This window comes from Gastrolobium bilobum, unplaced genomic scaffold (genome assembly GCF_033153095.1).
Source record: "Gastrolobium bilobum isolate Gb01-03AN ecotype WA unplaced genomic scaffold, APGP_CSIRO_Gbil_v1 utg3900, whole genome shotgun sequence".
Classification (NCBI taxonomy): domain Eukaryota; kingdom Viridiplantae; phylum Streptophyta; class Magnoliopsida; order Fabales; family Fabaceae; genus Gastrolobium; species Gastrolobium bilobum.
In genome coordinates, this window is record NW_026897100.1 from 17,331 (window position 1) to 89,419 (window position 72,089).

General features: G+C 36.8%; 7 protein-coding genes across 10 annotated transcripts; 5 read left to right on the top strand and 2 right to left on the bottom strand.

The window, feature by feature from the left end:
* Positions 1-98: 98 nt before the first annotated feature.
* LOC133304156 (inducible nitrate reductase [NADH] 2-like) lies at positions 99-5,320 on the top strand. Its single transcript, XM_061504132.1, has 4 exons — positions 99-1,136; positions 1,239-1,379; positions 2,304-2,536; positions 3,868-5,320. The coding sequence occupies exons 1-4, from the start codon at positions 185-187 to the stop codon at positions 5,188-5,190; spliced, it is 2,649 nt and encodes an 882-aa protein (XP_061360116.1). The 5' UTR covers positions 99-184; the 3' UTR covers positions 5,191-5,320.
* Positions 5,321-32,400: 27,080 nt separating this feature from the next.
* LOC133304154 (rust resistance kinase Lr10-like) lies at positions 32,401-33,609 on the top strand. Its single transcript, XM_061504130.1, has one exon. The coding sequence runs from the start codon at positions 32,531-32,533 to the stop codon at positions 33,554-33,556; it is 1,026 nt and encodes a 341-aa protein (XP_061360114.1). The 5' UTR covers positions 32,401-32,530; the 3' UTR covers positions 33,557-33,609.
* A 294-nt stretch (positions 33,610-33,903) lies between these two features.
* On the bottom strand, positions 33,904-50,507 carry LOC133304153 (rust resistance kinase Lr10-like). Of its 4 annotated transcripts, none has more exons than XM_061504126.1 (3): positions 45,009-45,801; positions 43,922-44,914; positions 33,904-33,992 (listed from the first exon to the last, which is right to left on the bottom strand). In XM_061504126.1, exons 1-3 carry the CDS (start codon positions 45,709-45,711, stop codon positions 33,904-33,906), a joined length of 1,785 nt encoding a protein of 594 aa, XP_061360110.1. In that variant the 5' UTR covers positions 45,712-45,801. The 4 variants fall into 4 exon arrangements, with proteins under 4 accessions (XP_061360110.1, XP_061360111.1, XP_061360112.1 ...); XM_061504127.1 differs by lacking the exon at positions 33,904-33,992 and adding an exon at positions 50,203-50,507 and having other exon boundaries at positions 43,690-44,914; positions 45,009-45,666; XM_061504128.1 differs by lacking the exon at positions 33,904-33,992 and having other exon boundaries at positions 43,690-44,914; positions 45,009-45,227; positions 45,345-45,801.
* Positions 45,926-55,350, top strand: LOC133304144 (rust resistance kinase Lr10-like). The gene is made up of 4 exons (XM_061504114.1): positions 45,926-47,258; positions 48,384-48,423; positions 48,515-48,534; positions 54,206-55,350. The coding sequence occupies exons 1-4, from the start codon at positions 46,523-46,525 to the stop codon at positions 55,348-55,350; spliced, it is 1,941 nt and encodes a 646-aa protein (XP_061360098.1). The 5' UTR covers positions 45,926-46,522.
* Positions 55,351-57,083: 1,733 nt separating this feature from the next.
* LOC133304146 (rust resistance kinase Lr10-like) lies at positions 57,084-59,098 on the bottom strand. The gene is made up of 3 exons (XM_061504115.1): positions 58,462-59,098; positions 58,269-58,304; positions 57,084-58,174 (listed from the first exon to the last, which is right to left on the bottom strand). The coding sequence occupies exons 1-3, from the start codon at positions 59,096-59,098 to the stop codon at positions 57,084-57,086; spliced, it is 1,764 nt and encodes a 587-aa protein (XP_061360099.1).
* A 6,433-nt stretch (positions 59,099-65,531) lies between these two features.
* Positions 65,532-67,485, top strand: LOC133304147 (uncharacterized). Its single transcript, XM_061504116.1, has 3 exons — positions 65,532-66,167; positions 67,106-67,144; positions 67,480-67,485. Exons 1-3 carry the CDS (start codon positions 65,532-65,534, stop codon positions 67,483-67,485), a joined length of 681 nt encoding a protein of 226 aa, XP_061360100.1.
* Positions 67,486-67,499: 14 nt separating this feature from the next.
* LOC133304148 (rust resistance kinase Lr10-like) lies at positions 67,500-68,621 on the top strand. Its single transcript, XM_061504117.1, has one exon. It carries the CDS (start codon positions 67,524-67,526, stop codon positions 68,619-68,621), a length of 1,098 nt encoding a protein of 365 aa, XP_061360101.1. The 5' UTR covers positions 67,500-67,523.
* The last annotated feature ends 3,468 nt before the right edge of the window (positions 68,622-72,089 follow it).

Here is a 72,089-nt window from a genome sequence, read left to right on the forward strand (position 1 = left end):
TGTCACTGACTAAATAAACTGTTTTGACTGGAACACGCCTCTATATAACTCCCTCAATGCCTACATCTTTCCCTCGCTCAACTCAACAACCATTTTTTCTCATAAAAAAAAAACCTTATATTATTAAACTCCTTTTTAATAATTTCGTTTTTTCCTACTACTACCTACTGAATAAATATTCAATATGGCCGCTTCCGTCGACAACCGCCCATACACTCCTCTCCAACACGACGTCGTTCGCACCTTCAATCTACCCAATAAGTCACCCGAACCGTCCTTCGTATCAGATTCCTCAAGCGAAGACGACGATAACGTCATTATTGCCAACTTAAAAGACATGATTCGAGAGGGAACCATGGAAGTGGAACCCTCCATCTTCGACCCACGAGATGATGGAACCTCCGACCAATGGATCCAACGGAACACTTCCCTGGTCCGTCTCACAGGTAAGCATCCCTTCAACTCCGAACCACCACTCCCAAGCCTCATGCGCCATGGCTTCATCACCCCCGTTCCACTCCACTACGTCCGTAACCACGGACTCGTTCCCAGAGCACGTTGGGAGGACTGGACCGTCGAGGTATCCGGCCTAGTGAACCGTCCCTCCCGGTTCACCATGGACCAGCTGGTTCACGATTTCCGAAACCGCGAGTTCCCCGTTACCCTTGTCTGCGCTGGGAACCGCCGCAAGGAACAGAACATGGTGAAGCAGAGCATCGGGTTCAATTGGGGCGCTGCTGCCATCTCCACTTCGGTGTGGCGTGGTGTACCGTTGAGGAGCGTGCTCAAGCGGTGTGGGATCTTTACTCGCTCAAAGGGAGCCCTCCACGTGTGCTTCGAAGGAGACGAGGATCTGCCAGGTGGAGGTGGGTCCAAGTATGGAACCAGTATCCTGAGGGAGATTGCACTGGATCCCTCCCGCGACATCATCTTAGCTTTCATGCAAAACGGTGAGCATTTGGCCCCAGATCACGGCTTCCCCGTACGGTTGATAATACCGGGTTTCATTGGTGGCCGCATGGTGAAATGGTTGAAACGCATCGTTGTAACTACCCAGCAATCTGACAGTTTTTACCATTACAAGGATAACAGAGTACTCCCCTCCCACGTTGACGCCGAGCTTGCCAATGCCGAAGGTATTGTACTCTCTTGTACTTGCTCTTTCTTTCCCTTAATTTATGGAGTTATAACAACAAACTGTAATTAAAATATTATTTTATTTCTTTCAAAACTTTTAGGTTGGTGGTACAAGCCAGAGTATATTATCAACGATCTTAACATAAACTCGGTAATAACCACTCCCTGCCACGATGAGATCTTGCCCATCAACTCATGGACTACTCAGACACCTTATGTACTCAGAGGTTACGCATATTCCGGTGAGCTTTATTTATGTCATTCCAACGACAAACCGACTTAATTTGTCATGAACTATAGGAGATGTTTTGTTACTCTGCACCTAATTTCTATCCTAAATCCTACTGTTTTTTATTTCCCAACATTAACTCTCTTCTCTTTATAGGGTTTGATGTTTGTTTTTTTAAAAGATATAGAATTGTGTCATTTTAATATCATCTGAGGGTATTATGGTGTTGGAACTTTATATCTTACCTCATATTTTTATAATAGCTTTTCAAATTGTTAATTGATTAGTGATGATACATCCAGGCGTTCTGAATCTTGTTTAGATGTTTTTTTTTTTTTCAATAACTTCATCACAATTTTCACATCATTAGTGGATAACCATCATATCAATTCATGAATATGATGTCTTAAATGGAAGTAGATGCTAATTATGACACCACCGGGAATCTTATTGGTTCTACTATTCTAACTTTCTAAGCGTGGTTATGTCATATTTTAATATCATCATATATATTATATGAACTAAGAGAATTAACTATTTTTTATTTTGTGCCAAAACTGTTAAAATATGATCAATTTTTTTATTTCTTATTCAAGTTTATTGTGAAGATGTTTTAATTTGCAGTTAGTTTGGTTTGATTTTCGTAGAGTAGGAGATCTGCCTATTTGCGAAAACTAGCAACAAGGCTAGAAAACATAAATTGTTTTTATTTATGGAAAATCTAGAAATAAAAGAAACCCCAGAGTTTGATAGGAGCTTGGTGTTCGTTCTATATATGTACTAGTTTCAATCGCAGGGGCAGTGATAAATTAGAGGGCGTAATGTGATATGATAGATTGCAACTTGTGAAACGTGTTTAGTGTTTTCTGGTCCACTTGGAACTCAATTGGAAAGCGATCGAGAGTGAGACTAATTAACCTTCTCGTTGTGCGCGCAGGGGCTGGGAGAAAGGTGACACGTGTTGAGGTGACACTGGACGGTGGTGATACGTGGCAAGTATGCGCGTTAGACCATCCGGAGAAACCCAACAAATACGGTAAATACTGGTGCTGGTGCTTCTGGTTCTTGGAGTTGGAGATATTGGACCTGCTTGGGGCCAAGGAGATTGCGGTGCGCGCTTGGGACGACGCCCTCAACACCCAGCCCGAGAAGCTCATTTGGAATGTTATGGTAACCACACCTCACTAACACCTTTTTTTTTTTTTTTAATTGAAATTATATTCAAGCCTTTGATTTCTTACACTAATTAACCAATGCAGTAGCTCTGGTCACATTGGCAAATTACCATTGGTTCATTTGGTATCGGATCAAATAATCATGCACCTCGTAGACCCACCAAAGTGGAAATCAGTGCCTCACTCTCACTGAACCATGTACTATCATTTGGTCTGGATTTGACCTCGCCAAATTAATAGCATTAATTAATTCTAATTTTTTTTTTTTTTTGGAGTTACCCAACTCTAATTACCTCTTTGAGGCGAGTTGGCTCCCTCCGGTATGCCCACAAGCTTCGACTCTTTGAGCCGGCTATGGGACTAATCCGGAGTGCGGGGGTCAGTGATGGCTAAAGGTTCAGCCCCCTCCCCAAGAATGCATTCAGCGGGAATCGAACACATGTCCAACCCCACTAACTCAGCGCCAAGGAACCAACTGAGCTACACCCATTGGGTTAATTCTAAAATTTAATACCCCAATGCAAGTGAGCGGCTTACCCAAACCTCAGTAAATATTAAATACTAAAGTAGTGTTTGGTAGAAGATTTATTTTAGGATTGATGAAAAAGTGTAAGTGGATATTAGAAAATATCAAGTTTGGTTTAGGTTTTTGAAAAAAATACTAGGCAAATAGGATAGATGGAGAAATGACTTTTGTGTTGATTTTTGGATGAAATTCACTATTAAAGAATATCACTTGAGATGTGGTATTTTGAGATAACTGCGGAAGTGAAAAAACAGGTGCGAAGTTTCTCCCGAACATAGATTTTGCAAATTTAAATAAATTTGCCTGGTAATATTTCGGTCAACCAAATAACTTTTTTTACATTTTCCTACCAAACTCATTTTTCAACCATTTCCCTAATAATTACATTTTCCTAGTATTCAAAAAATTTCTCCTCAACCAAACGCTCCCTGATAGTAACCTTTCACTTTAATAAAACCTATATAGCTAGCTAGTAAACAAGTATAAATATAATAATATTGGTACATATATATATATATATATATATATATATATATATAGGGATTTTCATTTGTCATTTAACATTACACGACAAATTTTTTTACACACATAACATTTTGTGGGGCTTACACTTTTTGACGAAAAAAGAAAAAAAAAGAAATTACGGCAGACAAAACGAATCTCTATAATATTACACAATCACTTTTTCTACAACATAACTCTTATAAAACTCGTGTGTGTATATATATATATAGAACCTTTGTGTAAATAAAATATAAGAAAAGGTCTAAATAAGCTTTTTTTATGTCTAAATTTTGCAGGGCATGATGAACAACTGTTGGTTCAGAGTGAAAACGAACGTGTGCAAGCCCCATAAGGGTGAGATTGGCATAGTGTTCGAGCACCCAACCCAACCTGGCAACCAATCTGGAGGTTGGATGGCAAAAGAAAAACACCTCGAGAAATCATCAGTTTCTAACACAACCCTCAAGAAGAGTGTCTCCTCGCCGTTCATGAACACAACCTCAAAAATGTACACCATCTCTGAAGTCAAAAAGCACAGCAACCCCGATTCAGGTTGGATCATCGTAAACGGCCACGTGTACGATTGCACCCGCTTCCTTAAAGACCATCCCGGCGGCACCGACAGCATCCTCATCAACGCCGGCACCGATTGCACGGAGGAGTTCGAAGCCATCCACTCCGACAAAGCCAAGAAAATGCTCGAGGATTACCGAATCGGCGAGCTCGTGACCAGCGTCGACACCTCTGATTCGTCGGCGAATAACTCCATGCATGGCAATTCCGAAACCACTCATTTGGCCCCCATCGAGGAAGTTACACCACTAGGTAGCATGGCTCTTAACCCACGTGAGAAAATCCCATGCAAGCTCGTGTCCAAAACGACGATCTCCCACGACGTTAGGCTCTTCCGTTTTGCATTACCCTCAGAGGAGCAACTCATGGGTTTGCCAGTAGGGAAGCACATATTCTTATGTGCAAGCATTGACAAGAAGCTTTGCATGCGAGCTTACACTCCAACGAGCGGCGTCGATGAAGTGGGTTACTTCGATCTAGTGGTCAAGATTTACTTCAAAGGTGTGCACCCAAAGTTCCCAAATGGTGGGGTCATGTCTCAACACTTGGACTCGCTTCCTATTGGCTCTGTCTTGGACGTGAAGGGTCCACTAGGCCACATAGAGTACACTGGTAAAGGCAACTTTCTTGTTCACGGGAAACGCAAGTTTGCAAAGAGGCTAGCTATGTTGGCTGGTGGGACTGGGATCACACCCATTTACCAAGTGGTCCAAGCCATTCTTAAGGATCCAGAGGACCCCACTGAAATGCATGTGGTGTACGCGAACCGGACCGAGGATGATATTTTGCTGAGGGAAGAGCTCGATGCGTGGGCTAAGAAGCATGACCGGTTCAAGGTATGGTACGTGGTACAAGAAAGCATAAGAGAAGGGTGGGAATACAGCGTGGGGTTCGTAACGGAAAGTATCCTCAAAGAGCATGTTCCACGGGCATCTCAGGATACTTTGGCTTTGACATGTGGACCACCTCCCATGATTCAGTTTGCAGTGCAGCCGAATTTGGAGAAGTTGGGCTATGACATCAAGAACAACTTGGTCGTGTTTTAGACTTTTAGGTCTTTGACTATTAGGTTGTATTTGTGGGTTTACGACAAAAAAAAAAAATGTAAATTTCAAAAAAATCCACCTGTTTAAATCGTTAACCAAATATTTTACCGGACTAATGTAAAAAACGTATTTGAGGTGGTTACGCGTTTAGTCGCACACCTGACACATGCACATTTTTGACAAATCTGAATACGCTTGTACCAGGTACGTGTCTGAACATGTCTGTACCAGGTGCGCATCTCTGACAAGTCTAACGAGCATAATACCAAGATGCGTCATATTCAGACACACATTTTGTGGCATAGTCGCGTCACAGTCAGAAACGCGCACCTGGTACAAACATGTTTAAACACGTACGTGTCAGGTTTGTAAGAAATGCGTACGTGTCATGTGTGCGACTAAACGCGTAACCACCTGAAACGCGTCTTTCTGCATTAGTCCGATAATATCTGATCACTTCCGACATATTGTTGCGGAGTATTTCTACCCTATATGTTTGGTTTCCTTTTGATACCTTTTGGGGAGGACAAGTTCAAAACATCTTGTCCCGAGCCGCAGGGTTAGAACACTAAGTTGCACTTAAGGCAAGGCAGGTTCAAATACCTCAAATTTTACCGCGGCTAGACGAGGCTAGAACACGCTACCCGGAATTTGGGCCGGATAGGTTCAAATACCTAGCATCTGCTTCTGTGGCTAGAACACTCAAATCTACCCTGTGGGTGGGATGGGTTCAAATCCTCCAGATTTTCTTACGGGGCTAGAACACTCTATCATGTCTTTGGGCTGGACGGGTTCAAATACCTCGTGTTTATTTCTGTGGCTAGAACACTCAATCCCACCCTCTGGGTAAGACGGGTTCAAATCCTCCAGATTGCCTTACGGGGCTAGAACACTCAATCCCACCCATTGGGTGAGACGGGTTCAATTCCTCCAGATTGCCTTACGGGGCTAGAACGCTCTATCCTGCCTTTGGGCTGGACGGGTTCAAATACCCTGGATTTATTTCCGTGGCTAGAACACTCAATCCCACCCTCTGGGTGAGACGGGTTCAAATACCCCGGATTCCTTTGCAAGGTTAGAATTCCTACCCCTGTCACCTTGGCGGGTTAGGTTCAAATACCTCAGATTTATTTCTAATGTCAGAAACACTTTGGTTCTGCTGCTTCATGATATATTTTCAATTATAACAGGAAACAAAAATTTATTCATAATTCAAATTGCATAATACAATAAAAGAAAAGATGAAAGAAAAGGCCTTGAGGTTTCCGTCAACTGTAATACTTTTTCAGCTTATCCGCGTTTTAGGTTCTTGTCAGGCGTTTCCCCTGCAGGGTTTCCAAAACGTAGGACCCTCTTGAAAGTTGTTCCTTTACCCTGAACGGGCCTTCCCATCTTGGAGCCAACTTCCCATCAGCCGTGTTCCGTCCTCCGATGTCTGCTCGTCGGAGCACCAAGTCCTTCACTTCAAACGTCATGGGCTTCACCTTCTTATTGAACCTACTGGCCACGAGCTGCTTGGCGCTAACATTTCTGCAGTGCGCCATGACCCGACATTCATCTATCAAATCCAGCTCTATGGCTATTTTACTGTTGTTGACCTCTTCTGCTTGCGACAGGGCTTGAACCCTTCTCCAAGATGGTTCTCCCAACTCTACCGGAATCATGGCCTCGCACCCATAAGTTAACCTGAATGGGGATTCCCCAACAGAAGTCTGAATTGTGGTTCTATACCCCCACAGGACATAATATAACTCCTCCACCCACCTTCCTTTGGCAGATTGCTCCATGCGCCTTCGAAGTCCTTCCACGATTACTTTGTTTGCAGCCTCTGCTTGGCCATTTGTTTGAGGGTGTGCAACCGAGGCAAAGCGATGCCTGGAAATTCTCCATCAAGTTCTGAAACCCTTTGCTTGCGAATTGGGTCCCGTTATCGGTTACCACCTCGGCCGGAATCCCAAACCGACATATTATATTCCTCTCCAAAAATCGCTGAATCCGAGCCGAAGTGATGGTTGCGACTGGCTCCGCTTCAACCCACTTTGTGAAATAGTTCACTGCCACCACTAACCATTTAAGCTGGCCTTCAGCAGCTGCGAATGGACCCAAGAGATCCATTCCCCATTTGTAAAACGGCCAGGGAGCTGTGATTATACTCAACTCCTCAGGGGGAGCCAACAGGTTCCTGCCATGCCTCTGACATTGATCGCACTTCTGTACGTGCTCCTTCGCATCATAGATCATGGACGGCCAAAAGTATCCAGCTCAGAGAGCCTTCCGGGCCAACGCCTTACCCCCGACATGTTGCCCATTGATTCCCTCATGGATTTCCGCTAGAACATATTGGGCCCTATCCGGGTTTAGACATTTTAACAGGGGGGTGAAAATACCTTTCTTATAAAGTTGCCCCTCTATCACGGTGTATGACGCCGCATCTCGGATTAGCTTCTTAGCCTCTGCTCTCTCAACAGGAAAAGTTCCATTTTCAACGTACTCAATAATGGGAGTACGCCAATTATTCCCCTGAGAGATCTGCATGATGCACGTCGGCGCCGGGATACTTTGCTCAATCACGGTCCGGTGGTTTCCCCACCCCTTTGTACTTGCCAACTTGGATAGTATGTCCGGTCTGTTGTTCTCACTTCTAGAAATGTGACTAACCTCTGCCTTTTCGAAGTCTGCCATTATCTGTCTTGCACGTTCAAGATATTTAGCCAGTAGAGGTCCTTTTACGTGGTAACTTCCCTCAATTTGTGAGGTGACCAACTGAGAATCACTATAGACCTTTACTTTTCAGGCTCCGAGCTCTTGTGCTTGCAACAGCCCGGCTATGAGGGCCTCATACTCAGCCTGGTTGTTGGAAGTATCGAAGTCCATTTGCATAGAGTATTCAATTGCAACGCCATCAGGGTTTTCAATATGCCCTTTGCATTAGAGGACCCGTCAACATATACATGCCATGTATCCAGGCTAGCAGGCTCTGCCGTTTGGACTGAAGTGAGCTCGCGGACAAAGTCGGCCAACGCCTGAGACTTGATCGCCTTACGGTTCTCGAAAGTTATGTCAAACTCCGATAACTCCACCGCCCAACTCATCATCCTTCCTGCCAAATCAGGTTTATGGAGAATTTGCCGGATCGGCAGGTCGGATCTCACCAGGATCCTATGTCCCTGAAAGTACGCTCGGAGCCTCCTTGCCGAGACCAGAAGTGCAAAAGCCACCTTTTCCAGTCGCTGATATCGAAGCTCGGCTCCTTGCAAGAGCCGGCTCACGAAGTATATCGGTTGTTGACCCTCTGCATTCTCCTGCACCAGAACCGAACTTACTGCCATATCTCCAACGGATAAGTACAAAATTAAAGTTTCCAACTCCCTTGGCTTCGCTAGCACCGGGGGGGAAGCAAGTTGCCTCTTTATCTCCTGGAATGCAGCTTCACATTCCTAGGTCCACCCGTACTGAGCTTCTTTCCTCAGTAGCTTAAAGAAGGGCAGGGTTGTCTCCGCCGACCGGGGTAGGAACCTCGTCAGGGAAGCCAATCTTCCTGTCAACTGTTGTATCTCCTTCTTGCTTGTTGGCGCTGCCATGCTTAGAACTGCCCCACACTTATCCGGATTCGCTTCTATCCCCCTATGCGTGAGCATAAATCCGAGAAACTTCCCTGCAAAGACCCCGAAGGCACACTTCGCCGGGTTTAACCTGATACGATGCTGCCTGAGCTTATCGAAGGTCTGCTCTAAGTCACGAACGTGTTTTGGCATATCAACCGACTTCACTATCATGTCATCGATGTACACCTCAACGTTCCTACCCAACTGATCAGAGAATACTTGGTTCATCATTCATTGATACGTTGCGCCTGAATTTTTCAGCCCAAAAGGCATCACATTATAACAGTAATTTGCCTTTTCTGCCATAAAAGCAATTTTCTCCTGATCCTCGAGATGCAGTGGGATTTGGTTATACCCCGAATAAGCATCCATGAAGGATAGCACACGGAACCCGGAGGAATTATCAACCAGCTGGTCGATGTTGGGCATTGGATATGCATCCTTAGGGCACACCTTGTTTAGGTCAGTGTAATCCGTGCATACCCTCCACTTTCCATTTGGCTTCTTCACCATGACTACGTTTGACAACCAAGTTGTGTATTGTATCTCCCTGGTGAATCCGGCCTCAAGAAGTGCTTTCACGTGATCCTCGAGCACTTGCCGACGCTCTGAGCTGAGCTTCCTCTTCTTCTGCGCTACCGGTTTTGAGCCGGGATATACAGCTAACCTGTGACAGCAGAACTTTGGATCCACCCCTGGAATATCTGAAGATTTCCAAGCAAAGATGTCATTATAACTCCTCAAACAGGAGGCCAACTGAGCTTTCTCCTCATCCGTCAACCCATTTCCTATCTTCGTTGTTTGTCCTGGCGCTCCCACAGTTACCTCATCTAACTCGCCGTCAGGTTCTGGCCTTGGCATCTGTGTTTCATCTCTCATATCCAATTCCACCATATTAACCGAGCTCCGCTTCGAAGGTTGGTAACCACCTTGTTTAGCCATAACTACGTCTTTGGGATCTTGGTCCACCGTCCGTACAGATCTGAAATAACAATTCCGAGACTCCTTTTCGTCCCCAGCTATGGTAAGTACCGTACCCTGCTTACCAATCATTTTCAACTTTTGATGCTTGGTTGAGACTAGCATGTCCCACGCATGAATTATAGGTCTTCCTAAAATCACGTTGTATTCGGATGGAAAGTCGGCTACAATGAACCTCACCCTCTTGGACTTGTATGCCTCCTTAGTCCCCAATGTTAATCGAAGATCAATATACCCCTTGGGAGTAGTGTTATGGCCATTAAACCCAATTAAATCCGTGTTGCAAGCCTTCAAATCTTCTTCATCTAAATTCATCTTCTTAAATGCGTGCCACAGAATTATATCCGCACAACTTCCATTGTCCAGGAAAATCTTCCTAACTCTGTAATTTACCAATGTTCCTGTAATCACCAACCCATCAACATGCCCAGGCACTACATCCTCGAGTTCCTTCTTCGTGAAGTATAGCAGCGGCTGTTCTGGTTCCTCTTCCTGCTTGAACTTAGGGCGCTCTCGAATTGAAAGCACCTCACGCAAATATTTACGTCGTGCGTTCATGGTGTCGCCACCACCACCAAAAGCTCCACTGATCACGTTGCACTCGAACTCCGGCTCTTGGAACTCGTCGTCTTCTTTAATCGGCTTCTTACCTCGTCCCTCTTCTTTAAACTTCCTATCCTTGGGTGGGCTTCCTAGCCGCCCTCCTCTTCGCTTCCTATTCCTCCATCCCTGCGTATTGCCGCAACTTCCCCTCTCTAATGTATTTCTCAATTGCATCTCTAAGATCCCAACATTCATCTGTTGTATGACCCGGACCGTCGTGAAATGCGCAGTACCGGGTTCGATCCAAACCAGCCTAGTTTTGTAATGGCCGAGGTCGCTCGACTTTCTTCATATCGGTGAACGCGACTTCGCGCCATATTTGCGACCGAGTAGAATTCAGGGGGGCATATTTATCAAACCTTCCCTTGGCCTGCTGCCTATCGTCCTGCCGTTTTCCTCGAAGGTCATTTATCCGTCGGCCCCCGAGCTTTTCTCCCTGACCAGGCTGTTGCCTTTGGTCCACATTTTCCCACTCCATCTGCTCGAGCTCCAGGTATTTTTTGGAACGTGTATTGAACTCAACTAAGGTCCGAGGCGGATCCTTATATATTGATTTAGCTAACCGGGATGTTCCGTGCAGCCCGGCTATCACCAGGTGTAAATGAACGTTTTCTGGCAACCCGGGTACTTGGAGCGCGGCTAACTTGAACCGATCCAAGTACTTCTGTAATGTCTCCCCTGGCTGCTGCTTAATTTTTCCCAATGCGAATTCTGACTTCGGCTGCTTCTTACTGGTGGCGAAATTTAGTAAGAAGCGCCCACCAAACTCCTCGAAGGATTTGATAGATCCCGCCGGTAATGACGAAAACCACGCCTGGGCCGCACCAGTTAATGTAGTTGCAAAAAGCCTTGTGATCAAGGGTTCCTCAATCCCTTTGATGTACATAGTTGTATCAAAGGCATCCAAGTGTACCTGCGGATCCGTTGTTCCGTCATACTTAATCAACTCGGATAAATTTAGATTTTTCGGGTATGGGGCTTCCACGATCTCATTGGCGAAGGGACTGTCATTGTACTGCCCCCTGTTGTATTTTCTTCGGTACACCCCGGTTACGTCATCTGGAGCCCGAGCGATGGGCCCCTGACGGTGGATCTCGGCAAGGCGTTGTGGGTCTGGCGCGCGCCGGGGTTGCTGATTGTGTCCAGCGTGTCTCGGGCCCATAGGGTTCCGTGGCTGTTGGCGTGAACCGGGGTGCACTAGGGTTTGTGGGATGCACCCGGGTCCAGCATTAGCCCTTGCAGGACGGTGGGAGCGTTCCTGAGTGCCCTGCTGGGGTTCGCAGTTTGCAGATCCGTCACCACCTGCGCGATGGCCCGCTCGGGATCTGGGTTTGTTGCGCGCCACAACCGATCTTCCAAATCTTGGATCTGTCTTGCATCAGCTTGCCGTTGCAGCTTATTACGCTGTTCCAATTCCTCCATCCTTCGAAGTACGGCCTCCATAGCTAAATTCGTCACCTGTGGACCCGGGGCTTCTGCCGTTGCGTCCTCAATTGGTTGCAACCCTGGGAGGTACAGGGCATTTGGGTTGACCGCAGGAGTTGATGCTGAATCTGAATGCACGTCACTAACGTGCACCGCATCTGAATCTGGGATTTGCGGCATCTGCTGCCTTGACTCCGCGGGACCCTCCCTAACAGAAGGAGGAACCTGGAGGTTTGATACGGTGGGCTGACGGAGACCACTCCTCGTAGTTCTCACCATCGATTTTGCTGACTTTCACAACGTTTGCCGTGGAAAAGTTTCCCACATACGGCGCCAATGTTCTGCCTTAAGCAGATGTGTCCAATTGGGATTGGATGATTGATCTATGATCCAGGTGTCTTCTCTGGATATCTATGAGTTAGGTATCTTGAGGACAGCAGATCACACATTATCTAATGGCCTTAGCCTTGGAAGAGGTGTGTGTGTGCGTACTGTCTCGTTGTGCGTATGTAACACCCCAAATTCTAACAATTTATAATAGCATAAATAAATTCAATAATTTTATAAATAACAGCGGAAGTTCAAAATGATCAAATTTGGGAAGTGTTACCGCCGCACCTGTACAGGGACAAGTGCAAGGCTAACTCTATTACATTCAAATAAAAATCTAAGACTACAGTTTTTTTTTATACATAATATTTATGACAGCTAGAAATATCCGAGTCGTGATCCTCACTGTCCACAGCTAGCCCCATCCTTTGCAACATGCTTCACTGAAAATCTGCTCCCCCGCAGCCGCAGGATCATTGCAGTCAAACAAACACAAAAGTCAGCAAAGCTGGTAATCCCAATCAAGATACAAAACGAGGATAATATAACCCAATATCAATCAAGACATTTATTTAAAAATAATCAACATAATCAACTCAATTAATATTTCGAATATGTCATTTATTCATAACTCAAGCAATATTCAAATATGTCATTTAATCATAATCAAGTAATAATTCAAATAAGAAATTTAATCATAACTCAAATCAAGTATTAATATCATTATTAATCATGTTTAAGATTATTTAGTCCATTTAGTGTATAAGGGTAATTGTCAACTAACATATTTAGCACAACATTAATCATAATATGATAATATTCACAACTCAATGACATTCTTCGTAATCAAATCAAATAACAATTTTCATTAATAATGTTTAAGTTCATTATATTTAGTGGGAAGAGAACCATGGTAGACCCGGGAAACCCTGCCAGTCTACCCCGTGACCCGGGAAAAAACCACTGTTACCAGCCACGTATAATCAAAATTGGCCATAATCAATTCACATCTTTCTAGTGTGCACACCTCTTCCCAAAGTTGCTACTAGTATCCCGGGAAAAAACCACTGTTACCAGATACCACTTTGGGAAGAACGGATATAATCTTTTTCACATCAGTTTCACATCGGAGGCATAAAGCCCAAAAGTTGTGTTCAAGGATATAATAATTCAAATCTTCAACATTCATCACAGTAAAATCCAAATCTGATCCTCATCATAACTTTCCAATTTATTCAAGGATATAATAATTCAAATCTTCAACATTCATCATAGAAAAATCCAAATCTGATCCTCATCATAACTTTCCAATTTATTCAAGGATATAATAATTCAAATCTTCAACATTCATCATAGAAAAATTCAAATCCAATCATCGTCATTCAAATAATCCCATCACATCAATTATCATAGTTATAAATATTCGAATTCAATCATTAAAACACATATTTGGAAAGTTTTTCTTAAAGAGTATTATAATTCCATAATTTTCATAATTATTCAATAAGATCCATATATTGCACCCGAATTAAATCTTATATCATATATTGCACATAATCATAATTTCTAATAAAAGTTTATATCATATATTGCAAGCTTATTCGGAATTCAACCCACTAGGGCTAGCCTAGTGGTGGTGGGGTGTGTAGTGTTTAGTGGGTGTGTGTGTTGCAGTTCGATTCCCATGTCCTTCAAAAAAGCTTATTCGGAATTCTCTTTCATTCTAAGGAATAACTTGTATCCATATTCTAATTATCATATGTAGTAATTTAAATTTAAAAAAAAACAAATACCTATATATATAAAAAATATTCATACAGAAATACTAAGAACATCTAGGGATTAAGATTACATCCAAGTTTTATAAAAGAAATAACCTACGAAAAGGATTACATATACCAAAATTCATATCAATATAATCTATGACTCTCTAGGGATTAGGATTACCTAGTCTCCGTTTTCGCTAACTTCTAGAAGAAAAGAGTAATTTGGGATAGAGAACCGGTTGGTAACGAGAAGAATAAAAAAACTAATAAGAGAGAATAGTAGAGGAGAAATGTTGAAGAGTGAATTGGTTTGGTTAGGCTAGACCTCTATTTATAGTTGAAGTTTTGGGCTCAGATATGGGTTTCGTGCATTACTGACTCAATGCTGACTCATTATTGACTCATCATATCTAATCAAATTATCAATCAACATTACCAATCAATCATTACCAATCAAACATTACCAATCAATCATTATCAATCGAACATTACCAATCAATCATTACCAATCGAACATTATCAATCGAACATTATCAATCAATCATTATTAATCAAACATAAATACATAAATCATCAATCAATTAATAAATCAATTAATCATAATTTATCATCTAATATATATATATATATATATATATATATATAAAATTATATATTATCACATAAATCAAATAATATTACTATTATTATCTTACCTCTTATTATTTTAACTATTATTAACTCATTAATTAAAAATATTAAATACCAATATTATTAATTACAAAAATACTAAATATCATTATTATATAAAAATATTTATTATTAGTATATTATTATTATTATTATTATTATTTTATTAAAAGAAAATATGGGGTATTACAGCGTATCAGTAAAAAGAGATTAGGTCATACCTGTAGCGTCCAGCTCCTATTTATAATGCTTACTTGTGGGCCTGCGCTGATTGTGGGCCTTACTGATCATGGGCCTAATCCTGGTCCATAACAGTTTTCACTCTCGCATTGCGTCAAAGGTTTGGTACTTCAACTTTTGTTAGTTTGAAAGGTGCTTTATCTAAACTGACGCAAACTTCATCCTTGAGTGATTATATTCAACGCTTCGAATCCTTGGTGAATCAAGTTCCTAAACTGGATGATGATTTACTTATGCATTTCTTTGTGTCGGGATTGCAAGCTAAATTGCGCAGTGTTGTGCAATTGAGAGCACCATTAACTTTGCATCAGGCGATCCAATTGGCCATGGCATATGATGATCATCATGGAGAATTGAGAGTTTCATTTGCTGCGGGCTCCAAGAAATTATTTCCACGAACTTCAGTTTCTGTTGAGCATACTCCTTCGTCTCAAACCAATTCTGGTTCAACTCAGACTCGACCCCTGGCACTGCCTCCTCCTTCGAATTACAAACGTGTGCTCAATGATGAATTACAGCGGAAGAGGGAGTTAGGCCTTTGTTATACATGTGATGAAAAGTGGACCAGTAAGCATCGATGCAAGTCCAAACTGATGCTGTTCATTGGGGAGGAGATAACAGATGAGGGTGATCCTGAAGAGGAACAAATTCTTTGGTAGGCAGATTCCGGTTTTAATGAAACCAATGATGCTTCGTTACATGCTTTTTGTGTCAAAGATCATCAACATTCTTTGACCTTCCTTACTTCATTAGAAGGCTCTGCCATATCACTTTTGGTGGATTCTGGGAGCACACACAATTTTCTTCAAAGTCAACTAGTTGATCAGCTTAAATTGCCCATCGTACGTTCTCAGAAGCTTCGTGTTTTTCTTGGTAATGGGGAGATTTTGTTTTCTGACCGTAAGTGTTTGCAAGTCCCTATTAAGTTGCAAGATGTACTTTTTCTTGTGGATTTTTGGATTATTGAGCTGGCTACTTTTCATGCTATCCTTGGAATGCCTTGGCTTGAATTGTTGGGGAGGGTGACTCATGATTATCGACGGTTAACAATGGAATTTTTGTGGAAAGGATCAACTATTGTCCTTCAAGGGGTGCATCCTTTGGATGTGACAAATTCTGCCTCAGATGAAGGTAGCTTGGAGTGCGCTACTTGTTGTGCTATGGAGTTGATTTCGGGTGAAGCACATGGAGCTGTTGTCAACTCAGAACTATTGTCCCTTAAGGTTACGCTTGAACCGAGGATATGGAAGGTGGTTGTGTCTTTTCAGGACGTGTTTGCAGTTCCTGCCAAGCTTCCCCCTTTTCGTGGCATGGATCATTCCATTCATTTATTGGAAGGAAGCAGCCCAATTAATGTCAGGCCTTATAGGTATGCTCACTGCCAAAAGACTGAAATTGAGAAACAGGTGGGGGAATTGTTGAAGTCAGGATTTATTCAGAACTTCCATAGTCCCTTTTCGTCTCCAGTTTTGTTGGTGAAAAAGCAGGACAACACTTGGCGGTTATGTATTGATTACAGAGCGTTGAATACTGCTACTATAAAGGATCGATTCTCGATTCCTACCATTGATGAATTATTGGATGAATTGGGAGGTCCTACAATATTTTCTAAGTTGGATTTGCGAGCAGGGTACCACCAAATCCGGATGAGTCCCGTTGATATTCCAAAGACTGCCTTTAGAACTCACGAGGGGCACTATGAGTTCTTAGTTATGCCTTTTGGCCTAACTAATGCACCCGCGACCTTCCAAGCTATGATGAATCACATATTCAAGCCTTACCTTCGCAAATTCATAATTGTATTTTTTGATGATATTTTGATTTTTAGCAGGTCCATTGTGGAGCATGTCGAACACCTCCATTTGGCCTTACACTGTCTACAACAACACCTATTTTTTGTCAAAGTCAACAAGTGTGCCTTTGGAGTGGATCAGATTGAATATTTGGGACATGTAGTTTCCCATCAAGGAGTTTTTGCTGATCCTAAGAAGATTGAAGCCATGATGCAATGGCCAGAACCTAAGTCTCTCAAACAACTTAGAGGATTTCTTGGCTTGACGGGATACTATCGACGATTTGTGAAAGGCTATGCTTCTATAGCCCTCCCTCTTACTAACTTGTTAAAAGGTGTTGGAAAGGGTGCTGGAAATTTTTGTTGGTCCACTACTGCAGCAGATGCTTTCAGGAAGCTCAAGGAGGTGATGACTTCTTGCCCTGTCCTAGCTCTCCCAGATTTTGCAGCTTGATGGTCCTCAAAAGTTGAGGCCCATTAAGTGTAAATTATTCTACAAAACTCATGTTTGGTTATAAATCACTCCCCTCAACCTTCTTTCCATATAGAGCAACTGTTTTGAATAGTGGACCAGAGCAATACCGAAAGTGGGAATTAAGGTAGACTTGGAGCAAATTTAACATTATATTTTTCATATGACTATCGGGTTAGTTTTCTTTGTTCAGGACACCTCAGGCCCATCAGAAGGAACCACAAAATGAAGAGAGAAGAAGGAGGGTTGCGCAGAAAGGAAAAAAAACCTGCTGTAGTACAACAGCAGTCAAAGGAAGCAATGGGAAGCCACCACGTCAGCCACAACAGAGAAGGTGGAGGTGCTACCTCTGCTACAGTACGGAAGCAAGGAAGCTGAGCAATCAAAAACAGCCACGTCAGCTGCAGCAGAAGGAGTGGAGGTGCCTCCCTGAATCCGATACTCCTACTCACAAAGGGAGCCAAAAGCAAGGGGGACCACTTCCATTTAAGGCCAAGCTGACAAGAAGCAAAGCTACCATTGGAGAGGATCTAGACAAAGCACGACCCTTGATGAAAGGAACAATGGAGATCAAATGAAGAACCATATAAAAGGAACAAGCAATCCTCATAAAGGGAATCATCAGCACCCATCCTAGGACTCATTATCTCTTTGTTTTCTTTTTGTAAAAATGCTCACTAGGAGCTAACTTCCTCTAAGTAGGTGAGGGTTCCATAGAAGTAATCCATTTTGTCTTAGGATAGCTTTGTAAGGAACACATATTTTATAAATGAATTTTGAGTTGCTCTTTGGTTTAATTTATTGATTTTGTGAAACCCTTTGGGCTGGCAACCTCATCCCGGGACCACTCGGTTGATGAAACACTGACAAAGGCGTGTGGAGCATTCTCAAAATCCTGGGGTAGTTTAGCCTGAAGAAAGGAGGGAGAAACACCTGGAATGGGGAGCACTGCCATGTGAATCCATGCTCTTTTGAGAAGGCAGCATGGTTTCCTTGCATATAACTCCAAGTACTATGGAGTAACGTGGAGAGTAAGGCCTTACCCTCTGCTTACCTATAGCAAAACAAGGGAAGGAGCAAAATCCACTTGTAAAATATGCTACCAAGCACGGTTAACCAAAGGGATGAAAACATGGAACCCGTAACACCTACTTGATCTTTTTTTTTCTGAAATTAATCTTAACTCAACTTCTATCACAACCTTTTCCTCACGATAACTGAACTGTGTTTTACCAGCTGATGCTCTTACTTTCATTTCGTTGACTGCTCTTAAAGTTACTTCAATTTATGCCTTTTTATTCGATGACCGTGCTAAGTCATTCACTGCTCTCATCTGGTTCAGAATGGTTAACATTGTTTAACTAGCTGCCCAGAGATTGCTCTTTGTGAAGCTTAGCTGAGAATAGTAATTTCTTTTATTTCTCCATTTTACAAATTAAGTTTCCTTTAACGCTTCTTACTTCACAACTGCTCCCTGAGGACGATAAATCTGGGGCTACAATACCCTATATTGCTTGACACGTACGCTTGCGTATAGTTGAAGAGGGTTGCTCTTAGTCAGAGTAGATTGCTCCTGTTGGCAATCCTGATTACTACTCTACACTCTTGCTCTCTGAAAAAATATTCCCAAGCAGCTCTCGGTTCGACCAAGCACAGCTCCTTTTGTGGTAGAAACTGATGCTTCTAATTCTGGCATTGGAGCGGTTCTCTTACAACATGACAAGCCTCTTTCTTTCTTTAGCAAAAGACTGGGTCCTCGCATGTCTAATGCTTCTACATATGTGCGTGAGCTATATGCTATTGTGGCTGCCATCAAACGCTGGAGACAATACCTCCTTGGTTCTGAATTTACAATCAGAACTGATCATCAAAGCATCAAGGAAATTCTGAATCAAACAATTCAGACCCCTGAGCAATAAAAATATTTGAGCAAGTTAATGGGTTATACCTTTACCATTGAATACAAGACTGGTTGTTCAAATCGGGTGGCTGATGCATTGTCTCGGGTTTATGAGAATGGATCAGTACATGCCTTGCTGTCACAACCTTCCTTTGATATATTGAATGCTGTTAGGCAACAAAATCTTGAAGATGCTAGATTGTTGCAGTTGCATCAACAAGTTGGTGATGGGTCAGTGACTGATTCTAGCATATCGGTTCGTGGGGGAATTTTATTCCACAAGAACAGGTATTTTTTGAGTTCTAATTCTCCTTTGATTCCAGCATTAATTAAGGAAGCTCATTGCTCCTTTGTTGGGGGTCATGCTGGTACTTTAAGAACATTCCTTCGTCTCTCCTCTACATTTTATTGGCCTTCAATGAGGCAAGATGTGAAGCAAGCTGTTCGGGAGTGTCCTATTTGTCAACAAGTTAAACCAGAAACTTCTAAAGCTTCGGGTTTGCTCCAACCGTTGCCTGTTCCTGAAGGAGTGTTTGAGGAGTTGTCCATGGATTTTGTCTCTCGGTTGCCATCTTCAAAAGGATTCACCACAATTATGGTCGTAGTTGACAGATTGTCCAAGTTTGCTTATTTTGGCTCACTCTCATCTTCCTACACAGCAGCTACTGTTGCAGCTTTATTTTGTGATCTAATTGTTCGTAACCATGGCTTTCCTAGATCAATTTTATCTGACCGTGATACTATATTTTTGAGTCATTTCTGGAAGCATCTTTTCTCCCTTAGTGGCACTACACTTCGCACTACTTCATTTTATCATCATCAGTCCGATGGACAAACTGAGGTAACAAATAGATATTTGGAACAGTATCTGCGTTCCTTCTGCCATGATAGGCCCCATTCATGGGCTTCTTTTCTTTGCTGGGCTCAATTTCATTACAACTCTGCCACACATTCAGCAATTGGTATGACTCCTTACCAGGCTGTGTTCGGGAAGCCTCCTTTGATGATTCCTTTTTACCCTCGTGGTTTGGTTAAAATTGAGGCTATTGACTCCTTGCTGCAACAACGCAATGAGGTGTTGGCTGCATTAAAGTTGCAGCTGGAACGTGCTCGCAACAGGATGAAGGTTCAGTATGACAAGCATCATAAGGAGCGGTCCTTTGCAGTGGGTGATCAAGTTTGGGTTAAACTACAACCTTACCGTCAGGTTTCAGTGGCTAGGAGATGGAATCACAAGCTGGCACGACGGTTTTTTGGGCCCTTTCCAGTTTCAAGGGTGCTAGGACCTGTAGCTTATCAGCTACAACTTCCTCCAGGGTGCAAAATTCACCCTGTATTTCATATTTCCTTACTCAAACCTTATGTGGGTTCTAGTTCATGGGTGGGAGCCTCTCTTCCAGCAGCTGCCATTGATAATCAACCTGTGCAGGAGCCATTGGCAGTGCTTGGATCACGTGTGGTCACTGATGGCACTTCTCAGCATCGTGAAGCCTTAGTGCAGTGGTCCGAAGCGGTGCCAGAAGATGCATCTTGGGAACCTATTGATGAGCTCAGTCGTTGCTATCCTCACCTGAACCTTGAGGACAAGGTTCTTTGTCAAGGAGAGGGGAATGTTACGGTAAGAAGGTCAGCAAGAGAGAAGAAGATGCCCACTCGTTTAAGTGACTATGTAGCTTAAAATTTGTGATGAGGACACGTGTGGTATGCAGCTTATGATGTAGGACACATGTGTTTTACTAAGATAGTTTGTTTCTGTATTGTTCAGTAATAAGTCTTCTTGTTAATAGCCTTACGGGTAAGGGCCCATAGATACAAAGCAATACGTGTCATGCCAAAGTGAATGGCAAGGTATAAGATACATGTAAACAGACTTTTCAAGTATTGTATAAAAATTCTGGAATTCTCTTTTCAATTTCCTCTGTTCTTCTTCTGCCATTAGGGTTCATTCCCTATTAGACTCATAACATAATAATAACCTAATACTAATCCCCAACGGTAGCTCAGTTGGCAACTGAGCTTCCAAGGGTTTGCTTGAGTCATGGATTCAAACCCTGCCTCAAGCAAATTCTAGGAAAATCTTTGGGGGCTAGAGGATGTGCCTCCCTTCTCGATTGGGGAATTAGTCTACGTTCTTCCTCAAGCTAAAGCTTATTAAGCGCTAAGATTATAGCAAATAAACAATCTTTAAAAAACAAGAAATACAATGTGTTCTACAGGTAGAAAGACAACTTAGAGATCAATAGGGAGGCAATACACAAGATGATCGCGATTGGAAAGATAACTGAGAGTGAAATTTAGAATGATAAATGTTCGAATGAGCTAGTTGTAATGTTGTATATCGAGGAAGAGACATTGCTTGAAATATGCACAAAAGAATTTTTTTGACAAGCAATCATACACAACAATGTTCAAACCTCTACATTTTCATTCATCTTAGGGAATTTATACTAGAGACATAGGTACAAAGTAAGTTGTTGTAATCAAAAGCAAACATTATTACTCAATATAACTTGTTGCAATAGGTTAACTAAGAGTATCATCTACTTTTGCTAATAGTAATCATTATTATTTAGAGTTGTCACAAGCGACTCATTGAGATTTTTCTTGTAAACTCCAAGCTTTGATCTTATCATTCTTGCCCTTGGAAAGGGCCTCGGTCATTATTCTTGCAAGTTGGTTCTCTGAATTACGATGCACCAAATTAACTTCCTTCAACCCAGCTTGCTTTCTTATGGAAAAAATCCTCTCCTGTGTTATTTAGTATGATTATTGTAACGCCGGGCCGCTTCAAGAATTATCATAAAACAATGATAACAAACCGGTTCTAGAAGGGGGTGTTACAATTATGTCATATGGGAGGAGTCTAACCATTCAAGGGAAAATCAACGAGATCTTGTTACTCCCCTTCTAATATTTTTCTCTCTCCTATTCTCCATCATTATTGATTTGTCCATGAATGGTTAGGATCCTACCATATAACATGGTCAAGTTAACTAAAGAAGATTTACTTCACATTTATATGCTTAATTATTTTTGGGCAATGCTTTTCTCATGCTACATGAGATAATATTATCTCATGTAGAGACATAATTGAGTGGGTCCCACGGTTAAAAGAAAAGAAAAAAGAAAAAGAAATGCTGGCTCGGATTGCGATGTGTCTGTGACATGAGATAAATTTTTTTATGTAACTTGAGAAAAATATTTCTCATTATTTTTTCCCTGAGTTCTTGGTTATAGTGATAAATGACTTGTTGGCTCTCATACAATAGTTTTTTTTTTTTTCTGTTGTCCTATATCAGATGGAATTTTTTTGAGCCAAATAACTTGATTTGATATTGCTGTGACTTTGGATGTTGTAGGTTCCAATAAAGCTACATTACACTTTCGCTTAAATTTCTTCTTTACCTTCATTCTTTTGCTCTTGGATATTATTTTCTCAAGTTGATTCTTAACTTGAGCCTTTAGTCATTTTGTTTCACATGACTAAGTAACCAACAATACTAGAGATGACTTTGTCAAAGTTAGAGTTCTGGCTAAAACTCCTGCTTTCTTTGCTGCTGACATTATTCATAACCATTAGCATAAAAGATTTTATAGGTAAGATCCTTAAAGATCAGGCTAGAGTTGTCCAAGACTTTACAAAGTCAGATATATGTTTGGATCAAAAGGAACATTGGTAATAATGTTATTATCTGCAATATTCTTGATCAAAACAAAAATTGTCCTTCAACTTTGATGACATTTCCATTTGCAAGCTTTATCATTGAGGAGCTAGTCTTCCTCAAGTCTTTGAACAAATTAACATTGGCTGTAATAGGGACGGTTTAGCCGCTATCAGTTCGCGATGATTCTTTGCTGTAGCAAATAGCAATATAAACAGGTGTTCCTCCTCAATTTGCTGCACAACTGCTTTCAGCATCTTGAGTTTATTGTCCTTTATGGTTTGCTCTATTTTTGGAAACCTCAGTATGACCAAGGTGGTTACAAGCCCAGCGTTTAAATTCTGTTGGGCAGCGGCTAGGGGGAGTCTAATTAGGAGAGATTAACATCCATGCATCAAATAAGCCTAACCAACAAACCCACAACAAAGGAGTCTAACACCATATCTCAACCAAAAAACTTAAAGCATTGAACATTTCACTTATATATGCCATGTTTTTCCCATTCCTTTCCAATGTGGGACTTTTAATCATTCACACTTGGATTTCCAACAATCTCCCCCTCACTTATATATGGTGAGTCAGTAGATAGGGTTTGTATCAATACTCTTCCCAAGACTTTCACCTTATCCTTAAGGTGATGGTTAGCAAACAAATGTCCTCCCCGAGGATCTCATTTTTTGAATTGTAAGGGCCAATCTATATTTGTAGCATATTGATCTCCTTCTAGGTCCCATAACATTTTGGAAGTCATTTTTTTTATCACCTTTAAGCTCAAGTAGAGCCAAACCACCAAATAAACCAGGAACCAATTTGATTGTAATGAGCCATTCCCATAATAGCATAACGTGATGGCATTTTAAAAAATATTAAAATTTTGCTACTTTCAAAGTGCGTATATGCCTTGGAAAAGGAAAGTCTTGTAGCATCTTTGCCATATGCTCCACTGGATGATAGTAAGAAATAATGTATAACATGTGTTCTTGCTTAGCTTCAAGACTCTCAGTTTGTCTAAGCAGAAATAATTTTAAGAATGAGCTTCAATAATTACCAAATAATAATATATGAATTGTTGTTATTGGGCTACATACTCTTTCAGGCTCCTCCAGTAAATCGAACATCGTCTTGAGAGAAATCTTATTTTTCTTAAAAAAAAAAAATATATCAAAATTGTTTCATCATGTCAAAAAAGATGTAGAACTCATTTTTAATTTTTTTGTAATTTTATTTGTTAGTAGTATACTTTTATTTGTTCTTCTATAAGGACCTCAAATTTCACCTTCCAATACTGAAGGAATTTGCGAAATAATAAATTAAGAGAATGTGATATATGTCCTTTCAATGTAGATGAATTTGAAAAATATGAGTTTAATGTCACTAAAAAGTATGCTTATAGAGATTCTGAGTTGCAATTTAAATTGACATAGTAATAGCATATATTTTCATTTATTTGTGCTTCATGAACTTGTAAAAGTGTGATTGGATAATTTTTAAGCTTATTTAGTGAACTTTGTTTAACTCATTTTAGATATGAAGAATATAATTAAATTTATATGTTCATATTTATATATTTATATATATATATATATATATATATATATATATGAGTCAACCAGTCTGAGTGTAATTCACGGATCTTACCAGTGACACAATAACCAATAGATCCAGTCGATGCCCCCGGGTCAACAATGCTACGAATATCTACTCAGAACGTCTTCTATAGTCTAATACCTAAATGAAAAATGAAGACATTTTTATTTTCATGAAAATTCAAATTGGTTGCTATTACTCTATCTTTCTGGTTGAATGTTTTGTTAGCACTTTATATTCCATTTCAGTTCATTAACTTCCCTATAATTTCTTGCAGGCTATGTCGTGAGCATTTATCAAGGTATGTTCATGCATTCACCTTTCCATAGTGCTATTTGTACATTAATTCCCTCACTTTCTCTTTTCTCTCTCATGTTCTTTCTCTCTCTTTCTATCTTTCTCGATTTGTCTCACCCAATAAAGCTTACATGCAAATTGGGAAAGAAAAAAAAATGGATGCCTTCCTTTTTTTTATTACAATATATCGTATAATACTGTATATTATTTAAGTTTATCAATCAAACCGGTCTTATAGACTCAAACAATATTGAATTAAGAGTGGGATAAGACTATTTACCAAAAAAAAAAAAGACTGGGATAAGACCTAATTGAATTTTGGAACAGTGACCAAAGTGCCACTGTTCCACAACTTATTTTCTTAAATGCCACGTCAACAGTGTAATTTACCAGTCTGCCACGCGGGCAAGTTCTCCCACAGTAATAGCGAACTAGGTATGATGATGTGTCATATTTTTGGTGGACGTGTAGTTCGCTACTGACACAAGCGAACTCCGCAGCAATAAATGCTGACACGCATGAGAAGTTCGCTTGGGGACAAGGCGAACTATGTGTGACAGGTGTCTCACATGCACATAGTTCGCTGAGGGGCAAGGCGAACTATGCGCCACGTGGCACCACCCCGAGAGTCCGCTGACAGGGCTAGTGAACTTGGGAACAAGTGTCAACAGATGACCAAGTTCGTTGGACCAAGAAGCGAACTTGATGACACGTGACAGCTCCCTGATAGTTCGCTGCATGGGCCAGCGAATTACCTGCCGATAGTTACAGTTCGCTGGCCAGCATAGCGAACTTGTTGCTATTTAAACCCACACTCTTTTCCCACTTGCAATGTGTTTTTCTGGTGCGATTGTTGGTAAAAGAAGCCAAAGTTTTTTTTGCTACTTCTGTGTAATTTGTCAACAAAATGAGTGATAGTATGAATGATATAATTGCCATTTTATATTACAATAGGAGGAGATATAATTGACCAAACGGTCAAGTCTTCGAAGAGATACGAAGATGTTCCGCATGAGCGCCCGTTGCAAATATAATGACCTGAAGAAAATTATATGCAAGAAGTTGAGATTACAACATGGTCAGTCCCTCTCTCGACTGATTGCTAGATGCGCCTCCGGTAACCCGGTCCAATGGGTTTCTGTGGAGGTTGTGGAGGATGAAGACATCTCATTAGTAGTTGACGCATTTCGACAGTATGGACAGTCGTCATACATCGAGTTGTATGCGAAACTAAACACTGGTGGAGAGGTAAGCACTCAAATCTCTGTCCCTACCAGTTACGACATAGACATTAACCGGGAGCCGGTGGATAGTGCAGAAGCTATGCCTGTGTCACCACCCCCGCCACCATCAGCCCCACTAACAATGCCATCAGATGTGATTCCTGCGCATGACATATATGATCCCTCGTGGCGTACTGATAGTTCCGAGGAAGGGGTTGATGAAGGTCTTGTTCCTGATAGTGATTCATCGGATACAGAGGTTGATGGTGATTTCGAAAAGGAGCCGTGCAGTGTATTGTGTCAACCGATTCCATCACCGGGCATTGTTGGAACGCATGACCCACCACCAGTGGCAGGTGAGTGGTTTGTAAGGTGGTTTTTAGTTTTATAAAATACAATAATATTATAAATGACATGTGTTCGGCTTATATGGGGGAGGATACTATACCGTTTTGGTCATAAATAAGCCATTACACGAATATTAACTGGGCACACCCCCATCAGGAGTGTGACGAAATGTAACGGGCACAAATTCCAAACTGGCAGATGGGTCAAGAGCTGTATAAGGACCAGGTGTTTGAAAGCAAGCAGGATGTGCAGATGGCAATAAAATAATACTGTATGGCTGAACATCACACAGCCATCGTGGAAAAAAGTGATACGAAAAGGCTGATAATTGTTTGTCAATAACTCAATGACGGTTGTCCATGGAGGATGAAGGGATAACAAAAAAAAGGCAGCACTGAATGGTTTATAGGCATATGGAACAACACCCACACATGTGTTAGTCATTCACTTTCTCAAGATCACAAACAGCTTGACTCAAATTTCATTTGTTCTTTGATCATCGGTGAGTCATAAACCTAAATGTTCATAAGTTAAATACTGCATATTGGCTAATGCGTTCTTCTTTCACAAAAAGCAAAAATGATATGGGAAGAGCCAAGTGCTAAAATTGGTCCAATCCAGGAAAGGATTGCATCTAGTCTAGGATTTCATATCTCATACAAAAAGGCATGGAAAGCAAAGCAAAAGGCTATTGTCAAGGTTTTTGGGGATTGGGATGAGTCGTACGCATTTCTTCCGAGATGGTTAAATTATATGTTGTTGTTTTCTCCAGGTTCTGCTTATAAGCTCGACGTGAATGACTATAGGATTGACAATCGTCTTGATGGTTTGCACAAGGTTTTCAGAAGGGTTTTCTGGACATTCAAGCAGTGTTGTGATGCTTTTAATTATTGCAAGCCTATGCTCCAGATCGATGGGACCCATTTGTATGGGAAATATCGTGGAACGCTATTGATTGCTACCGCCGTTGATGATAAAAATTACGTTCTGCCCGTTGCATTCGCTGTTGTTTCTGCAGAGAATATTGATAAATGGTCCTGGTTTTTGGCTATGTTGCGAATCCATGTCACTCAGAAAGACGAAATATGTCTTGTTTCAGATCGACATATTGGCATCTTGACTGCTGTCAATAACGCTGACCTGGGGTGGCAACCACCGAAAGCTTACCATGTTTTTTGCCTTCGACATGTCGCAAGTAATTTCAATCATAAGTTTAAGAATGTCATATTGAAGAAGCAGTTGAAGAAGTTAGGTATGGTTTTTTTGCATAACATTTTTCTAGTTTGATTATACTTTAACATGTTACTAATGCTATTCATTTTTGTGTTAATGAAAAGGCTATACAACTTCGCGATTAGATTTTGATGCTGGTTTGGAAAAATTTAAAGAAACAAGCCCACAAATTGCAGCTTGGATTGATCGTATCCCAAGGAGAAGTGGAATATTGCGTATAATGCTGAAGGAAGACGATTTGGTCACATGACTACAAACCTTTCAGAGTGTGTGAACAAGGTCCTTAAAGGTGCCAGAAACCTACCTTTCACGTGCTTAAATTGTCATGTTAAAACTGGGTTTGAAGTCGTGTTCGATTTGTAACTTTGTAGTTTCAGCTTGTGAAATGTTTGTGGCAATACTGTCTCAGTATTTCTTAATCATCAGCATAAACTAAATCCAAATGCATGTATCAATAATATATGCGTCATTAAGTCCAAGAAGGCATAACAATAATAAGTTGCAGAAATAATGATAACAAGCCAATAAAACATGGAGTCACTGTTGTCTCCTCCTCCCACGATACTTGGCACAACGTGCCTAGTCATGCTCATACGGTGACAAGAAACACCGCTCCCTGGCCTTTCTATCAGGGTTACGCCTGATACCGTCTCCTGGCTCCGTCGCTGGACCACCATTGCCTCCGTCAACACTGTCCATAACCCCCACAATATCCTCCTGTGAAATACCTGCTGGAGGAATAGATAGGGGTGACTGAAGGTAGTCTGTCGAATATGCCTGAGGTGTGGCCATGACGGTAGGTGAATCAAACGTCGGTCTGTAATCCTCTGTAAACTCATCTAGACCAGCAAGTTTGATCAGGCTGCTGATACACGACAATCTGGTAGTGTATGAGTGGACATACAACTAACTATCTGCGCGACTCCTCTGACGAGGTCTGATGTGCAACAAATCCATGGTAAGGCCTCCACCTGATCCTGCGGCTGGGCATAACATCAATGTGATGACGGTAACATCTGATGTGGGAGAACCTGAACCGTCTGGACGTATAGATATTAAATCTGCAAAACAATTACGCAAATAATATTATCGATTAACATAACTTGACACTATATGCAGTTATAAAACAATTCAATATATTGATTGCAATAAAAATGTAAATGGCAAAAGCCTAAGACCTGGCTCCGAAGATTGCATCGACGTCAGTCACCTCAGGGAGCCCTGGTGAGATAGTAGGGAAACGCGTCCATGTCCACAACTGTAGTAACAGAGCAAATCCCCCCATGTCTGATCGTCTAGGCTCTGTGACCTTGCACAACTCCCTGTACATGGTAGCCAGTACGACGGAACCCCAAGAAAACATCCCCGTCCGCTGGAAATCATCAAGAAATAATAGAAAACGGGCTGGCACGAAGCTCGAAGCCGTCTCAATGAATAACATACCACCCAATATGCGCATGATCAAAGCACGAGTGTATCTCATGCGGCTGACTTCAGTGCCAGCATGCTGTCCGTAATGCAGAAACTGTTGTCGGAGAAATGTCAGCGAAAGTTGGTTCTTATGAAAGTCGCACTGCCGCTCGGGCTGTACTCCTAACAAATCTCTAATAAGGTCTGAGAAGGGATGGCCTCCAGCGTGGCCACAAATAACCTCTCCATCTGTGTGCAACCCTAGCAGATGGTGGACATCCTCCAAAGTAATCGTCACCTCACCCATCGGCATATGAAATGTGCGCGTCTCAGGCCGCCATCTCTTAACAAGCGCCAATATCAGTGAGTGGTCGATCTGTTTCGAAAAAATGTATTATTAATTAAAATTAATGAAACATACAACATGTAATGTTGAAGTTATACAGTCTACGACTCACTCACCTCATGGTTGCACAGACGTGCAACGTGACAAAAACCCAGCATGCCTCAGGTACGGCTGGATAGCCTCCGGTATATCCAAGTGAACGTGTGTCGCAGCGTGTCTCACATTTAGGAAACGATCACGTACTGCTGGGTCGTCCGACGTGTTCCACACATGCGTGGAAATATGTTTATCCTGCAACGTCACGAGAGAACGATCTGAAGGACCCGGGTCAATGAACATCTGGTGCGGGTCCTAATGCTCCATGGATCTATTTACAAATAAAGTAACATATTACAATTAAATCATTATATAATAAATTAAAAATTAAATACTAATTACTAAGAAATGAATAAATATCAAACATTATTTAATTAATCTATAATTCATAAATAATTAAATATTATATAATAAACAATAAATAATTTCTTTATTAGATTACTAGTAATAACAAAAGAATGTTATTTGATTATTAGTAATAACAAGTGCATAATAAAAAATTATAAAATACAATAATTTAACAAGATTAATTATGTTATACAAAAATTATATAATATATTAAATTATAAAATACAATAATATATTATTTTATACAAAAATTAAATAATACATAAAAAATAAATCAGGGTTACTAAGAAATAAATAAATGAATATTGTTATTTAATATAATATATAAAAAATAAATACTAATTACTAAGAAATATATTATATTATACAAAAATTATGTAATAAAATAAATACTAATTACTAATTAATATATAAATAAGTACAAAGATTAATGTCACAAATTTCTAACCTATTTTTCAATCCTATAACTAAATAATGTTAATTAATTAAAATATATTAATTATTGCATAATAAATAATTTATTAATTACAAAATTTAACAACATTAAAATAAATATTTTCTAACCTAACCCTAAACCCTATAAATAATATGAAACAATTAATATTATTAAATACTACATTAATATAAATTACTACACCTAATAAAATTAACATACATATTCTAAGCCAATGTCAAAATTTTCTAACCTATTTTTTAAACCTAGAACTAAATAATTTTATTTAAATCAATATTATTAATTATTGCATAATCAACAAATTATTGAATACAAAATTTAACAACATTAATATATAAATTATCTAACCTACATTTCAACCCTATAAATAAATAATGCATATAAAAAATTTATTTAATACATTAATTAAATAATATGCCACAATTAATATTCAATTAATATTACTAATAATTGCATAATTAAAAAATAATTTAATGATAAATTTAATAACCTTAATATAAAAAATTTATAACCTAAATTTAAACTCTATAAACAATAGCAAACAATTCATATTACTAAATAAAGCATTAATATAAAATATTAAACTACTAACATTAACATGCATATGGCTTACTCATAATTGTGTCTTCTAACCTAATGTTCCATCCTATATAAGATATTAACAACATTTAAACAACAATAAAAAGACGTAAAAAAAATTAATTAAACCATAATTTACTAACCTCAAATGAAGAGAGATAAATGAAATGAGAGATAAAGAAAAATTAGAAAGAAGGAGAGTGAGACAAGAAAAATGAGAGAGTGACAGGGGGGAGAGTTTGGGGTGGGGAGGGGGAGGGGGAGGGGGAGGGGGGGAAGTGTTATATAGGGGAGGGGAGGTGTTATATAGGGGTTTGAAAAATTAGCCGTTGCACCAAGTTCGCTGGGGGCAGTCAAGGGCGGAGACAAGGGGAGGCTAGGGTGGGCGGCCGCCTCCCTCCCCCTACCGAAAAAAAATTAAAAAAAAATTAATGCAGTTGAAGGCCAAATATAATACTGTTATTATTGTTAGATGTGCTTCTTTTGGAAGTTTTGATTTGAGATCCAAGTTGAAATCTACCTCCACTTGACTTCACCTAATGTGTGTGTTAAGTGTAACCTTTCCTGCATTTTCTTTTTAATTTTCATATCCTATGTTTTGGTTAATGAAAGCTTTGGTCCTTTTGCCACCTTTTGCTCTCTTTTCATTTGCATTGTGTTTCTCTTTGTGTAGTGGTTTCATATAGAGAAAATGAGTTTGTTCTAACTTAAAAGATTCACTTTTGGAGGCAACTTGGTTGCAGTCTTTTATTTTTTATTTTTTTTAAAATGTAGTTAAAAGCATTGTTTTAGTTAAGGAACTCTTTTTTTTATTATTGCTTTAAACTATTTTTTATGTCTGTTTGGACCCGACCAATAGTACATTTTGTTCAATCTTTCAAATGTTGTTAAATGTTAATATTTTGGTAGGAAATTACCTAAATGAGTTCCTACGAGGTCAATAGGTAAAAAAAATACTAATATTATGCAAGACAAAAATTAATTTTCGCCCCCTCTCCCCTCCAATCCTGGCTCCGCCACTGGGGGCAGCGAACTTGGTGCATGTCAGCCACGTGGCCTGCTAGTCGTTTGACATAGTTCGCTGATGGGGCCAGCGACCTCTGTTACATGCAAGCCACGTGGATTGACAGAAAGTGCTCATCATTTAATGCTGCAGAGTTCGCTTGTATTAGTAGAGAACTACGTGTCCACCAAATGTGTGACACACCATCATACCTAGTTCGCTACTACTGTGGGCGAGCTTGCCCGCGTGACAGACTGGTAAATTACACTATTTGCGTGACATTTAGAGAAATAAGTTGTGGAACAGCGACACTTTGATCACTGTTCCTTGAATTTTCGACATATAAATCCATCTAAGGACTTTCTAATTACAATTTGGGGACGCCGATGGAAATCGGAGTGGTGAGTTGCAATTTAGGGCATGCGTCGGTGACGCAATTAACGAGGATATATCATTAATTTTTTTCATTTATTAATTTTAATTACAAAACTATTTAATTAAGCTACTAAACTCTATCTTAAATTCTCATTTCTCAATACTCAAAATAGGTTATTAGATTATAAAAGAAATTCAAAGTTTGTATGCTCAAGTTTAGGATGTCACAACTACTGTACAACGCTTTACTCATGTATCAAAAATTGAATCTGATTAACTTCAAGGAGCAACACCTTAAACGTAGAAAATATGTATTGTTTTGCCATTAATTAGCAGTAAATATATTTAATCATCATGACCAATTTTGTGATATATATCCCCCAGGACTACGCCTAATGTCAGGCATGAATACAGACACTCTAATACGAAATGATTCTTACAGTGGAAGGGTCACGGGAAGGTACATCCTGCCATACATTACAGTTAGATTTCTATTGGGTGTCACAATTTTCATTGTGCTGTTGATCTACACATGCCTAAGAAGACATAGATCAATATATGGAAATATCGAAGATTTTCTGCAAGGTAATACCCTCATGCCAATAAGGTATTCATACAAAGAGATAAAGCAGATGACTAAAGGTTTTAAGGACAAATTGGGTGAAGGAGGGTATGGCTATGTCTATAAAGGAAAGCTACGTAGTGGACCATTTGTAGCCATAAAGATGTTGAGTAAATCAAAGGCTAATAATGGCCAAGATTTCATCAATGAAGTCGCAACTATTGGAAGAATACACCATTCTAATGTGGTTCGACTTATTGGCTTTTGTGTTGAAGGATCAAAACGTGCTCTTGTCTATGAATTCATGCCTAATGGCTCTCTTGATAAATATATTTTCTCAAAAGAGGGAAGTGTGTCTTTATCTTACAAGAAGATATATGAGATCTCTCTTGGTGTGGCTCGTGGTATTTCTTATCTGCATCAAGGTTGTGATATGCAGATTCTGCATTTCGATATAAAGCCCCATAACATCCTTCTTGATGAAAACTTCATCCCTAAGGTTTCGGACTTTGGCCTTGCAAAGCTTTATCCTACTGACAATAGCATTGTTACTTTGACAGCAGCAAGAGGAACAATTGGTTACATGGCTCCAGAATTGTTCTACCAAAATATTGGGGGAGTATCCTACAAGGCTGATGTCTATAGCTTTGGAATGCTTTTGATGGAAATGGCAAGCATGAGAAAAAATTTGAATCCACGTGTAGAGCGTTCAAGCCAACTTTACTTTCCCTTTTGGATTTATGATCAATTGGGTGAAAATAGGGAGATAGAAATGGAAGATGTTATTAAGGAGGAAAGAGATGATGTGGTAAAGAAAATGTTCATAGTTGCACTATGGTGTATACAGTTAAAGCCTAGTGATCGTCCTTCAATGAACAAAGTAGCAGAGATGCTTGAAGGAGAAGTTGAGAGTATTGAAATGCCTCCAAAGCCTTCCCTGTATCCACATGAAACGATTCAAGAGGATCTCGAAACCAACTCAAACCAAACTGTATCAGATACTGGCTCTACTAGTTATCTTGAGGAAATTGCTACCACTCCTTTAATGCATTCAGCTTGATAATTGCTCCTAATTTGCTTTACTATTGTATTATTTAGTTGTCTTATGGCCAAATACTATTTGCATAATTGTAACATATAAAGTTGTTATTTTGGATAAAATTTCTTATTATATGTGACATCTGTAAGAAATATATTATGCATTTCCGAAGTAATAATTTTTTTTTTTAAAGAAAGTCCAGTATCTACCTTACATGAGCTAAATTTTTTTTGCTAAATACACTACACAGAAAACAACTACACTACACTTGTTTCCACAAAAAAAAAAAAAAAAACAACTACACTTCTGCACAAGCACTACGGATATCTTGGTATAGTCCTTTTTCATAATCTGAGAACGTGAATTAATTAGTCCTTGTGAAGCTGCCTTATATTCATTATAACTGGATCTGCAGAAGCAAATGGATTTGTTGGCATACTTAAATTGTCTCTATCTCCTTCCAACATATATGAACCACAACTTGCATAGAAGGACGCTGAACTGGGTGCCATTGGATGCACCAGAGTCCCACAATTGCAAGCTTCTTAGCTAAGTGTTCTTCTATGGCAGTGGAGTGTGACTGCTCCATATGTTTTTGCTGTACATATGGTGATGATGTAATTGGACGCTCAAATTAATATTTGATTGAGTTAAAATAAGTAAATTTGAGAGAGAAAGTCTACTGAAGTCTAGATCCTTCATATTTATAGTGCGTGAGATACTTATATTTAGTTTAAGAAAAATTAACATACATTTTCGGAGCATATATATCTAATGAACATGTAATTATAAAAATTCCATGTGAATATGTTTCTTGTTTTTCTTAATATTCGTGTAATTATTTAATTTAGATCGAGAATATGATGTAACATTTTTTCGATTTAAATCAGGGATGTTACGATACATACCAAAGTTTATATGTTTATGTGTAAAATACGAAATTAATGAATCTAATCATTGTATAATGTGATATTATTTTTCTGGTTCATCAAATTTTTTATGTGTTTATGTGTGATACTTACGCTATTAATTAACATTTTATAAAATACAAAACTTAACAAACTTTACTGTTGAATCATGTCGTATTATATTGGTAACCATGCTTACCAAGTTTTAAATGTGTGTATGGGTGGAGATTCACTTACTCTGGAAATAAGTCTTAACCACTTAAACATTTTAATAATTTGTTGGAGAATGTGCATTAGGGTTTTTTTTTACCATTGTGCCCCTTATTAAATAAAAATTACCACTTTATCCTCTCCCAAAACTATACACCAATTTATCCTTGTTTAACCTATGAATGGACCATGTAATCGATTACAAGATCTATGTAATCGATTACATCACGATTAACTGATGTTATCGTTTACACCAATATACGGTAATTGATTATACATTAGTGAACAGAGTCATATAAATTTTTTTCCTCTAGATTCTTTGGATTAAAAGAGCTTTTATGATCATATACACATAATATTGGACTTGAGGAGGGGATTTGTGGTATCACAATACCTAATATGACCCTAAATTTGAGATATTTTACCTTAAAACTTCGAAATGCCATAACATTGGCTTTAGGCGCCCGAATCAGGTGATTTTTTTTATTCCAAAAAACTTTTCAAGACGAACGCAACCATAACTTTGGCCTTGGGTGCCCGAATCAGTTGAATTTTTTTATTCTAAATGACTTTTTGAGACGAATGCGCTGACAACTTTTTTCAAAAAAATGCTTCCATGTGACCCGTTTTGCATATGTTATCCCTATGGATGGTGTTATTTAATTCCTATTCTTATTTTGACTTTTCAATACTAAAAAGTAATCATTTCAGCGTGTAAATATCAAAAAGTTACGTGGAATAAAAAAATCACTTGATTCGGACTCTCGAGCCAAAATGTAACGCCCGGTCGCTTCACGAATCAACGACTATCCCCACATACTAACACGAGACTTTTCAATGTGCTTTTTCCTCTCTCACACACTTCCTGGGAAAACTTCCCAAGAGGTCACCCATCCCAGAATTGCTCCAAGTCAAGCACGCTTAACTATGGAGTTCTTTCATTTCGGGCTACCGAAAAGCAGATGCATTTTGTTAGTATAGGTCATACCAATTAATTCTTATAAGCTATCCCAAATTGTACAGTCTTATACCTGCACAGCCTTTGGAATCCCTCTCTTTCGGGTGTCGATTCGATTCATTCATGCATGTAACCCCCTGCTGGAAGTCAGTCAGGAACCGCTCATTGTCCGTGCCTCTTTGCACCGGCGATCACTCCTCGTCCTCGTCAGCGCTCGGGATGTTACACAAATGTTATTGCCTTATAAATTTTAGGATAAATTTGAGCCATGTAATCGATTACATCAACTAGTTAACGATCAAACAGGAATAGATTAATGTTAAATTTTAGTAAAAGATCAAATTTATTAGATAGTATGAAAACAGAATCCTACTGGTAATAAAAATTTTAAAAGGGGAAAAATGGTCAAAAAAAAAACTTGTCCATTAGTAAATCTAATTATTGATCCATGCATGTGATATTATTTTCATGATCATGCATACCATATTTTTAGATAAAATTAAATATTTATATGTATATAATATTTAATCAATTTTTGCTTATATTTTAGATAATATATTATACGTTAAAATAAGATTGTTGAATAAAATGTAATTAGTTGTTTAATTTTTTTTGAAAGATTATAAACTTAATTACATCAATGTAGTCAAAATTGAGTTTCTATGTAGAAACGGAAGGGGTAGTAGAAACATAATTCGTAGAAACGAGAAGAAACGTAAATAAAAAATTATATATATATATATATATATATATATATGTTTATATATGCATGTACAAAAAAAAATTCACATAAGTTACTACTCAAAATTTAATAAATAACTTCATATTTAAAAGATATAAGTCACTTAACTATATAAGATATAAGTCCAAAAACATTAAAAGAAAAAATGGAATTTAAAAAAATGAAAAATAGGTTTTTAAAAAATAAAAGTAAAATTCGGTAGAGGGTGGGTTTATTTTTCCATTTGGTAATATTCCCTAAAAAATAAATAAAAGACTTTTATTTTCTAAGTTATTAGACGGAGTCGTGGTTTACTAATGGACGGCAATATCCACATGTGCTACTACTAAAATAAAATAAAAGACTTTGGTTTTTTCACCAATTAATTAAAAAAATTAGTTTTCTGAGTCATTACTTTTATGTACTTGTGCTTATTAATGCCTTAATGGTCGGCATTCGGTATGCTTTTAGACTTGTCTACCGTTGAAAACAAGGTCTAAAGAAATAATCAATAATCACCAATAAAATATGGAAAAAAATATTTATTTTTTTAAGACAATTTATATTATTTTACTTTCATAAAGAAGTGACACTCATATTTTTAATTTATTCTTTTTGTCAATTCTCTCTCTCATAATCTATCTATTACTCTCATTTAAAATGACATCTCTTTATATACTTTAAAATGATATATATTTTTCCAATAAAATATATAACAGGCTAGCTAGATGTATAAATACGTTATATTCATTCATTGCTTTTTCTATAACCAAAATTGTTATTTAAATCTTTTTTTCTCATAAGAGTCATACATAAACGACGCAATTCAAGTAAATTAATTGAGATTAATTTAATTGATATTCTATCAATCAAGCGGCAACGAAAATTAGGCCAACCAAAAAAAAAAAAAAAAAAACAGTAGGTGAAAACAATTCTAATCAAAGCCCCAGTACCATCAACATAAATTAATTCTCATTTTGTCTTGAGCGAAGGTAGTAAACGGTCCACACTCCACAGTCTATAACCAACCAAGTTACATCCGACAAAGAGTGGGCTTACTTTTCCATTCACTTGCATTCAATTCATACATAGCATGGTTCAGTTGGGTGAAAAAAGTTTTGGTGGTAGAGGAACACTCACCTTGACCATTGTTGGTACAGCAAAATTATATATATATATATATATATATATATATATATATATATATATAATGAATTTGCAATAAATATATTTATTTTAGGATTCATACGCGGATCCTGACATTAAAAAATAATCAAAATCTCCATGCATATTTTGACTTTCTATATATTAATGTAAAATTTCTCATATGCAACAATATTATAAGAAGTATTAAAGCCTTTCATGATAGGTCTTTCTTTAATTGGGGATCCCGCGTCTCATTAAGATAAATGGTGAAAGATGCTTCATTAAATAGTCCATTAACTAGTGACAAAATTATAGATAATATTTAATTTTAGAAATTAATATTTTTTATATTGTAAGAGATAATTCAGTTTTTTACATGTACATAAAAGTATACAGAGTCTACAACTTTTTTTCTCTCTTATCTTCACATGATCCCACATAGACCTCATATATTTTTATGTGCGTGAAAATAAAATTATCTCCTATAACATAAGAAATATCGATTCCTTAATTTTATATTGGTTAATATTATGTCAAATTTATAGATCATTAGATAGTCCAAATACTAGGAACAAAAGTAAAAAATTTCGAGTTAGCTGACTCCATGGTCTACGATACCCCACAAAAATATGTTGTTCATTGAAGAAAGTTCCTGCAGAAAATTGGCTTAATTTTACATTCAAAAACATTCATAAATGCTTGTGGTGAGTGGAAATCGTCTTTGTTTTAAAATAGAATAACGATAAAATGTATCTGCTTTTCAAAATGATTGTCGTATAGTACTTTTTTTTTTTTTTTTTGGAAATCGTATAGTACTTTTATTTGGAGAAAAAACCTATATATGTTAGACCCCTCAAATCAGTTAATAAGATTTATATTATTATTTACGGTAAATTACAATTGGTCATTGTGTGGTTTAGCTAAAAACCATTTAGCGTGTGTGTGAATTCACTGATTTTATATTAAAAAGAGTTTGTGATTAAAATCTTACTAAAAACATGGAGGAAAAAGATAATGTGCCTCCCAAAATCAATTAAAACCAAACGTGCTGCTAGTCCCGCTGTTAACAAATTTGATCTTTTATTTGTTATGTTTATGCATAACCATTTTTTATTTCTTATCTACTTAGTACTTATCACTAAAGCTATTTATTAAAATTAAACTAATACAATATATCTACCCAAAAAAAAAAGAAAAAATACAAGAAAAAAATACTTTTCGTACAAAATTTCATTTCATCAAAGCCTGGGTCGGCTTTTGAAAAAGAAATTTTTATTTTATACTTTTGAATTTTTTAGAAATATTTATTTAAAAAAATAAATTTATTTTGCATTTAAAATTGTACGTGAAAATCACTTCTAACTAAAAAAATGGGTTAGATGTTAGAATTAAAAAAAAAAAATCTATTTGACCATTTTGCATTTGGTATATCAGTAGTACATACTACTTCTATTAAAAATCTAACATATAAATTTAAGATCTCATTTTTCTTTATTACATGTCAGCATTGGTGTTTGTTATTTAGTTTTGATTGGAGGGAAGTATATAAAAAATGGGTGCATATGTAATATTGTAGAAATTTCCCATTCTTTCCCTGTCTTCTCTATTCACATTTTCTCTCTGTTTGTCTGCTCATTTTTTGTGCTATGTCCATTTTTTCTCTCCAAAAGTCTCTGCCTCTCGTAGCAAGTTTCTCTAATGCTGCCGTATTTGACCACAAAAAATATTATTATTGAGAATTAATTTTTAGTGTATTAAATGTATCGAAAATTTAGTGTATCTGTCCAATTAATTTGTGATATCTGAATAAAAATATCACATTATCTGTTGCCAACATATTACAAAAGAAAAGAGCAAATACACTGATCAATAAATTTGACACACTGAAAATTTATTCCATCACTGATAGTAAATTCGGTAACCTAAAATTTGATATCTCGTGGCATTTGAAATCGACTTTTGACAAAAAAATTTACCACCATGGCATAATGGTAAATGTTTATTTTGAAAAAGGTAATAATACGGTAAATGTCACCCCTTCTCGGAATAGTGACCAATGTATCACACATTGGTTATTTTTTTTACCAATATGCCACTCGAATAATAATATTTGCCGAAATGCCACTTGCCCGAGTTTGCTACAGCAGACAACGAACTTAGTTTGCTGATGTGACGTGTTTTTGGTGGCCATCTAGTTCGCTACTGGTGTAGCGAACTAGGTAAAAATTAATACCCATCTACTATGAAAAAAGCAAAACACATGGCAGTGTCACAGAAGTTCGCTAGGGGTGATAGCGAACTAAGCAAAATTAGCCGTTGAAATATCTGTCTGACACACAAGTTCGCTACACTAAGTAGCGAACTATGTGCAACCTGTAAAAATATTTGCTTCTAATAACCTATAAAGGACCTTCTGCCATATTGATTTTGCAGAGTTGCTGCTGAGTAAACTAACAAGGATGATGTTATTATATTGTTTGGACTTTTCTCTTTCCTGTGCTAATTTACTGTTTGGACTTTTCTGAACACTCATCCAAAAATCCTTCCCATCAACTGAATTTTGAGCAACTATGTATTTGAATCAATTTTTAAAATAATTATTTTCATAATTTTTGATAATTTTTTAATAAAAGTAATTTAAAAAAAAATATACACACAAAGTATAGGAAAGAATTATCTCATTTTTTATCTTGGTATAATTATTTCTTATGAAAATGATCTTAATCAATCATAATTTATAATGGCAAATCATTAATAATGACTATTTTCTTTTTTCGTGAGCCATGTAACATCCTGGGCGCTGATGTGGGCGGGGAGTGATCGCCGGTGCGAAAGGGCATGGTGCGAAAAGACACAAACAAGGAGCGGCTCCTGGCAGGCTTCCAGCGACGGGGGTACATGAATGAATCGAATCAAAACCCGAAAGAGAGGGATTCCAGAGAATGTGCTGGTATGAGACTGTACAGTTGGGAATAACTTATAAGAATTAATTTGTACTACCTATACTAACAAGATGCATCTACTTTTCGGTAACCCGTAACGGAAGAACTCTATAGTTAAGCGTGCTTGACTTGGAGCAATTCTGGGATGGGTGACCTCCAGTGAAGTTTTTCCGAAAATTGTGCAAGTGAGGAGAAAGCACGTTGAAAAGTCTCGTGTTAGTGTGTGGGGATAGTCGTTGATCCTTGAAGCTGTCAGGCGTTACAAGTGGTATCAGAGCAGAGCTTCTCTTCTAGTACGATGTGGTTCGAGGACGAACCAGGCGGAAGCTGGTGGGCATGTAACATCCCGGGCGCTGACGAAGGCGGGGAGTGATTGTATGGTGAGAAAGGGCACAAACAAGGAGCGACTCCTTGCAGGCTTCCAGCGACGGGGGTACATGAATGAATCGAATCAACACCCGAAAGAGAGGGAGTCCAAAGACTGTGCTGGTATGGGACGACACAGTTGGGAATAACTTATAGGAATTAATTGGTACTACATATACTAACAAGATGCATATACTTTTCGGTAGCCCATAAAGGAAGAACTTCATAGTTAAGCGTGCTTGACTGGAGCAATTCTGGGATGGGTGACCTCTTGGAAAGTTTTCTCAGGAAGTGTGCGAGTGAGGAAAAAGTACACTGAAAAGTCTCGTGTTAGTATGTGGGGATAGTCATTGATTCTTGAAGTGGTCGGGCGTTACAAGCCACCTCTATTAGAAAGACACAACCTCGTCACTCAAACATAATAAAGCCTCCCATGTCTACATAATCACCATGTAGCCGCATATCAGCATAATAACATCATCCTTTTCATTTTTTTGTTTGGACAGAGGTAGAAAAAACAAAAAGATGCCAGGAAAAATTAAGGATGACAATGTTTTTTTTTTTAGTAATCTGAAGGGCCAAATAGCCCACCAGAACAACTCCTCTTCTCGAAGCACCTCCAACAAAAGCTTTTGGCAATTCTCCTCTGTGCACTTCAAAAATGCAATGTCATTTTGTTCATGGCATCTTTGGATGTTTGCAATTCTCCTGATAACATTATTCTTCTCATTCTCAATATTGCCAAACACTTTCATATTCCATATTTTTAATTCTGGCACCAACCTTTGAAGCATAGAGGATGACTAGGGGTTAGTGTGAAGTGTTGGAAACTTGCAAGGTATATGCACTTTTTGATGAGTAGGGGTTAGTGTGTGAAGATATAGGGGCATCCTTTCTCTTTAGCAGCAACTCTGCAAAAGCAACTTGACAGAAGGTCCTTTGTAGGTTATTAAAAGTAAATATTTTTACAGGTTGCATGTAGTTTGCTGCTTAGTGTAGCGAACTTATGTGTGTCAGACACAAATTTCAACGACTAATTTTACTTAGTTTCGCTATCACCCCTAGCAAACTTATGTGGAACTGCCACGTATTCTGCTTTTGTAAGAGCAGAAGGGTATTAATTGTCACCTAGTTCGCTACATCCAGTAGCGAACTAGATGGCCACCAGAAACACGCCACATCAGTAAACCGAGTTCGCTACCTGTTGTAGCAAACTCGAACACGTGGCATTTTGGCAAATATTATTGTTTGCACGGTATACTGGTAAAAAAGTGACCAATGTGTTGTACATTGGTCAATGTTCCCCCCTTCTCGGCATTAACGCTAGTAAAAGTGACACTGGTATTTTGCCCATAAAGGATATATGTTAGACAACCTTGACCAATTCATATTAGAAATTGTAAAAGTATAAATTCAGTTACACGATATATTAGGAATAGTACATAAACTAATTTATGTACTACCTGTAGTACATAATTAAATTTATAAACAAAATTTTTGTAAATATAACATTCTCTTAAACTAATCTATTGAAAAGAATATCTTTATTATTTGTAAAGATCTATTTCCTTATTTCATAAGGATTTACTAATTTAGGTTATGTATATGCTAAGCCCATTAGTGTTTCTTTATATATTGTACTCTCCTGAATCAATTCAATATATAGATTTATTCCAATATTCCTCTCGTCTCTTTTTATTTTGCAGTGGCTCCGTTGGCTTGTATTCCAGTTGCAGAAATGGCTTTCCCAGCCCTTTTGACTGATGTCTTTCTCAGTTGTTGCCTGGTCCGCGAATTTTTCTAGTTAAAGTGGCTCCGTCGGCTTGTATCCCAGTTGCAACAATGTCTTTCTCAGCCTTTTTGGCTGACGTCTTTCTCAGTTGTTGCCTGATTCGCAGATTTTTCTAGTTAAAGTGGCTCTGTCGGCTTATATCCCAGTTGCAACAATGTCTTTCCCTGCCCTTTTGGCTGATGTCTCTTCACCATTCTTCAAACTGATGGTCATTCCAGTTGATTTGTTGTCGATTTCTCTGACTTATATTCCGTGAAGCATCATTTTAGTTTTCTTTCTTCCCAAGATGAAGTGTTCCTTCATCTTGAGGGGGGAATATTCGAGATATAGATAATATTTTATTTAAGTTTATTATTTTTGTTATTTTTCTTTAGGGTGAGTTGTAGAGTTGTTACAACCCCCACTCATTTATTTTGAGATTATGTTTCATAGTCTTTCTTATTCAAGCTTGTTGCTTATGATCTATATGCTCCAGCTTGAGGGGAGTGTTGGAAAGAATATCTTTAGGATATCTTTATTATTTGTAAAGATCTATTTCCTTATTTCATTAGGATTTAGGTTAGGTCTGGGTTAAGCCATTAGTGTTTCTTTATATACTGTACTCTCCTAAATCAATTCAAAAATACAAATTTATTTCAATGTTCCTCTCGTCTCTTGTTATTAAACACCAGACAATTTTTTCTTGGCCAATAGTCTATATGTAGCCCCTTGCGATACTGTATACTATGTACACCCAACTTATAGTTAATTAAGTTGTATTGTACCTTTTAAAAAAAATAAACTTTATAAAAAAATCAAGCCAAAGGGAAAAAACTATAACGAATGTGATCCACTAGTAATAACTAATAACCGATGACTACGTTTCCATACAAGATCATCACTTTCAAATGACCTAATTAATGGATGAAATATATAAATAGTTTACGACAAATATAAATAATTAAACAAAAATCTGAATATATAAGAAAAAAAAAAAATTACATTTCATTAGAATTGATAAAAAAAAAATGGGAAATATTACTCTTATTTTACATGAGATATTTATCTCATTTTTTCTCACTTCGAAAATCACATCTTTTTTTTTTCTTTTTAATAGTAGACCCCACTTGAATTCTCTCTATAACATGAAAGAACTACTCTCATGTAACATGACACTAATATTCCGCAAAAAAAATCGTCTGAAATACATATTTCATTTAGATTCTTTTTACAATGACCTACCTGCTCTTATTCTTGTGTAACTTCCAACTCCAAGCTTGAATATCTTGCCGAAATTGTAGTACCAATGGAAGTTGTCGAGTCAAAAGGACTTGGGGGCACCATTAAATTTCCTTCATCTTGACCCTCCAACATTTGCATCACAGTTTTCACGGATGGACGGTTCATTGGGTGCCATTGAATGCACCAAAGTCCTACAAATGCAAGTTTCTTTACAATTTTAAGATCTTTAGCTCCCTCAATTTCTACAAGTATATCTCGTCCTTCAAGCAGATTATGAATCCATTCTGGATACAGAACTTGTAAAGTTTCATCAGATGACTTGCCTATATTCTGTCTCCCCCCAACCATTTCAAGCAATAACATACCATAACTATATATGTCAGATTTATAAGACACATTTCCAAAGTTTCTCGAAAAAACTTCAGGTGCAATGTAACCTAAGGTCCCCCTGGCAGCAGTTACTGACACTATACTTTGATTCTTAGAACACAACTTTGCCAAACCAAAATCCGAAATTTTTGGAACAAACTTGTCATCTAATAACACATTGTGAGGATTAATGTCAAAGTGAAGAATTCGATGATCACAACCCTGATGAAGATAATCAATCCCTTTAGCTATGCCGAGAGCAATTTGTTGCAGCTTCTCCCAATCAAGGAAACGGTCCTTGTCAATGTTATTAAATGGAATTATGAAGTTCTGTAATGACCCATTTGGAAAGAAATTGTAAACAAGAGCACGATAGAATCCATCAGCACAGAATCCAAGCAAGCGAACCACATTGATGTGGTGGATTTTGCCCATAGCTTCCACTTCATTGATGAACTCTTTCCCATCTCCCTCTGTGTTGTTGAGCATCTTCACAGCCACCAGAATTTCATTTGAGAGTTTACCTTTGAAAACTGCTCCATGAGCTCCTTCACCTAACTTGTCCCTAAAATTATTTGTAATCCTCTTTATAGCAGCATAAGAAAATCTTGCAGGGTTAAGAGCTCTATAATCCTCTAAGAACTTTTCAATTCGAGCCTGATCTTCGCCTTTCGCTTTAAAATAACAATAGACACGCAAACACGCTATGAAAATCAGCATCACCAGAATTGAGCCAACGAACACAGCTGCATATAGAACATTAATCAGTTTCAGGAAAATCCATCTGAAATTTTTGTATAGGAAAAACAAAGGACTAACAGTGAATTTGTGTTGTCTAACCTGTGGCATCTAAAACTATCTTCTTTATTGGTTTGTGATAACGGTCAAAACATTCGATGTCGTCTCGAGTGCCGTTGTTCTTGAGTGTACACATCTTGCCTTGTGTTTCACACTTGCTACAATCTGGTTTCGACCATGTCAATCCCAACTTATTTGCTTGCAGTTCGTATGGGTCTATGTTTGAAGACACGTCGTACATCTTGGTGCAGGAAAATAGGTCTGATCCAAGGAGTTTGTCGGTGGAGTCAGCAGCATAAATCGGACACGAAAACGTGACTTGTAGATAGTCAGCATTAACTGAATCACAGTTGAGGAAAGTGATGTTATCAGTCATACCTCCGAATGTCTCGAATTGATGAAAAGGAGAAATTGATGATTGATAGAGCTTCAATAACTGTTTTGGAAGACAATTTTCGGGGTCAGATACGTATAAAAGCTGTTGTGTATAATCTATGCTTCTGACTTTGAGTTTGATTGGAGGCAGCTCAAGCAGCGTCTCCCTTTTATCTGAGCAAGTTAGATCAAACCCACTACTATGGCTACATTCATCTGCCTCGCTGTCTTTGATTCGGAAGGGGAATCGGATCTCAGGGCCGTGACGTCCGCACCTCAAATCCCCCCTACACGCATTAATCTCACACATCCCCATGTTGGAAACCTGGATGAGCAACATCACCACCAGAAAGTGGGAATAGGTTATCATTTTAGTTGTTATGGTCACTCAAACTCGAATACAATTTTCGTAAGAATAGCGGAAATATTGTCTTCCTAATAGCAGAGACCAAATTCCCCTTTTATTAGCTATATAAAACGGGAATTAGATCCAACATTTTTGTTACAAAATTCACAAAGCACACTATGATTTGTCGTTTGGGTTGATGAATTTGACTATAATATTTTCTTTTTTGGAAAGCATTTGACTATAAATTTTGACCTTAATGGAACAACCTTATTCCACCTAGCACGCGCGCACGTATAGAAAACTGTATGAAGAAAAAAACTTGTATGCCCCCAAAAAATGATATTATTTATTGTCAACACTCAACAGCGACCACCATTTTTTATGTGGTCTCTTAGTGTAAATAAGAGAATAAAATTAGAAATGAGATAACATAACAAAAATAAAAAGGAAAAGAAAAATTAATGTTATAAGAGAGAACATCAAAAGATTCAGTAGTCCTGAACCATGTAAAATATTTCTCCAAAAAATATTTCCATCTAATAAAACCGGACTCTGCACAAAGTGGGAGATACAAGGTCAACACATTGAGACGGCAACACATGTGCAGACTGGCTAGAAGTTCAACGCATTGAGACGGCAACACATGTGCACACCAGATGCTAACATCGCCTCTCCCCCAAGGGATTTCCAGACTTTTAGCTAAGGACCTCTCTGTTTACCTAGCAGCATCCAACTGCAGTTGCTTAAAAACCGGACTCGTGCGACACCAAAATTAGATATTTGCGAGTACGTAATTATCTTGAGCAGCATTATTAATCTTCGGGAGTGAAAAATGGTTTCATCCTTGATTTACGGATGTTGGATAGTGGTGGTGTTAATTGTTGTTCTGCCACACCAAACCTGTCCCGAGAAGGTGCCCCAATCTTGTTTTGCTTCGTGCGGCAAAATTGCCAACATAACTTATCCATTCCGAGTGAAAGGCGATCCAGAAGAGTGTGGCGTCAAGAGGTACGAGTTGGATTGTGTGAACAACGTAACTGTAGTGAAACTGTATTCTGGAGAATACTATGTTGAGTCAATCAATTACAACAACTACACTATTCGACTTGTTGATCCCAACATTGAACCCACCAATTGTTCCTCCCTCCCTCGCTACTTCTTATACCCTTCCAATTTCTCTGATTATTATGGCTATTCAATCTCGAGGAGCTTGCAAAATCTAGACGTTTATCCGTATCAATTCGGCCCCACGGAGTTCGGTGGGTTAATATTTAAGCAAGTAATTTACATGTACTGTACGAATCCACCTAGTGACGATGCGTATTATGTGGATACCGCATCCTGCCTCAATCAACACATATACGCAATCGTTGGAGATCTGGAATTAGGAAGATTGAAGCCTCAGTGCCGTGTGAAGCTGGTTACCCTCACATCCTTCTGGGATACGGAATATGCAAATGCTAACAGACACGTGGATAACGTTTCGTACATTGACATTCACAGGGCGCTACAGTATGGATTTGAGGTTTCGTGGTTACAATTTTGTTGTCCTTGTGGACCAGGATATTGCTACCTCAACGCCACCGCTGGAAAGGTTCAGTGTTACGAGGATGGCCGGAACAGTAAGTCTCAAATCTCAAATGACAGCACAGATAGATATTTGTTATTATTACACTCAATTTTAATAGTTAATTCTACTAACATATAACATCCCTCAGCTCTTCGGCACAAATTTAATTAACAACTAAGATTGTGTGTAAAAATTTTCCTTTTCTATTTTAAATTGAATTAAATTTGTCATTCTTGCATTAATTTTAATATATATATATATATATATATATATATATATATATATATATATATATAGGAAAAATGTTTGTCATTTATATATATCTTTATTTTGATTTCGAGCATCTGCAAACTAATTTTTTCTTTAATTTTATGCTTCAGGTTGGCTTATTCATATTGAAGGTACGCTTCTCTTCTTTCTTTTCTTTTGGAAACTAGGCATTAGCTCACGAATATAAATGTATAAACTCAATGCTTGTTATTACCACACAACAAAGTATCAGCTGATGAAAAAGCAGTAACTGATACTCCTATTGCTAAAGCCATTTTAGTTACTTAGTTGTAACTAATTGTTGTTAGTTTGCACGCTTAAGTAGTAATATTGTATAGCAGCTATAGGAGCTTTTCCTTTTATATACCTTTCATATACTCTGGCCCCTTTATATATATAAAGGATTGTATCCTTCGACTGGGTTACTCTTGTTAATTCACTTCAATACATCAGATACCAAGATGGTATCAGGGCTCTAAGAGCTCTGGTATCATTTACTACCAAATCCTTCCGCTGCAAGATTCATCAAATATTACCCTCATTACTCTCAGTTTCTTTCTATTGCAAGATTAATCAAAGATTTTCAGAAATTCAATCTTTCATGGCAAACCAGAGCTCTATCCCAGATTTCTTTACAAACCCAGCCAACCCATACTTTGACCATCCAAATGAATCTCCCTCCCAGATTCTAGTTCCACAGCAACTCAATGGCAGAAATTACCACACGTGTGCCAGAGCCATGTCCATGGCATTGCTTTCCAAAAACAAGCTAGGATTCATCGATGGTTAATTACCTTGTCCAAAACCTTCCGATCCTACTAATGTAGTCTCAATATACATTAAGAATACAGAGATCGATATTATAATATATGCTTTCTCAAAGGCTTGAACGAGCAATATGCTCAGGTACATTCCCAAAATTATGCTTTTGAATCCCTTGCCTGATGTGAGCACAACATTCTCAAGGGTGACTCAGCAAGAAAGGCAATTCCACTATGACAACTGTACTGATGGAACCAGTGATTCCCACGCCTTAGTGACTTCATTTACGTCTTCAATATCTCCAGGCAGAGGTGGCTTAAGCAGAGGACGTGGATGCACAAGCTATAGTAGAAATCAAAATCTTGGACGGAAAACAGTACCAATTGTGGAAAGGAAAATCATACAGTGGATACATGTTACTTCATTCATGGTTTCCCTCTTGGGTACAAAACCAAGAATACACGTTCAGCCAATAATGTGCCCTTGAAAATTCGTATAAAGAACCTAATCAAGAAGGGTTCTATGAAGAATCAGACAATTGCTTCTCCTTTACAAAGGACCAATATGTTGAATTCTTTTACAAAGGACCAATATGTGGAACTCTTAAATCTTATGCAGCAATCTATGGTGGAAGAATCTGTACCTGTCCAACATAGTTCATATATGGCTCAAGTTACAGCCTTCAACGCTGATGCCTCCAACACTGATGCTACCTCGAACCAACCAGGTAAATTAGCCAATTAGTGGTTCTTGATACAGGTGCGACAGACCACATATCACACTCATCTAATCTTTTCTCTTCCCTTAAGAAAATCAAACATGTGTCCATTGTGTTACCAAATGGTAACAGTGTTACTGCCTCACATTCTGGTACAGTCTATCTTACCTCTAAACTTACCCTATTAGATGCCCTTTATGTGCCACACTTTCATGTGAATTTGTTTCAGTTGCCAAACTATTACAAACTTCTAATTTTTCTCTGTTATTTTGTGACTCCATGTGCTTTATTCAGCAACCCAATACCAAGATGATGACTGGTTTCCTCAATTCATATAGCATTTAACACCTAGCATTACTCATTATCACCATCAATCAACTCAAGTCCCAATTTTTCACATAAAAGGCCTAGAATTAACATTATAGGTATAAGGCACCATCTAAGCATCTCATGACCAACCAACACATTAAACAACCTATTCATATATCACATTGTCAATAGAAATCCTCATAATCATCATCAATGATCAAGGTCACATTTTCATCAAAAATTAGCCATAAGGTCGAAAATGCTTATATATGCATATCAAGGGATTTTTCTTTAATTGATCAAGTAACTAACCCTAGAATCACAAGGAATTATACCAATTGTCCTCTCAAGTAACCAACAAACCCTATCACAATTCCAATGCCTTTTATTTTCTTCACAAGGCCACAAGCTCACCTAGACAAGCCAAGGAGGATTTTCTTCAATTTTCATGCAAAAGTACCTTGATTTAACCAATTCAATTAATTTCCATAACATACTAAAGGCCTAGGGTACCATTCATATGAATTTAATACATAAAACCCTCAATTGCCTATGATAGCCCAAAAATCCATATAGGGTTTTTCAAACCACTTTCAACTTCTAAACACAAATAAACTTGTTTTCATATTCGCATTTTATCAAACACTCGGTCTACACATCTTTTTCCATGTATGGCTAAATTGTATTATAAACATAGGTCATCCATTTCAAACTTTCTTCCTCCACTCATGCCAGTTTTCAATTCTAAACCAAATAACATAAAGAAATCAATATCTAACATACCATCATTCATATATTTCAAATTTCACATTTCCCACAAATATGTTCATGAACCCTAGCCTTAGAAATCAATGATTCAATCAACAATAATAGAGTTCCTTACCTCCACTAAGCTCCAAGCATCCACAAAACCAACATCCAAGCTTGGAAACACTCAAAAATCACTATTCATTTTCGCACATGAACAGTACCACGAAGGGAGAGATGAGAAAACCTCTTGATCCCAAGATTTCCAAGGTTAAATGGCTTATGGATTTTGTTGACAATGGCCTAGGCTTCAAGTTTCATGTTGGGTGCAAGGTATTTTGATGGCTAGAATGAAAAAAAAAAAAAAAATTGAAAAATTGCACACCAAAAGGGATGGGCGCCGGGTCTGCAGCAAGGGGTAAAGAAGAAGGCAAGTGAATAGTGGTTTATTTGCCCTTAATCAGGGGAAAAGGGATGGATTTTGGCTTTTACACTTTTAGAGTGTGTTTGGTTTAGATTTTTATTTGACTTTGAGGGGCCGTTTGCTATAAAGATTTTGGCCGCATTTTCGGGAACTGAATTTTTCTAAATTTTAAATTTTCGAATATTATCGTAAACTGAATATAAAAATTATATTTTTTAAAATCAAGATTCTCGGACAAAAAAAAAATTTCTCATCTACCAAATACCCCCCGATGGAAAAATGTGAATAAGTATTGAAAAGATCATATGTGGTTCAAGTTTTGAAAAAAAAAAAATTAGTTAAATAGGAAGCCTAGTCAATTAAATTTGTATTGTTTTTTTGCTCAAACTAACTATTCACAAATATCACTTTGGGTGTGATATTTTAGGATAGGTAGAGAAGTGGTATTTAAGGAAATCAAGTTATTGATGTTGGACTCTCATTTTTTAGGTAGTGATTTGTTTAAAAAATATTGATAATGGGGTGTTTTGGTCAATTCAACTAATTTTCTCATCCCTATTTTACATTCAACCAAACATAGACTTTGCAAATTTACATAAATTTTTCTGTAATATTTCGGTGAACCAAACATTTTTTTTTTAACTTTTTCATCAAACTCACTTTCCTACCATTTCCCCATTAATTATGTTTCTCCAGTAAAAAGAATATCTCTTCAACCAAACACCCCCTTAAGAAAGGAAAATATTTTTCTTATGTTGTAGGAAAAAAGTTATCTCATGATTTAGAAATAAAATTATAAGTGGGACCAACAAGTAAAAAGAGAGAAAAAAGAGAGTAATGAGACCCAATCTCTTTCTATGTGTGTAAGAAAGTTAGCTTATCTCATGTAAAATGAGATAAATAAAACTCTTTAAGAACAAGCATGGTAAAGGTAAACACTAAATTTTACTCACTTAAAACCTAATTTCTTCCCAATTTATTTCTTCTTAATCTTTATAAATTAATCCACTTAAAACATAACCCCCACAAACATATTTTAATTATTATTATGACATTATTTTATTTATCATAATATCCCCTGATTAATTTAACTCAATAATTTACATAATAATATTTTGTACTTACATGACTTGTTTGGCATAATTGGACTCTCAAATATTATCATATAATTATACATTTCTCAATTTTTTCGATAAATTTCACAAGAATGTTTTACCCGATAAAATTTACTATTCACATTTTTTTTCTCAAAAAATGTCTAAATACTCCAAATCACATGCTTAATTAAATTTTGCCATTCATATCACCAAGTTAGTCCTTGTTCTTGTTATCATATTGATTCCCTGATTTACTTATCATTAATCCCCGTAAATTCGTAATCACTTAAAAATGTAGGTTTTTGCAGAACTGCTATAGCGTCTATTTACCTGCTGTAGCACATTCTCATATTCACTTGATTTCTTGTACTCTTGACTTAATGGGGTGAGTTTTTATATTTACCCTTTTAACGTGGGTTATGTCCAATAATATCGACTATATTCTCCTTACACCACTTGTTAACAAGCACTATATTCACAAATATAAATAGGTTTAGAAACCCTAAACTCTAAATTCTAAAAACAATATCTATTCATGAGTCCAAGCTCAAATTATAATATATATATATATATATATATATATATATATATATATATATATATATATATATATATCTAATAAACTCAAAACCCATAACAATATCAAGTCTCTATAGATGAATGCGAAGTATGAGCTATTTCCTGAGTGAATCCAAAGCTTACTTTCGAGCTTCACAATTCAAGATTTTGAACTCAATACAATCAAATAAAGCATTTTGTATGTAGAACAAATTCTTTAACCTTTTTGCATTCTTCACTATGATGCTTGATTTGAGCAGCCAGCCAAAAGCTTTCCCTTTTAATAAACCAACCTGTTCTTTAAAATTTTCCTTTTTTCCCCCTCCATTTAATTAATTAGTTAAGTTTGTTATTTAACACCCAAAATTTCCAATCTAATTTCACTAATCATACTACAAGTTAAACAAATGCATGGAACTTTGAAATTTCATTTGATTTTAGAATTCGACAAATAAATAATTTGTGCTTTATGTTTTTACACTAAAAATTTCTAAGAGGGCTTTTTGTTAATATATATGTTAGTTTTTTGGAATTCTCATTTTATTTTCTAATTTTATCCTTATTTTATTTATTTTTTATGATAATAATTTACCTTAATAACGAATCATTTCATGTCACTCTTCAAAATTTAAGAATAATATTAAAATTTTATATAATTATCAAGCAGTTTTAAACTTTATTCTTACTTTTTTTATTTAACTTAAAACTAACTTTTAAGCTAAAAAAATTACATGAAACAAACTCTACAAATTAGAAAAAAAAATTAAAGTGGGCCAAGAAACTTTCTTAGATAATATTTTGTTTTATCTCAATTTTTCAGTAAGTAAAAAAAACTTTTTTTACTTCAATTTGTGTGCTCGCGTACTAAAAAATGTAGTCACACCTACCAAAAAAAAATTGTAGTCATACGATGATAGCCGATAGAAGAAAGTATAGTAACGTATCTTATCTTAAGATTTAGTTTTATTCCATATTTTCTTTAATATTTATTTATGCTTTTTGTGGTGAAATATTTATTTATCCTATATGTTATCCTTGTACTACTAAACTTTTTCGCGTGATTCAAACTCTTAAGTTCAACGGATATTTATTCAAAACATCTTCGATAATCTCAGTACCTAAATAAGAAATGAAGACAATTTTATTTTCATGAAAATTCAAATTATTTGCTGTTACTCTATCTTTCTCGTCGAATATTTTGTTAGCATTTTATATTCCATTTCAGTGCTCAGTTCATTAACTTCACTATAATTTCTTGCAGCGTATGGCTGGGGCATTTATACAGGTATGTTCATACATTTACATTTCCTTAGTGCAATTTGTACATTATTCCCTCACTTTCTCTCATGTTCTTTCTCTCTCTTTCTATCTTTCTCGTTTTCTCTCACCCAATAAACCTTACATGCAATTGGGAAAGAAATAAAATTGATGCCTTCCTTTTTTTTATTACAATATTTTATACAAGTTTATCAATCAAACTAGTCTTTAGACTAAAATAATATTGAATTAAGAGTGGGATAAGACTTAATTGAATTTTATAAATCCATCTAAAGACTTTCTAATTACAATTTGGGGACGCCGATGGATATCCGATCGAGTGGTGAGTTGCAATTTAGGGCATGCGTCGGTGAGGCAATTAATGAGGATATATCATCAATTTTTTTCATTTATTAATTTAAATTGCAAAACTATTTAATTAAGCTACAAAACTCTATCTTAAATTCTCCATGCTCAAAATAGCTTATTAGATTATTAAAGAAATTCAAAGTTTGTATGCTTGAGTCTAGGAAGTCACAACAACTGTACAACGCTTTACTCATGTATCAAATATTGAATCTGATTACCTTCAAAGGAGCAACACCTAAAACGTAGAAAATATGAATTGTTTAGCCATTAATTATTAGTAAATATATTTAATCATCATGACCAATTTTGTGATATATATCTCCCAGGACTACTTCAAATGTCAGGCATGACTATTGGAGTTGGAGACACTCGAATATCAATTTATTCTTACAGTGGAAGGGTCACAGGAAGGTACATCCTGCCATACATTACAGTTAGATTTCTATTGGGTGTCACAATTTTCATTGTGCTGTTGATCTACACATGCCTAAGAAGACATAGATCAATATATGGAAATATCGAAGATTTTCTGCAAGGTAATACCCTCATGCCAATAAGGTATTCATACAAAGAGATAAAGCAGATGACTAAAGGTTTTAAGGACAAATTGGGTGAAGGAGGGTATGGCTATGTCTATAAAGGAAAGCTACGTAGTGGACCATTTGTAGCCATAAAGATGTTGAGTAAATCAAAGGCTAATAATGGCCAAGATTTCATCAATGAAGTCGCAACTATTGGAAGAATACACCATTCTAATGTGGTTCGACTTATTGGCTTTTGTGTTGAAGGATCAAAACGTGCTCTTGTCTATGAATTCATGCCTAATGGCTCTCTTGATAAATATATTTTCTCAAAAGAGGGAAGTGTGTCTTTATCTTACAAGAAGATATATGAGATCTCTCTTGGTGTGGCTCGTGGTATTTCTTATCTGCATCAAGGTTGTGATATGCAGATTCTGCATTTCGATATAAAGCCCCATAACATCCTTCTTGATGAAAACTTCATCCCTAAGGTTTCGGACTTTGGCCTTGCAAAGCTTTATCCTACTGACAATAGCATTGTTACTTTGACAGCAGCAAGAGGAACAATTGGTTACATGGCTCCAGAATTGTTCTACCAAAATATTGGGGGAGTATCCTACAAGGCTGATGTCTATAGCTTTGGAATGCTTTTGATGGAAATGGCAAGCATGAGAAAAAATTTGAATCCACGTGTAGAGCGTTCAAGCCAACTTTACTTTCCCTTTTGGATTTATGATCAATTGGGTGAAAATAGGGAGATAGAAATGGAAGATGTTATTAAGGAGGAAAGAGATGATGTGGTAAAGAAAATGTTCATAGTTGCACTATGGTGTATACAGTTAAAGCCTAGTGATCGTCCTTCAATGAACAAAGTAGCAGAGATGCTTGAAGGAGAAGTTGAGAGTATTGAAATGCCTCCAAAGCCTTCCCTGTATCCACATGAAACGATTCAAGAGGATCTCGAAACCAACTCAAACCAAACTGTATCAGATACTGGCTCTACTAGTTATCTTGAGGAAAGTGCTACTGCTACCACTCCTTTAATGCATTCAGTTTGATAATTGTTGCGGATTCGGCCAAGTGCACCGGTCGCGCAAGTAATAAAATGTACAAATACAGAATCGTTCCTAAGAGGATTATAGTTTCAATCACTAATTCACTACTTCCGCTTAAGTTGGACAATCAAAATCAATTTGAAAATTCAGTTTGGTTGATATTCATAATATTAAAAATAATATAAAACAAGAACAATAACGTAAAAGTTTTGAATTACTTGAAAAAAAAGAAATGTAGCTAGGGTTTCAACTTCTCTTTTATGTTTGGGTTCACTCTTTTAGATTAATCGTCCTTAATATCAATCCAATCGATTCTTTTAATGTAATTAGGATTCAATTCCTTGATAATCTAATTCTTTATAATCTTGCAAGAACCCTAGTTCCCCTGATATTCCTCAAGAAAATAAGCTTTACGTTCAAGAATCATAAGATTGCGTAAAACTCTATGCTATCCCTAGAATCATAAAGATTACGATGAAATTATCATGTATGGATCGTATACAACATTCCCATTGCCATGTACTTACCTAAGATCAGTCTACAAGATTCAAGCTCATAGACAGCATTAAGAAGAGATAATTTCATTCAAGATAAAATGAAAAATTAACAACAAGAATTTATTAAAGACAAAAGATAAATTGAGTTTCATCTAACCTTAACTACTATAAAAACTTAGCCTGACATAATCGAATCAAGAAAGAAAGAAAACAAGAAATCTCCCCTAAACTCCATAGTAGTGTGGTGAATCTTCAAGGTTTTCAGTGCAAACTTAATCCTGATCTGTTCCTGACGCTCAAGAACATGAACTTTAGTCCTCCTCGCTTCAGCTCTCCAAGGTTGATCAGATTATCCTGATTTTTGCTTCAATCTTCCTTTTTATGGTTGAAGAATCCGTGCCCTAAATGGAAACAATGCAATGGGCTTTAATTGGACCATAATGGGCTTTAATTGGACCGTAATGGGCGCTTAAGCCCTCTCCAAGGATGCTTATTCGCGCTCCTTGCTAATGAATTTTTCATGTTGTGCGCTTAAGCTTCCTACAAGGAGGCTTAAGTGCGCTCTGATCAAAGGTTTTTGTCTTTCTGCATCATTTGGGTGCTTCAGCTCCCTTGGAGAGGGCTTAGGGCACTTCTACCGAAGGTTTTTGTCTTTCTGCGCAATTTGGAAGCTTAAGCCCCCTTGGAGGGGCTTAAGCGGCCTCTTCAAATATTGTAAAATCTTCCACTTTTCACTTGATAGTTTCTACGGTCTTCAACTATGAGCTTCAAGTCTTTGAACTTATGTTTGCTTTCATTTATACTTATTTTTCTTGAAAAACAAACAAAATTCAATTATTTAGTTCATATCTCAATAGTTCATTATTTTCCATTAATAAACCCTAATTCTCATGCATTTGGCTATATAATTCATGCAACTTTAGTTCTTAAAACATGATAAACTAAAGGTTTATCAATAATTGCTCTACAATTGTATTATTTACGTCTTATGGCCAAATAATATTTCCATAATTGTAACATATAAAGTTGTTATTTTGGATAAAATTTCTTATTATATGTGAAATCTGTAACAAATATATTATGCATTTCCGAAGTAATAATTTTTTTTTTAAGATAGTCCAGTATCTACCGTACATGAGCTAAATTTTTTTGCTAAATATACCCAGAAAACAACTACACTTCTGCACAAGCACTACAGATAGTTTGGTATAGTCCTTATTCATAATCTGAGAACGTGGATTAGTCCTTGTGAAGCTGCCTTCCAAGCATACTCATATTCATTATAATTGGATCTGCAGAAGCAAATGGATTTGGTGGCATACTTAAATTGTCTCCATCTCCTTCCAACATATGAACCACAAATTGCATAGAAGGACGATCAACTGGGTGCCACTGGATGCACCAGAGTCCCACAATTGCAAGCTTCTTAGCTATTTTAGCATATTTCTCTTCCTCAATATGCTCTCTTAGGTCATCTCCTTGCTCTAACAGATTGTAAATCCATTCTGGGAAGTAGCCTAGACCAGTTTCGTTTTCCATAACTTCGTCATTCTGTTTTCCTCCAACCATCTCAAGTAATAACATTCCAAAACTATAGACATCAGATTTATATGATACATTCCCAAAGTTCCTAGAGAAAACTTCAGGTGCTATATAGCCTATAGTTCCCCTTGCTGCAGTCATGGAAACTGCACTTTGATCCTTGGAACATAACTTAGCCAAACCAAAATCAGATATCTTGGGAGTGAAGTGCTGGTCAAGCAAGATGTTGTGGGGTTTGATATCAAAGTGTAGGATCCTCTGATCACATCCTTGGTGAAGATACTCAATCCCTTTGGCTATTCCAAGAGCAATTTCTTGCAGCTTTTTCCAGCTAAGGCAATGGTTTCTAAAGTCTGTGGTAGATATGAACTTCTGTAATGAGCCATTTGGCAAATATTCATAAACTAGAGCTCTTGTATGTCCATCTGCACAGAAACCAACTAAGCGAACCACGTTGACATGGTGAATTTGACCCATTGTTCCCACTTCATTGATGAACTCTGGTCCATTCCCTGTGGAACTTTTGAGAAGCTTAACAGCAACTGAAATCTCACCAGATAGTATGCCTTTATACACAGTTCCATATGCTCCCTGCCCCAATTCAGTCTTGAAATTGTTTGTTATCCTCTTCACATCTGCATGGGAATACCTCGTGGGTTTAAGTGCTCTATAATCCTCCAAGAATTTCTCAATTCTTGTGTGATATTCTTTTTCTTTTTGCCTTGTGCGGTGCACATGATATAACACAATGACCACTACCGCAATCAGAACAATTGATAGTGCTGGTGCTGCACAAAACACAAGAAACAATTAAACCTTCTACCTACAAGAAATAATCATAAATAATAATAAAAGAGTTTGGGGTTTGGGAGTTAGTATCACCTAGAAGCTTCACTGATATCACTGATATCCCTGAACCTGTAAAAATCAAGGACTAGTTAACCTTTGGGGAGAAATTCTATTGCATTTCTTCATTAGTACACCCATGTCTAAGATGTTTCATTTTACATTCTTATCTTTTTTACATGTTTCTTAAAAACCAACAAACAAAAAGAATATTTGAAAAAGGAAATACCTTCAGTTTCTGTCATATAGACATATCTTGAGTTATCCCAGCTTAAAATAAGATCATCCGTCTGGTCAAAAACATAATTTGGAACCGATGATGATATGTCATACAACTTAGTACAATACGACAAGGTAACATCCTTGATGCGAAGTGTAGAGTCCAAGGCATAAACTTGGTATCCAGGAGCCGAAAGGCATGGGATAGAACTAGAAGCATAAGATAGTAAATCAGTGTTCATGGATGAACAATTGAATAAGGTGTAGTTAGCATTTAAATTTTCAAGGTAGTGGAAAGGAGAGGCAGATATATTGAGATTTGACAAAAGTCTTGGAAGGCACCCATCCGGGTCAGTGACATTAATCTTCTGGGAAGTGTAATTAATTGTGTTCACAAGAAGTTTTACTGAAAGAGGCAATTCTAGAAAGGTTTGGTTGCTCTGGTTGCATGAAAGATCAAACCCAATTAGACCACACTTTTGTGGTTGTGTGTCTTTAAGTCGGAAAGGTGGCTGAATAACAGGAGCATTAGGACCGCACCTTGTTTCACTGCATAAATTCTGAGCTGAAGCAAGCTTAGTGCAACAGTTTACAGCCAAAAGGAAGCAAAAGAATGGCCAAACTAGTCTACAGTAATTGCCCCACATTCTGATCTAAAGTTTGAGCTATGCTATGTTCTAGACTTATGAGATTCAATGGGGTAGGCTCTTCTTGTTCCCCTATAATAATTGCTTGCTTTCTGAATGTCAACCACTGAACCTGGCAATTGTCAACTTTTTAAGTAAGTTATTTACTATCAAATGATGATCGCAAGGTTTAACTGTATTAAAATAGGGAAAAACTATTCTTATATTGCATATAAGATACATTTTCTCTCCTACACACCTTTCGATAATTGTGCCACCTTTTTTTTTTCTTTTCTTTTAGGTGGTGGAGCCCACAAATTTATCTCTATAACATAAGATAACTATCTCCTTTAACATGAGATTAATAAAACCCATTAAAATAACTATGTCATGGTAGCAGGGTGTGCAGCCTGCAACATTTAGAGAAGTATTAGCCTAGACATAATTTGATTGGCAGCTAGCTAATCAGATTGGTGATACATTTTTATTGTTAATAAATCAAATAATTTAACCCAAAAATGTCAAATAAGGCAATAAATCTCTGTCTAATGATATCATCAACTTTGTTGAGAGGTCAATGAATTTTTTATTTTTATTTTTTCATATTTTATGGTCAAAATGTATTTTTATTTCATGGAGGCATGAAGTAGCACCGGGCATTAGGCCAAATTCAATGCATGCAGCGTGGGCATTAACTCTGTTTGGAAAACTTAAAACATAGAATTGTTGAACGAAACGATTTGCACAATCTATCAATTGTTAAGATTTGCTAATCTTCTTATAATATAAATCCGTTAGAGAATAATATAAAAGTATTAAAAAGGTTATTATTTATCACCTTAATATTTTGGGTTGAAGTGATTCTTTACATGGTATTAAAGCTTTAGTGACTGCGAGGTTGCGAATTCGATCATCACCGCCCTCACTTTCAGGTAAAATTAAGAAAAGCACAAAGCAGGCAAAAAAAAAATAGACTTGTGCCATATCCACGTTTCAAGCTCTCAAGGAAACTCTTGCGTGAGAGAGTGTGTTAGATAATAAAATATGAAGTATTAAAAAAATTATCACCTATCATTTTAAAATTTTGAATTGAAGTGGTTCTTTACAAAATCATTCAGGAGCAATTCTTGAAAATGCATCGATTTTGACCATTTCATAACCCTACCAGGCTACCACAAGGCAATCGTCACGGTATTAAGAATAATAAACAGGAATATTGATAGGGTTGTAAATGGTCAACTAAACTATTTTTTTCTGTATTAGCATAATCCATTTTAAAAATAATACATATTTTTTATATATTAAGACTTTAAGGTGGTGTTTGGTTGGGAGCTTTTCAGCGGATATCTATGTTTCTGAAGATGGCTTTTAGAAACACCATATTTGTTTCAACGTATTTTCACCAAAAACCCATCTATCCAATTTGTCTGGATTTATGAGAAACATAGATATCCGCACTGTTTAGAAACCCAATTTGAAGGTGGGATTTTTCAGAAAATCGGTTATCTGGATTTTAATGCACTGTTGATTTCATAAAGTTACCTAATTTTTCCAGTAAATTTTTTTTCCACCAAACAACTTTTTTTTACATTTTTCTACCTATCTCACTTTATCTATCTTTCCAAACATTTCTCTATCTATTACATTTTCCTACTATTTCAAAAAAAATTCCTCAACCAAACGCCCCCTAAGAGATCATTTTAGAATTCAGGTCACAGACTTATTCTAAAAGGCATGACCTTTAGGCCTGATTTATATTTTATTAATAAAATAATATAAATAAAAATACTACGATACAAATGATTAAATATTTTTAATATATAAATATAATTTTCTTAAAATTTATTAAATGTACATTTAAATTAATTTATTAAAATATAATAAATATGAATTCAAATAATTTTATAAAACACACTATAATATAAATTTGACTTTTAAATATTAATATAAATCAATTATCACTTGTATGATATATATTTAATATAAGAATAAAAATTAAATTACATTTTTCAAGTATAATAAAAAATTAAATAAACATAGATATTATAAAATTTTCTTTGTTAAATTATTATTATTGTTATTGTGTGTATCTATGCGCGTGTATAAATTTTCAATTCACTTTAAATTAAAACAAAATTTAATTTTATAATAAGAAATAATCAATTCAATTTTTTTATCAATATAATTAAATTGTCAATATTTGAGATTATGGTTTCAGATATTGTACTCGTTCTTTTGATCAACTTAAATATAAAAATAAATAAATAAAGTGATTAAAACCTATAATTTACATAATGCAGTAGGTCATTTGTTAAAGTTTATAAAGCTTGATTAGGTCATGTCAAATCAATAATTTAATTTGTATCATACTAATAAACCAAACCAGATTTAAAATATTATATATAAGTCTAACATATTTAGACTAAAAGTCATAAATCTATAATTTACCTTGTATTAGACTAATAAACCAAACCAGACTTGAAATACTATATATAACTGTAACCTATTTAGAATAAACTCTGATCCGACTGACTTACATCCCTAAATACTGATATATCAATTAATTTAGTTTATAGGAAAATCATGTAAAAGATAAAAACATTCAAGATGTCAACGTAGTACCATCCAATGAATAACGAGAATCCTAACTTGAATGATAGCTAATGTATTTTTTTTTTTGGTAAACATAGCTAATGTATTAATTTAGCTGTTAAATCTCTTTCACGGAAACAAAATTACAACCGTTGAATTTCAAATGCATACAATTTAGTAATGCAAAAACAAAAACTTAATCAGAAGCTAAGTCAAAACGATCGGATACAATTATAAAATACAGAATCAAAATTGAAAAAGAGATCTCTTAAATACCGAGAGAGTGAGACAGAAGAGAGGAACATTTGAAATAATATTTTGTGTGAATTGATCTAATTCAGAGAGTTACAATATATAGAGACTCTAATAGGCTTTAAGTGAAAGGCCCAGACCTAATTACAATCATCATAATAACAGACTAATACAATCAGCATAATTACAGACTAATCAGCATAATTACAGACTAATCATATCTAATATATTCTAACACTCTCCCTCAAGCTGGAGCGTATAGGTCATAAGCACCAAGCTTGTTACATATAAACTCTATTCGAGGACCCTTCAAAGATTTTGTAAACACATCTGCTAATTGCTCATTAGAGGGTACAAAACTAGTTTTAATTTCACCAGCAAGAATCTTTTCTCGAACAAAGTGACAATCTATTTCTATATGCTTGGTTCTTTCATGAAACACTGGATTTGATAAAATGTGCAGAGCTGCTTGATTATCACAAATAAGAGTTGTATGTCCAGTGTCTCCAATCTTAAGCTCTCTGAGAAGCTGTTTAAGCCAGATGAGCTCGCAAGTAGTAGTCGCCATGGAGCGGTATTCTGCTTCAGCACTTGATCTGGCAACCACGCTTTGTTTCTTACTTTTCCAGGAAATCAAGTTGCCTCCAACAAAGACACAATACCCAGAAGTAGATCTCCTATCAGCTGGACAACCAGCCCAATCAGCATCACAGTACCCAACAACTTTATCATGACCTTTATCTTCATATTCAAGGCATTTTCCTGGAGATGCCTTGATGTACTTAAGAATACGAATGACTGCATTCCAATGTTCTTGACATGGAGAATTGAGAAATTGACTGACAACACTCACTGCAAAGGAAATATCAGGCCGAGTGACTGTGAGGTAGTTCAATTTTCCAACCAATCTTCTATACTGTTCAGGATCTGAAAAGGGCTCCCCCTGATTTGGTAGAAGCTTGATACTTGGATCCATAGGAGTATCAACAGACTTTGAATTCAACAGAGCAGTTTCTTCAAGGATATCCAAAGCATATTTTCTCTGAGATATCACAACACCAGTTTTAGATTGGGCCACCTCGATTCCCAAGAAGTATCGAAGTTTCCCAAGATCCTTAGTCTGAAAATGATGACATAAATGTTGTTTCAATCGAGTGATCCCATGACGATCACTGCCTGTGATGACAATATCATCCACATATACCACCAGATAAATAGATCCAGAAGCAGAATGACGATAAAAGAGAGAATGATCAGCTGCACTCCGAGTCATGCCAAAAAGTTGAACAACACTGCTAAATTTACCAAACCAAGCTCGTGGAGATTGTTTAAGGCCATAGAGAGACTTACGGAGACGACAAACAAGACCTGACTCCCCCTGAGCAACAAATCCAGGAGGTTGCTCCATATAAATTTCTTCCTCAAGATCACCATGAAGAAAAGCATTCTTGATATCCAGTTGGTAGAGAGGCCAATGGCGAATAGCAGCCATGGCAATAAAAAGGCGAACAGTAGACATTTTCGCCACAGGAGAAAAAGTATCAATAAAATCCAAGCCAAAGACTTGAGTGAAACCCTTCGCCACCAAGCGAGCTTTAAGACGATCCACTTGACCATCAGGTCCAACCTTAACAGCATAAATTCATCTGCAACCAACCACAGATTTTCCAGAAGGAAGAGGCACCAGATCCCACGTGCCATTATGATGAAGAGCACTCATTTCATCAATCATAGCTTGTCTCCATCCCGAATGTGAAAGTGCATCACCTGTAGTCTTAGGAACAGATACAGAGGACAAAGAGGAAAGGCAAGCAAAGTATGATGGAGAAAGACGATGGTAACTAATATTGACTGCATACTTGGCCGGAGGGCGAGTATCACGAGTACCCTTACGAAGAGCAATGGGAAGGTCACTATCCGAAGGTGGGACCGAAGCCGTGGGAGGAGATGCAGTTGAATGTGAGTCCACAGAGACATCTGACGAACTATGCTCGATCTCATCAGCAGAAGAGGTGATAGAAGGAGAGTCAGAAACATGGACGGGTAAAGACGGAAGGTAAAGAATGTCACCTGGGAGGGATGACTGTACAGAATCAGTATCCACATGAGTAGTAGAGGATCCAAAAAAGGGAACTGATTCAAAAAAGGAGACATCCGCCGAGATAAAGTATCGACATAAAGTGGGAGAGTAGCAACAGTAACCCTTCTGAGACCGAGGATAACCCAGAAAAACATATTTATGAGACTTGGGAGCTAATTTATCCAAACCTGGACCAAGATGATGAACAAAACACGTAGAACCAAACACATGTGGAGTTAAAGGATATAAAGCTTGATGGAGAAATAAAATAGAGTGAGGTACCTTATGATTGAGAACAGATGATAACATGCGATTAATGAGATAGCATGCAGTAAGTATAGCATCACCCCAGAATGTGTATGGAACATTGCCATCAATTAACAAGGCACGAGTGGTTTCAACCAGATGGCGATTCTTGCGCTCGGCTACACCATTTTGTTGAGGTGTATGAAGGCAAGATGTTTGATGAAGAATGCCATGAGATGAAAAGAATTGTTGAAATTGATGAGATAAGTACTCACATGCATTATCACTACGAAAAGTACGAAGGGTGGGAGTGGATGATGCAACAGGCCCAGCCTACCTGTGCTAAGAAACTCCACAAGAGAAAGTGGGAGACGACGAGGCTCTGATACCATGTTAAATACCGAGAGAGTGAGAGAGAAGAGAGGAACATTTGAAATAATATTCTGTGTGAATTGATCTAATTCAAAGAGTTACAATATATAGAGACTCTAATAGGCTTTAAGTGAAAGGCCCAGACCTAATTACAATCATCATAATAACAGACTAATACAATCAGCATAATTACAAACTAATCAGCATAATTACAGACTAATCATATCTGATCATATCTAATCATATTTAATATATTCTAACAAGATCTAAGTGGCAAAGCGTGCCTGCTTATGTATGAATATGATGAATAAATTATGAACACTTGGACATTAGGAGGCATTTACACCAATAAAAAACTAAGTTCAACTTTTATTAGGACAGATTAACCACTACTCAATCCAATTGTCTCTTGAATAAAACTTTATATAAATCCTTGCCTGCAGCATATTCGCATATTAATGGCATTATGGCAGTGAAGGTCAACAACACCCTCAGGAATCTCTTCTTTGTCTCAACTTTCGGTTTGTATAACATGAAACATAACGAAGATTGCAACGCAAATGTCAAAGTTAAGAAAAGAAAATCTACTAGCCTTTTCACTCTTGGGAAGGGAGAGAGAGAGAAAGAGTAGAAGGCATTTTCAAACTACCAAACCTTTGATACCAGCATATAAGATTCATTCAGATAAAAATTTAACAGATTTGGATCAACCTGATCAAAAAGCCATAGTTCCTTCCCATTTTCCAAATTCTAATTGTATATACTCCCAGTCAGAGTCATGCTTTGTTCTTGGCTTCTAGGCTCTACCCAAGGCCTTCAGGCCTTTCCACTAATCAAAGCTTGTTCCTTAATTAGTTAACCAGACTCCCCAGTGAATCAAAAAGTTCATCTTAGATTTATCTCTCTCTCCTCATGTCTTGGAGAAGGTTTCTCCTTCATCTTCCACTTCTTGTGATCCTCCTATTCCTACCTTGCCTAACAGAAGCATATGACGTACGTGCCCCTTCATCTTGTGGCAATATTCTAAATATCAGCCACCCTTTTTGGCTAGAAAGTGATCCTCAAAACTGTGGAGAACCTGAATATCAACTGCACTGTGTGAACAATCAAACAATACTAAATCTATACAATGGAAAATACATTGTACAGGCCATCAACTACAATAAGTCCACAATAAGGGTCACAGATTCTGGTGTCATAAAAGACGATTGCTCTTCCATTCCTCAATATACTTTAACATATCACAACTTCACCAATATTGGACAACCTTATAGCTTGTTGTCTGGCAGTAACCCAGATGTCATAGCATTTATGAGCTGTACAGCCGAAGTTATTTCTCCTATTTACATGGATACTGCATCTTGTATCAAAGGGTTCAACTCTTCCAATTCTTCTTTAATTTCTTCCACGAAGTACACTTATGCTGTACTAGGTGACTTGACGATATCAGAGTTGAAGGACTCATGCAGCATAATTGTCATGGCTATGACTTCAAATATTGACAGTGGTGACCAGGACCTTTCATATGGGAATATCCACCAGCAACTGGTTTATGGGGTGGAGCTTTCTTGGAGCTGCTACCACAAGCGTAAAACCAATAATATATTTTCTTTGATAAGTAGTCAGTATCTCTTTCCTTCACTTTACTATCTTTTTTTTATTCTTTTTGGAGTTCCCATGTCAAAACCTGTAATATATACTATGTCCCCTTCTTCCCAGGCCAAAATAACAGTTAGTTAAACCAGCATGTCTTGTTCTCTTTGCAGTCATGCATGCCATGTGATGAGATAGATTAAGTCAAAACTGTTTTCATGATTATATTCTAGTATTGATTTAAAAAAATTTCTTTCATTTGTTCCATCCAGTAAAACTAAGTACCGAGCAAAAGCTTTCTGATTGATTTACTAAAATTTCAATGTATAGTAACAAAATACTTTTAGAATTGTATGGAGAAAATTTATTTTTCCTTTAATTGTATGATGAAATATTTTACTCCTTTGGATCCATGCAATCGAAGACTTGGCTAAAGGTGACGTTTCCCTCCTTAGCTAACCAATATACTCATGCATAAAAGATCATAGAAAGATAAGCTGTGAATCCAAGGAAATCATTGCTTTCTCTGATTTAACAAGTAAATCTGATTTCAAAAGACAGTTGTCAGATCAATGATTTGTTGATGAATCACATGCAGAAGATAAAAGAAGTGTTCCTACTTATGAACATGATATCTCATTAAGGCTCAGTTACATATTTGTATATATGTTTTATGGGACAGGATCCGTTTACAAACTTTTTTTGCAATTACACTAATATAGGACCAGTCATACACTGTGTGATTAATGTAGGACCGGTCCTACATAGTGTAGTTTGTAAGAGTTTGTAAACCAAAAAGTTTGTAAATATAACTTGCCCCATGTTTTATTTCCTTTAATAGCATAAAAAATGTTTCTTTGTTTGTTGTACTTATATATTTCCTTTTTTTACAGGTTGTCGCTACATGCTCGTTTCCTTCGTCGTTATCGTTGGTATGTTGCATAAATAATTAACTACTATGTATATGTGGTCTTGGAGGTTATAATTATTTTAAAATATATATATATAAAAAAAAAAAAAACTCTTCATGAAATCCCAACTTGAGATATGGGTGAGAAAAATCTTCTTAACCAACCTTACCAACTACTGCTCTAAACTCACATTTTAGAACTTATAATTATATGATAAAAAAATTAATAATTATAGTTAAATTGTGCAGCTCAAATTCATTGCTAATCCTGATTAAAATAAAAGAGCAACAACTCATGCTTGACACTTTTTGTTTTGAGGGATGTTCTTAACATCAACTTTTACTTTTTCAAAACAGGAGTAATTCTTCTCACAAGAATCATAGTTGGGGTGCTTCTCACTATGTATCTGGGATATAGATGGCGAAGGAGGCATTTATCTGCGTATGACTCAGTTGAAGAGTTCCTTAAAAACAACAACAATCTCATGCCAATAAGATACTCCTACTCAGACCTCAAAAAGATGACTAAAGGGTTTAAGGATAAACTTGGTGAGGGTGGTTATGGCTCTGTTTACAAAGGAAAACTTCGAAATGGACGTCTAGTTGCAGTCAAGATGCTAGGTGGCAGGTCCAAAACTAATGGACAAGAATTCATCAATGAAGTTGCTACCATTGGAACAATCCACCATGTTAACGTTGTGCACCTTTTTGGCTTCTGTGTTGAGAAATCAAAAAGAGCTCTTGTGTATGAGTTCATGCCTAATGGTTCCCTTGACAAGCATATTTTCTCTAGAGAAGGAAAGATCCCTTTGAGTTGGGAGAAAACTTTTGAGATTGCACTTGGTGTGGCTCGTGGTATTGAATATCTTCATCGTGGGTGTGACATGAGGATTTTGCATTTTGACATAAAGCCTCATAATATTCTTCTTGATGTGAACTTCTCTCCAAAGGTTTCAGATTTTGGGCTTGCAAAGTTGTATCCAACTGATTACAGCATTGTGTCCCTAACTGCTGCAAGAGGAACCATGGGTTACATGGCACCAGAGATGTTCTATAAGAACATTGGAGGCATTTCGTACAAAGCAGATGTTTATAGCTTTGGAATGTTGTTAATGGAAATGGCAAGTAGGAGAAAGAATGTGAATGAATTTGTTGACAATCCAAGCCAAGTTTATTTCCCTTCTTGGGTTTATGACCAATTCAGTGAAGGGAAGGAAATAGAAATAGAGAATAGTACTACCGAGGAGGATGAGAAAATATTGAAGAAGATGATAATTGTTGCATTGTGGTGCATACAAATGAAACCTAGTGATCGACCTTCAATGAGCAAAGTGGTTGAGTTGCTTGAAGGAGATGTTGAGTCCTTAGAAATGCCTCCAAAACCATTTCAAACTCCAAAAGGAATGCCAGTAGAAGGTATGGGACAATTCAGAAATCTACCTTGGTTGCCACACGGGGATTCTACTAATTCATTAACCTTTGTTCTGAATCGACATTAAGCTATTTAGTACCAAAGTTGTTGTTTGCATGCTTTGCATATATGTTAATCCATGTTCTTTTTTTTATTAAGTACTTCATTAACGAAAAATGTAGAATATATATATAACTGTAAAGCAGCACTAAATCTAGAAGCAAATGAAAAAAAAAAGTTTTACATGAACAATTATCAGATGCTTCAAATTTATTCCATACAAAGTTTTTAACTTGGCGTATATTTCAATAATCCTTGCAAGCAAATTCATTTTAGAATATCTTCTCTAACACTTTCCGTAGGAGCAGGAGATTCAGCAAAGATGTCATAGTTCATAATTATAGTGGTATGCGTCATGCTTGACCCATTTATTCCATTAAATAAAGAAAATGATAGGCTCACAAATTATCACAACAAATTCTTTAGAGACTCTCGTGTAAATTATTAGATAACATATTAGTCTTATTATAACTTTTCATCTTAATTTAAGTTTGTGAAAACTTTGTGAGAATAAAATGTTTGCAAGTGTCGTTGCTCTTGAATGAACTTGCTAGAGTTAAGGATGTACGTAGTTGAATACAAAAAAATTGTAATATTTGTAATACCTACCGTAGTGCATAGGGGTGTTAACGCGTCCAGCCGAGTCGAGCTTTGGTCTTAAAAGATTAAACATGTGTTTAAATGTGTCAGTCTGACCAAGCTTGTTACTTGTTATTAATATAATTATCGGCTCGTAGCCTGATTTATTTACAAAAAAATAAAAGCTTGGTTTAGTCTGTTTAAAAAAATAAGACAACAAAAGTTTATATAAACAAAATATACAATTAACAGCATTAGTAATTCCATAAATATTTATAAATTCAATATATATTCAAACAACATAATATAGAATAAAATTATTCAAAAAATCTGTTTAACCAATAAAATAGAGTGAAATGGATTGAGAAGAGAGAGGGGCTATTACAAATACTATAAAAAATAAAATAAAAATAAAACTTAATATATTAAACTAGCCTGAAAAGCTCTAAGGCCGAGCTTTTGAATTAAAGCCTAAGTCTTCTTTATTAAATGAGCTTTTATATAAGTCTAAACATGATTCTAATAACTAATTTTAGATATATAAACTCAAAAGAGACCCAAAAACCTTTGAAAGGCGCTGATTCGTTTACTGCGCATTGTGCTTATATGGCTCGTTATAAGCTTTCAACATCACAACACAAAGTCCAAATCCAATTTGTAATAGTGGCGGGCCGAAGCAATTTGGATATGAGCAATTTTAACCTATTACATTCTTTTTTTGTTTTTTTGGGTACAGCTATCAGATTCATTTTAGGCTATGCTTAATTGGGCTTTAGGGGTTGACCTTTGATAATTATAATCTCAACTAAGTGAAGTTAGAAAACTGGTTCACTTGGTAAAATCTTATCTTAATCAAGTACGTTTGGATTCGCAAGCTGGACGCTGGTTGACGGCTTTTCCAAAGAATTTAGGAGGTGGCCCCAAGTCTTTGCTAGTTGAACTGTGGGGATTCCTCATTGCTAGGTGCCCCCAACCCAACTATCAGATTCACCACTCATTTGTAGTTTTATCTTTGTGTCTTGTTGTTTTACTCTTCCTTTTTATACAAAAAACGTTGTGCATTTTAGCTTTTAAAGCATGATTAAATAATATTCCCAACTAATGAACACTAGCGTTTATATTAGGGATACAAGTCTCCAACAAATGAGGAACCTACCATTTAAAAAAAATAAAAAAAATAAAGTTAGCACAACTTTTAATATATCTACAAGAAGAATATATTTTCTCTTGTAACGAGATAAAAACATATCCCTCTTTATATTATATTTGAAAAAAAATTATCCTACACATATATTAGTCATATATTTTTCCACGGTCTCTTTTTAACATACTATTTATAATTAGATAAAATTTAATGTTGTTAATTAATTAAACAAATTAGATACTATCTTTATTAATGAAATTAATATAAATTTTTAACTAATAATATGATATTGTCAGCCAAGCCGGCTTAATAATGTCCCGTTTCCAAAATAAATAAAAAATAATGTCCCGTTTCATGGACCCTAACCCTAACTATCATCCCCTGACTCTACCTCCTTACTTTACCCCATTTCCATGCCCCTTATCATGTTGGACGACCATCACATCACCCATTCTAGCTTAACTCAGAGCTACTCGCTACGAGACACAAAACAATGACCGTTAAATTCCTATTGGGCATGATACGTGCTACCAGCAAGAGGGCACATAGGTGTATTTAGAGCTGGTAAAATAGATTCTGTTCGATGGGTCAATTTATTCATGAGTTAAATAAGGATAAGGCGGGTTGAGTTTTTCAACATATCTCAAGAGTCGGGCAGGATGGACACATTTTTTGATGGGTTGATAATAGACATAGATAAGCCGAGGTGGGTTAGTTTAAAATAAACTCGGACTAGTGGGCTAATCCGTTAAACGGGACGTGATGGACAAAGTTTTTCTGCCCAATTTCAAAAGTGGGGCAGGCTCAATTTTTTGCAGGTTGATAATGAAGTGAAGTGGTAGGGGTGTTCGCGGTTTGGATTGGATCAGTTTTGGAAGCAAAAATCATCTGATCCAATCCCTTCGATTTGATCACGTAATCATCCATTCGGTTTGAATTTTTTTCCAAATCCGATCCGATCCAATCCAATTTTTTTCGGTTTGGATTGGATCGTTTTTCAATTTTTAAAAATTCTAAAATTTTGTTTCATGATTATTGTGCAAATAATATCTTTTATATATAAAAGCATCATTAAATGATAATATAGTTTTTTTTTACAATGAGATGTGAAGCTCTGCACAAATAAAATTTGATTGATTAGATATGACTACGCTTTTCTTGGGTTTAGTTGATGGATTAATAGGGGTTGAGTTTAGAAATTTTTGGACTATGATCGGAGAAAGACTCAAGTAGGTAGAGGGAAAATATATTGGATCGGTTTGGATTGGATCGGTTTTCATCAATCAATCCAAAATCCGATCCAATCCAATTAAAATTTGCAGGTTTTTTCGATTTTTCGTTTTTAAGTTTATTTGGTTTTCGATTTTTCGGTCCGGTCACCGCGATTTGAATCGGTTGGATCGGTTGATTAACACCCCTATGAAGTGGGATGGATTGGGCTATCCACTTTGTCACTTCTAACTATATCGAGAAATTTGAGAGATTAGAAAGATTCTTATAAGGAAAATGCAACAATTATGTTGCATGAAAGATAAAACTACATCCTACTGACCCTTTGAAAAACCGGTCACACTTTTTGTTTTTTTTTTCTTCTTAAAATAGCGGGTTCCATGTAAAAATTGTATCTGCAAGAATCTCAAAATTAACCGAGTAATAGGACGGAAGTAAACCCCTTATTATAAACCAAAAAAAAAAAAAAAATTGTTAGTCACCCGACGACAAGAAATTTAATCACACGTGTCAAATGAAAGAATTTAAGGGAGTCAGTAGTTG

Excerpts from the sequence above, each read along its gene's own strand:
- LOC133304156 (XM_061504132.1), top strand. The coding sequence starts at position 185 with ATGGCCGCTTCCGTCGACAACCGCCCATACACTCCTCTCCAACACGAC. Across the intron at positions 1,137-1,238 it reads CGAGCTTGCCAATGCCGAAG|GTTGGTGGTACAAGCCAGAG; the intron begins GTATTGTACTCT and ends CAAAACTTTTAG. Across the intron at positions 2,537-3,867 it reads AGCTCATTTGGAATGTTATG|GGCATGATGAACAACTGTTG; the intron begins GTAACCACACCT and ends TAAATTTTGCAG.
- LOC133304154 (XM_061504130.1), top strand. The coding sequence starts at position 32,531 with ATGCCAATAAGGTATTCATACAAAGAGATAAAGCAGATGACTAAAGGT.
- LOC133304153 (XM_061504125.1), bottom strand. The coding sequence starts at position 45,711 with ATGATAACCTATTCCCACTTTCTGGTGGTGATGTTGCTCATCCAGGTT. Across the intron at positions 44,915-45,008 it reads GATAGTTTTAGATGCCACAG|CTGTGTTCGTTGGCTCAATT; the intron begins GTTAGACAACAC and ends TTCTATATGCAG.
- LOC133304144 (XM_061504114.1), top strand. The coding sequence starts at position 46,523 with ATGGTTTCATCCTTGATTTACGGATGTTGGATAGTGGTGGTGTTAATT. Across the intron at positions 48,424-48,514 it reads TTTCTCAAAGGCTTGAACGA|GCAATTCCACTATGACAACT; the intron begins GCAATATGCTCA and ends TCAGCAAGAAAG. Across the intron at positions 48,535-54,205 it reads GCAATTCCACTATGACAACT|TTAGATTTCTATTGGGTGTC; the intron begins GTACTGATGGAA and ends CATACATTACAG.
- LOC133304146 (XM_061504115.1), bottom strand. The coding sequence starts at position 59,098 with ATGTGGGGCAATTACTGTAGACTAGTTTGGCCATTCTTTTGCTTCCTT. Across the intron at positions 58,305-58,461 it reads CTATATGACAGAAACTGAAG|GTTCAGGGATATCAGTGATA; the intron begins GTATTTCCTTTT and ends TGATTTTTACAG. Across the intron at positions 58,175-58,268 it reads GATATCAGTGAAGCTTCTAG|CACCAGCACTATCAATTGTT; the intron begins GTGATACTAACT and ends TGTTTTGTGCAG.
- LOC133304147 (XM_061504116.1), top strand. The coding sequence starts at position 65,532 with ATGTCTTGGAGAAGGTTTCTCCTTCATCTTCCACTTCTTGTGATCCTC. Across the intron at positions 66,168-67,105 it reads GGAATATCCACCAGCAACTG|GTTGTCGCTACATGCTCGTT; the intron begins GTTTATGGGGTG and ends CTTTTTTTACAG.
- LOC133304148 (XM_061504117.1), top strand. The coding sequence starts at position 67,524 with ATGTATCTGGGATATAGATGGCGAAGGAGGCATTTATCTGCGTATGAC.